The 72,089-nt window shown below is 37.8% G+C and overlaps 4 protein-coding genes across 6 annotated transcripts; 2 read left to right on the top strand and 2 right to left on the bottom strand.

Annotated features, from left to right (window-relative positions):
• The first annotated feature begins 19,574 nt into the window (after positions 1-19,574).
• LOC132034183 (UDP-galactose transporter 1-like) lies at positions 19,575-24,134 on the top strand. 2 transcript variants are annotated; one of them, XM_059424461.1, is made up of 6 exons: positions 19,575-19,687; positions 19,834-19,964; positions 21,062-21,311; positions 21,397-21,604; positions 22,776-23,007; positions 23,627-24,134. In XM_059424461.1, exons 2-6 carry the CDS (start codon positions 19,854-19,856, stop codon positions 23,861-23,863), a joined length of 1,038 nt encoding a protein of 345 aa, XP_059280444.1. In that variant the 5' UTR covers positions 19,575-19,687; positions 19,834-19,853; the 3' UTR covers positions 23,864-24,134. The 2 variants fall into 2 exon arrangements, with proteins under 2 accessions (XP_059280444.1, XP_059280443.1); XM_059424460.1 differs by having other exon boundaries at positions 19,603-19,964.
• A 1,365-nt stretch (positions 24,135-25,499) lies between these two features.
• Positions 25,500-29,777, bottom strand: LOC132034182 (uncharacterized). Its single transcript, XM_059424459.1, has 2 exons — positions 29,388-29,777; positions 25,500-25,830 (listed from the first exon to the last, which is right to left on the bottom strand). The coding sequence occupies exons 1-2, from the start codon at positions 29,689-29,691 to the stop codon at positions 25,775-25,777; spliced, it is 360 nt and encodes a 119-aa protein (XP_059280442.1). The 5' UTR covers positions 29,692-29,777; the 3' UTR covers positions 25,500-25,774.
• A 2,512-nt stretch (positions 29,778-32,289) lies between these two features.
• Positions 32,290-46,050, bottom strand: LOC132034181 (uncharacterized). 2 transcript variants are annotated; one of them, XM_059424457.1, is made up of 10 exons: positions 45,908-46,050; positions 43,906-44,162; positions 43,062-43,095; positions 39,384-39,520; positions 38,222-38,288; positions 36,517-36,616; positions 35,942-36,105; positions 33,541-33,587; positions 33,388-33,438; positions 32,290-32,912 (listed from the first exon to the last, which is right to left on the bottom strand). In XM_059424457.1, the coding sequence occupies exons 1-10, from the start codon at positions 45,978-45,980 to the stop codon at positions 32,535-32,537; spliced, it is 1,308 nt and encodes a 435-aa protein (XP_059280440.1). In that variant the 5' UTR covers positions 45,981-46,050; the 3' UTR covers positions 32,290-32,534. The 2 variants fall into 2 exon arrangements, with proteins under 2 accessions (XP_059280440.1, XP_059280441.1); XM_059424458.1 differs by having other exon boundaries at positions 43,945-44,162.
• Positions 46,051-54,001: 7,951 nt separating this feature from the next.
• LOC132034180 (gamma-glutamylcyclotransferase 2-3) lies at positions 54,002-71,396 on the top strand. The gene is made up of 8 exons (XM_059424456.1): positions 54,002-54,291; positions 54,608-54,684; positions 56,688-56,741; positions 58,307-58,363; positions 58,468-58,508; positions 58,597-58,668; positions 70,926-71,005; positions 71,140-71,396. The coding sequence occupies exons 1-8, from the start codon at positions 54,183-54,185 to the stop codon at positions 71,202-71,204; spliced, it is 555 nt and encodes a 184-aa protein (XP_059280439.1). The 5' UTR covers positions 54,002-54,182; the 3' UTR covers positions 71,205-71,396.
• The last annotated feature ends 693 nt before the right edge of the window (positions 71,397-72,089 follow it).

Raw genomic sequence — 72,089 nt, 5'->3', positions numbered from 1 at the left:
CAAAATCGGCCAAGATTTGGGATTTGATGGCCGTCCGAGGTTTCTATACTCGATATCGTAACCGCCGATTTCAACGGCCCATTTTGTTAACCTTCCTGATAACTCGTTTATGCATGATGTTTTTCAAAGGGTAAGTGGTTATTACACATACGGGGTGGCATTGAAAATAAGGTTTGAGCTTTTCCGGAAGCGCTTACCAATGCCAACGCCGCCTTTTTCCAATTGGGGATAACGGGTCTCCGCATCCCCCGCAGTCCTACTTACATAATAGATAGGGAATTGCGTACCGATTCTTCTCGACCAAAACGCCGCCACCGCCACCTCGAGATCTGAGGTAGAGAAAAAGGGCTCACCCGCCTTTGGTGTGTGTAATAACGGGGGTTGGATGATACCTCTTCAACTCCCTTAGGCTTGTTGGCATTCGGTGTCCAATCGAAGTCGTTCTTCTTTCTGAGCAGAGAGAAGAAACGGTGACTCTTGTCCGAGGACCTCGAAATGAAGCGACTCAGCGCCGCTATCCGTCCGGTGAGCTTCTGCACCCCTTTTATGTTGTTCACGACCTCGATGTCCTCGATGGCCTTGATCTTGTCCGGGTTGATTTCGATCCCCCAGTTTGATACCATGAACCCCAGAAATTTACCGGACCTTACTCCGAAGGCACACTTCTCCGGGTTGAGTTTCATGTTGTATCTGCGCAGTACGTCGAAGGTTTCCTGCAAATGCTTTAAATGGTCCTCGGTTTCCAGGGACTTAACAACCATATCGTCAACATAAACCTCTATTGTTTTCCTATTTGTTCTTCGAACATCCCATTAACTAGGCGTTGGTAAGTTGCACCAAAGATTTTTAATCCGAAAGGCATGACGTTATAACGCAAGTCCCATAACGGGTGATGAAGGATGTTTTCTCGATCCTCCGGTGCATCCGCATTTGGTTGTACCAGAGTAGGCATCGAGGAAACTCAACATTTCATGCCTCCGGCCGTTGCATCGATCATTCTCGTCGACGTGAGGCAACGGAAAAGAATCCTTCGGCATGCCTTGTTTAAATCCTTATAATCGACACACATTCGAAGTTTATTACCTTTTTTGGGCACCACCACACACGTTAGCGAGCCAATCCGGGTATTTCACCTCCGGATGGAGCCTATATTCAAAAGCTTTGTTACCTCGTTCTTTACGAAGGCGTGTTTTTCCTCGACACGGGCCTTCTTTTTTGCTTCACCGCTTAAATTTTCCATCCAAGTCGAGTTTGTGTGACGCTATTTCCGGTGATATACCTGTCATGTCTATATGGGACCATGCAAAGCAATCGGCGTTAGCTTGAAGAAATTCAATTAATTTACGCCTGAGCTCCGGGGTAAGTCCCGTGCCCAGGTATACCTTTCTGTCCGGCAAGAACTCGAACAAAACGATCCGTCTCCGGGCCTCCTCCACGGCCGATTTGGTCGCGTCCGAGTCATCCGGCACGACGAAGGACCCGGGCATCCCGAAGTCATCCTCTCCATACACCGGATCCGGTCCAAAGGTTCTTAGTTGCTATTGGGGACCTCGCTCCTCCGGTTGTACCCTTCTCTTCGAGCCGGCTTCTCGGCCGGGGAGGCGCCGTCTACCGCGAACATCTCCTTTGTCGGCGGCCGCTCGCCCGGATGGTTTTCACCCCTCCGGGAGCGGGGGGAATTTCAATAACCGATGCAGTTGTCGGGGGCGCTTTCATGCTATGTATCCAAGGTCTGCCTAACAACGCATTATATTTCATGTCCCCTTCGATCACATAGAACATTGTTTGTTGAATGGTGCCGTCCGCGTTCACGGGCAACGAGACCTCTCCCTTCGTAGTCTCGCTAGCCATATTGAACCCGCTGAGTACCCGGCCACCGCACAATCCTATCGAACAACCCTAGTCGTTCGACCACTCCCCGACGAATGATGTTGGCCGAGCTACCGGGTCAACCAAAATACGCTTAATCTTAGTTTTAAAGACAAGTACGAAATTACGGCGCATCGTTGCGCGGTCGAACGATGCCCTCCGCGTCTTCATCATCAAGAGAATAGAGCCCCCGGTCGAATGGTCTCGGATGCGTTTTTCAGAACAATCGAGACCTGGTCCGTTTCACACACGGCTCCCGAGGACGTCAATACCCCCAACTATCATGTTGATCGTATGCTGGTGTTCGACCGGTTTGGCCCTTCGAGGAGCTTCCCGCTCACTGTAGTGATTTTTGGCGCGCGTCACCGCATCTCGAAGGTGGCCGTTTTTTAATAACCGGGCTACCTCCTCTCTCAATTGGCGGCAATCCTCAGTTTTATGGCCGTGGGTTCCGTGATACTCACACACCATGTAGGATCCCGCTGTGCCGGTCCGACCTCGGTGGTCGGGGCCACCGCACATCCGTACCGCCGATGGCCGATACAAGGCCCGAGGTGTTGACGTTGAAGTTGTACGCCGAAATCTTCGTGGACCCTTATGGTTGACGGGACTTCCGCGTCGCTCCCGAACGAGAGTCCCTGGCCGTTTCGACCGCGCTCGACTCGCTTGCTACCCCCGACCGAGAGGTGGTTCGGCTCTCCCTCGACCCTTCCGACCCGGAGATTGGTCTCTCCGGTGGGAGTACGTCGAAACCTCTCTTTTGTTGACTCAGAATTCATTTCATACCCCTTCCTCGGCTTCTCGAAACCTCTGTCCGCCTTCAACTTTACCGGGGAGAGCTCGAACTGATCATCCTCCACCCGAATCTTCGATTCATACCGATTGTGGACGTCGGCCCATGTTACGGCCTCGTATTCCAGCAAATTCTCCTTCAACTTGGCAGAGGCAACCGAGCTTAGCATGTTGAGCCCTTTTGTGAAAGCTTGTGCGGCCCATTCCTCTAGCACCGGGGGTAATTCCATCCGTTCCCTCTGGAACCGGGTAACGAACTCCCTTAGTAACTCATCGTCCCTTTGAGTTATCCGGAAGATGTCGGCCTTACGGCCCGCACCTTGATGGCACCGGCATGTGCCTTACAAAGGCGCGCCCAAAGATTTCGAACGAAGTGATCGAGTGCTCGGTAGATGGTCATACCACGCGCCGCTCCCTTCGACAGTAGTTTCCCCAAATTTTTTCGAAAGACAATACCGACTCAATTTCATCTTCTTCCATATCATTGCCTTTTATGGCGCAAGTATACGAGGTCACGTGCTCGCGCGGGTCCGTGGTGCGGTCGTACTCGGATGTCGGGCATTTTGAACCTCTTCGGGATCAGTTTCGGGGCCGCACTTGGTGGAAAAGGCCTTTGGATGTACCTTTTCGAATTCGGTCCCTTCAGTAAAGGTGGAGCCCCCGGTATCTGGTCCACCCGAGAATTATATGTCTCAACTCTCTTCTCGGTCGAATCCACCCGTTTTGCCAAAGTCTCAAGCATCTTCAGGACCTCGGTAGAGGAACCGGCCCTAGAATCATTACTCTCGATCACCCGTGGCTCGTTCCTTCCAATTTCCACTGCACCCTTGGCCTTTCCCGGCCTAGCTTCCCCTTGTCCACTTTGCAACCGGGCAATCGCCATTCCTTGCTCGGCAATTGCTGCTCTTTGTTCCTGCAACATCTCGAAAATCAGACGCAAATTAATGCCGTCATTTGGTTCCTCCGGTTCCCTCTGGCTTTGGGCCCGAGACAATGTAACGGAGTTATGAGTTCTTAGGAGGATCGCGGGCCGGTGGTAGGGCGACATTCTCTCGATCCACGGTGTTTTGTCGATTGAGCCCCTCCCTCGAGTTAATGGGGCTCGGGTCAGCAGGGTTTGGTAGTCCCCGTGGTCCGCTCCCCTCATTTTCTGCCACAATTTCGGTGTTATTAACGTGACCAGATTGTCCGACATCAGCCATAGATCCGTTTTTGACGAGACGAACGGGGGGTGGCGTTACGATTTAGCTGAGTTTGATAAAAATCAAGACTAAGAACTATTATCCTAGCCCCACGGTGGGCGCCAAACTGTTTACCCCGAAATCGGATAAGTCAATTGAATTTGTAAACGGGTATAGGATATGTGGTTGGATCTTGATATGCACGGAATAAAGAAAATGTATGTGCGAGGTTCTTCGATGAAGTGGCTAGTGATGGCGATTCGTTTGCGAATATGAGTGTTTATGAGCAATATAGAACAATTGGCGTATTGAATGCAATATGAACTTGAGTAGGACGCCTTCGAATCGTAATTTAAGAGAAAGATTGTATATATAGGCTATTCTATTACAAGTGTTCTTAAAAAGCATGAAGGAGCCAGCCCTTACAAAGGAGGGGGATGCCCCATATTTATAGTGTTGCCTCCATGGGCTTCGTACAACGTGAACTAATAAAATAATAGTAGCAAAGACAGATCGTACCTGGATTTAGCGGGATTGACCGACCGCGCCGTCCGACACACGCTTGGTAGGTAGTTGGTCGCGACAGACGCCATTGGCGCGTGGTCCCCATGCAACGGCTATTCGGACCAACGGTCGCTCGGACAACAACTATACATGATAACGGCCACGGCGCCGTAGAAATGACTCTGGCCGTTTTGATAATGGAGAAAAAGAGGCTCGTTTCGCTCCGATCGGTATCCTTTCGAAAGGACCGGGTAACATCCGGTATATTTCTACTCCTTCTCTATCTCCGGTTTGGACCATATCCGGTTTTCACCGTATACAATATTTTGATAGTTTGTACCCACGACATTCCCTATGAAACGATCCCTAGTGTTAAATTTAATTCTCTAACTCTTGAACATTACGTCGTTCCTAACAAATTCAAAGGATATCAATAAGGCTTCTATGCTTTTTCTTTCCATTTCGTTATTATCTACCATTTACTTATTGTTCGTACTTACTTCCGCTATAGGCCTCGTTCCTTAACCTTAGGTTTTTTTTAAATATAATTTCGTTAATTTTTTTTTCCTGCTTTTGGTTTCTCAGCGCTAAAATGACATACGCTTTTCCAACATCTTTGTCCCCTGAGCACATCAAAATCGACATAGAAGTGGTGGAGGAAAAACTAAAAGACCTCCAAACTTTCTTCAAGCTCCAAAATGACGAGACGGAGAAGCAAAGGCTAGCTAAGGCAGAATTGATGTTGAAAATACTCGATAATAGTCTAACATCCTAAAGTAGCAAAACTCGAAACTCCAACAAAAGATCCAGACGCTGACAAGACCAACTGTGCAGTAGCGACTAGCGGAGGTCCATGACTTTACTATATATCCTGACGGCCAACGGGGTGCGAGGCACACGAGAGGCAAGATCCAACCACAGCAATGGCCTAACCAAATGTGTGGCTCGTAAGCCACGCCCCATGAATATCGACAATATCCTCCAAACGAGAATCCTCGGCAAATTTGAGGAATTGGAGGCATGACTAGAATGCTTTCTTATCGCGCCACCTCCTAAAAAGAAGATGTCAGTCCATAGCTATGCGGAAGGACCATTCAGGATCCAATAGCTACCACCGCATTTGTTTACCCCGAATTCGGATAATCAATTAAATTTGTGAGTAGGTATAGGATACGTGGTTAAGCCTCAATCTATTCGATGGAAAATATATATATAGGTATGATACAAAGAAAGTAATAATAATCTGAGATCCGCTGAAGATTCGTGTATCTAATAACATATGAGTATTGCTTGATTAGATAGATTTAGGATATGAACACAATGAACCCGGACCAAAATCCGGTATTGAGAGAGAGATTTGTATATATTTGCTAATACAAAGTGTTCTTTTTTCCTTGGAGCCGTTTCTTACAGGAGGGATGCCCCATATTTATAGTGTTGCCTCCACGGGCTTCGTACAACGTGAACGATAAAATAATAATAACAAGGACGGCCGAACGGATTTGGTGGGATTAGACCGACGGCGTCGTCCGACACACGCATGGTTGGTGGTTGACCATGGCAGACGCCACCGACGCGTGGCTCACGACGCAACCCGCTATACGGACCAACGGCCGTACGGACCAACGACTATCACTCGACCCGCCGTACGGACCAACGGCCGCCACACGGACCAACGGCCGTACGGACTAACCGCTACACCGACCAACGGCCCCGACCGTCTCGCCGATAAAGGTGGTGGGCCAAATGGTGTCCTTGCTCGCCCTCGGGTCCAAGCGCTCCTCCCGTTTAGCTCGAATGTCATCAGCACGTTCCTCTCTTCCTTCCCCTGGTCCTCGTTTCATCGGTTTACGTTATATCCGGTTTTTACCGTATACAGATAGCCCCCACACTTTCCGGATCAACGATCTATCGGAGTAACGGGAAGTGGATGAATCAAGCCTTCACCTTATTCTTCCTCCCTTTTACTTTCTTCATTTGACTTTATTCTCTCTTCATTTCGTCATCTCTAATCATTTTCCATCTCTAGTTTGCTGTTGTTTTTGCTAGAATCTTTGGTCCGTTTTAAGGACAAGCTGACTCATGGTCATTTAGTTCATAGTGCCCGTAGGACTTACCTGATGCTTTGTGAATTCAGACGTCTCCAAATCACGATGGGCATTTTTAGGGCCGGTATTTTTCGGACACCTGACTCTCAGCCTTGACTAAATTTAGATGCAACAGTCCCCGTTTGGGGAAGTTAAGAAATTTCGTCTCTGATCATTGTGACCTCGTTGCCTAAGTCGAATTTCGACCATAGTTCCAAAGATAGGGTATGTGAATGAGATAGTGCCGAAATACGGCTGTTATCACCGGGGGAAAGCCCATTTAATCAGAAAGACACTCGAGATTTTTGTATTGCGAAATGTCTGTATACATGAGAATTTTCATTTCTTCTGCCTTTGCCGTAGCAAATACTAAGTGGGACACGATTCGTTATGATCGTTTGGTCCTTACATCGGAGGCTATGGCCGGTCCTTAATTTTGCCGTGGCAAATGTTGAACGGGACACGATTCATTATGATCGTTTTGTCCTTACATCGGAGGCTATGGCCGGGCCTTAATTTTGCCGTGGCAAATGTTGAACGGGACACGATTCATTATGATCGTTTTGTCCTTACATCGGAGGCTATGGCGGGTAGGGCCTTAATTTTGCCGTGGCAATGTTGAATGGGACACGATTCATTATGATCGTTTTGTCCTTACATCGGAGGCTATGGCCGGTGGCCGGGCCTTAATTTTGCCGTGGCAAATGTTGAATGGGACACGATTCATTATGATCGTTTTGTCCTTACATCGGAACCTAATGCAGAAGGTCCGGTCTTGATTTGTTGAGCTCCTCCGTTTTCCATTAACCAGGGTAAACCTCGATGTGGGTATAAGTCCCCTAGTGCTTATCCGAGCCGCAAGATCTGCGAGCGCTATCAAGCCCCACTCGTAGGCCGTGACCCCGAGTTCCCATAGCTTGTCCTTATTTTGTTAAGTAACACGTTGTACTTGTTGCCTCATTAAAAACCTTGTTGGAAAACCCATTTTGGGACAAACCGTACTAAGGAAAAGAGTGCAACACGTGTTTTCGTACCTAGATTCTAACTTTATCCGTACTTGACTTCCGCAAAAAAAGAAAGAGGTCAATAGAAAAACACGAGGAGTCCATACCTTAGTCCGACCTAAAGCTTGATTCCTCCGAACGAGAATATGGCCGTACCTCTCCCTCGATGACCCGACCTCCAGTTCGTAATTCTTCCTAGGCCTCTCCGGACCTTTGTTCATATTTACGGTCCCCGGGGGAAGCTCGAGTTGGTCATCCTCCACCCGAATCTTCGACGCGTAATGGTTATGGACATCTGCCCATGTTACGCCCCTCGTATTCAAAGAAGCTTTCCTTTAATTTGAACGAAGCCGTCGAGCACCGAACATTGAGCCCCTTTGTGAAAGCTTGTGCAGCCCATTCCTCCGGAACCGGAGGAAGCTCCATTCGTTCCCTTTGGAACCGATTAACGAATTCATGCAGTAACTCATCGTCTTTTTGGGCAATACGAAAAATATCCGCCTTCCGAGCCTGCACCTTTTTGGCTCCGGCGTGTGCTTTTATGAAGGCATCGGCGAGCATTTCGAAAGAAGTGATTGAATGCTCGGGCAGATGATCGTACCAAGTCAATGCTCCCTTTGCCGCAGTTTCCCGAACTTTTTCGAAGAACACGATTCGATTTCATCCTCTTCTATATCATTGCCTTTTATAGCACATGTGTGGCCGAGGTCACGTGCTCGCAAGTGGTCCGTTGTGCCGTCATATTTTTGGACGTCCGCATTTTAAACCTCTTCGGGATCAATTTTGGGGCCGCACTGGAGGAAAAGGCCTTTGGATGTACTTCTTAGAATCCTAGCCCTTTCAAAATAAAGTGAGCTCCCGGATTTGATCCACCCGAGAGTTGCATGTTTCCACTCTTTTTTCGCCGAGTCTACCCGCTTTGCTAACGTTTCGAGCATTCTCGTAACCTCGGTGGATGAGCTAGCCCCGACCCATTACTTTCGGCCATCCGTGCCTCATCTCTTCCGGGTTCAACAACACTCTTTGTCTTCCCGGGTCGCTTTATCTCCTCCGTTTTGCAACCGGCTATTGTGATTCCCCGTTTGGCAATTGTCGCTCTCTCGTCTCGCAACATTTCAAAAATTAAACGCAAGTCAATATTATCATTCGGGTATCCGGTTCTTTCCGACTTGTGTCCCGGACAAAGTAATTGAATTGTTAGTATTTAAAGGGTCGGCCGGGTTTGGCAATCCTCGTGGCCCGTCGCCTTCATTTTCCGCCACAATTTCGGTATTGTTGACATGACCGATTGCTTGGCGTCGGCCATTTAGCCCGTTCTCGTAGAGACGGCGCAGGCGCTTCCGATTTTGACGAGTGTGATACGAGTCAAGATCGAAGGCCACTATTATCCTAGCCCCACGCGGGCGCCAAACTGTTTACCCCGAATTCGGATAATCAATTAAATTTGTGAGTAGGTATAGGATACGTGGTTAAGCCTCAATCTATTCGATGGAAAATATATATATAGGTATGATACAAAGAAAGTAATAATAATCTGAGATCCGCCGAAGATTCGTGTATCTAATAACATATGAGTATTGCTTGATTAGATAGATTTAGGATATGAACACAATGAACCCGACCAAAATCCGTATCGAGAGAGAGAGAGAGATTTGTATATATTTGCTAATACAAAGTGTTCTTTTTTCCTCGGGAGCCGCCCTTTACAAGCGAGGGATGCCCTATATTTATAGTGTTGCCTCCATGGGCTTCGTACAACGTGAATCGATAAAATAATAATAACAAGGACGGCTCCGAACGGATTGGTGGGATTAGACCGACGCGCGCGTCGACACACGCATGGTTGGTGGTTGACCATGGCGGCAGACGCTACTGATGCATGGCTCACGGGCAACGGCTATACCGGACCAACGGCCAGACGGGTTACACCGGACCGCCCGCCAGAGTACGGACCAACGGCCGTACGGACCGGACCACACCGACCACGCGCCCGACCGTCTCGCGATAAAGGTGGTGGGCCAAATGGTGTCCTTGCTCGCCTCCGGTCCAAGCGCTCCTCCGGTTTAGCTCGAATGTCATCAGCACGTTCTCTCTTCCTTCCTCGGTCCTCGTTTCATGGGTTTACGTTATATTCGGTTTTTACCGTATACAGCATTGTCACCAAAGTTCGTTCTGCCAAAGATGAAACAATAAGAAGGAATAACGGACCCGAGCGATCATGTGGCTTAATATCAACAACGAATGATAACCTTAGACATCCCAATGCAAGCAAATGAGTTGTCTATGTGCAAAGGGTTCAGATCCAATCTGCGAGGACCACCTTGGATTAGTACATAATTTTGCCTCTGAGACCCATAGGTTCCTTTGCAACATTGATGGATACTTTCCTCACCCAATTCACCAACAGCAAGAAAAGGGAGAAACGACCTTTGGAGTTGGACCACATCGTCCAATGCCCCAATGAGTTGATCAGGGAATAATGAAATGGTTCACTCAAGAAAAGATTTATATTCCCACCTGTTGTGATGAACAAACCATTTACAATCCTTCAGACGTATTGTAAAGACGAAACTCTGTATAAAGAATTGACAATTGGGCACTGGCGGTGCTTCAAATATATGATAAGCAAAGCGAAAGAAGTAAGCAGGTTGTAGAAGGGCTCGTTATTCAAAGAACGACAGAGTAGAACCCAAGAAAGGCCACCCATGCCCAACTTCGTGAGAAGACCATCATACAGGAGGAAAAGCGAGCCATATCCAACCAAAAATTGGCTCCAGGTCGTTGTTGCGCTGCCTCTAATTAAGTTTGCAAAATTGAACCTTACAATTATTTAATTTTAGGGGTCAAAATGTTGGTACAGTTTAAACAAAATGTTAGGAATATGAAGTTCAACTCCACATCTTTTTAGTTAATGTGTTCAATTGAACATTTCTTAAATGGTGGTTGGTTAGTTTGTTTTTGGGAGGAGAGAATGGAGTGTAACATTTGTCTTTTTGGAGTTTGCAAGACATATTTTTTTCTTGAAATCACACGTGTCGTTATGTTAAGTCATTGACAAATTATTAGTGTGTAAAAGCCACATGCTTGATTTTGTTTGATAATGTTGGTTGATGAATTCACGAGATATATTTTTATCAATTAATGGTGTTTAATTGATCACATTTAAAATTAAGATGTCTAAATAACATTTGGTGTCAAGTTGGGGGCTACCTATACATTTGGCCTTCAAAAAGGTGGAAGGACCTTTATATAAATTCGCATAGAAAATACAAAATTAATAGGGTTTAACCCTCGCACTCGAAACCCTTTATATAAAGCAGGAGAGATAGTAGAATACCTTCTTAAATTGAGAGCAAAGATTAATTAGGATCTTTGAAACCGATTTGTTGTTCTGCCCTGTCCTTTCCTTTTTATGTACTCATACTTTTTATCATGTCATCGCCACTTATGAACCATTTGGAGATTTATTCAATTAGATCTCCTTGCAAAATGGATTCAAGTAAGTTCTACATCTATTCTTTCTCTCATTTTTCTATGTGAGATGTGTGTTGTGTGTGGGCTCATCTGTATCTTTGTCATTTTAAATTTTTTCTTTATTTATAGGAATAAGGCACTATTACCCCCCCTGAATTATATCCGAAGTTGCTACGACACACCTTAGCTTTCCCTGGGTCCTATTACCCCCCTAAACTTATTTAAAACAGAATATTTATTCCCCTAAATGCTGATGCCCACTCTCATATGGGAGAGTGTCAATTTAAAAAAAAAAAAAAAACTGAATTTTCTTTTAAAAAAAAAGATTTTTAAAACCCTTTTTTTTTTTTTTAAAAAAAAAAAAGGCTGAAAACATGGATTAAAAAAATGATTTTTAAAACCCATTTTAAAAAAAAAAATTGAAAATTTAATTTTTTTTAAAACCCGTTTAAAAAAATGAAAACATGAATTAAAATATGGAAAAACGGATTTGTTAAAAATATGGAAAACTTGATTATATTTTTAAGATGTCTTTAAAAAACTTGATTTTCATGATTTCATTTTCATAGGACACTTTTATTTTTCAAATAAAATCCGGAAAAAGTATTTTTCTTGTCAAAATGTGAAAAAATTGAATTTTTATAAAATTTTGGAAAAATTAATTAGTTTTTTAAAATGTGGAAAGCCCGTTTTTTAAACTAAATTTGAAAAACTAGATTTATTTTCATATATAGAAAAAAATAATCAGTTTTCCAGATTTTAAAAATGTCCAAATTTTTTAATAAGAAGACTAAGTTTTCCAGATTTATTTTCTAAAAAGAAACGGATTTTCCATAATTTTTAACAAACAATTCAATTTTTCATATTTTAAGAAAATACAGATTTTTTAGAAAAAAAATTAAGTTTTCCCCTTTTTTATGTTTCTCACTCTCAAAGAGAGTGAAACACACTCTCCTTGCCACATCAGCGTTTAAGGGGGTAAATATTCTGTTTTAAATAAGTTTAGGGGGGTAATGGGACCCAGTAAAAGGTGAAGTGTGTCAGAAGAATTTGTAAGATAGTTTAGTGATAGTAGTGCCTTATCCCTTTTATAAATTATAAATAAATGACGCCCCATTGGGTGACAACTGTTTAGGATAAGTTTGAATAAATCAAAATGAATCAAGTAAAACATGAGTCATGATTTAACTAGATCGAAATTTGTTGTGTTGAAATTTGTTGGATCAAGTATTGGTCATAGTAAAATCTGCAATAATATATTTTTTATAGGTCGGACAACGAACAGTTTATGGGTCAAAATTGACACATTTAGAGTGCAAAAATAACCGAATCTAACTAAGTTTTGGTGAGTAATTAAAATAAATTGAGCCAATAAATAAGTTATGATATTAACTTTATTTAAAGTTTACTTGAATCAAGATGAATTAAACAATAGATCATAATTCAGTCACCAACTATGTTTTGCGATTGAGTGACTACACTTTGGCTAAAGTTTACAGCTGGATTATTGATATATTGAATCAATTGATGTAAAAAATTGCATAATCACTTTAATTGTTTTTAAAAGGTACAAGCTTATGAATTCTTATTCTTGGTTATAATTGATCAGTTTTTTTTACCTTCATCAACATATTTTTATCTTATTTTTCTTTCCTTATGCCATTATTTTTTAATAATTGTGGCATGTGAGTCAACTTGTATGTTTTTTAAGAAAGGACACTTTAAACCATAAATGGGTCAAGAAAATAAGTTATCAGGATTGATATTAAGCTTTAAAATCTCAACTTTCACTAAGTCTTCAAAATTATATATGGCAACTCCAAGGTTGATAATTTTGGAGCTTAGTCCTTTTCTGAAATCTTAGGACCTTGATTCAACCTTAAAGCTTATTTTTTTTTCCTTTATGTCATTATCTTTGAATAGTCGTGCCATGTGAGTCAACTTGTATGCTTATCAAGAAAGGACACTTTAAGGCATAAATGGGTCAAGATAACAAGATTTCTGGATTGGTATTAGGCTCTGAAGTTTCAACTTTCATCAAGTCTGCAAAATTATATGTGGCATTTCCAAGGTTGATAATTTTAGAGCCTAATCCTCTCCTGAAATCTTAGTACCTTGATTCAACTTTAAAGTTGTTTTTTCTTTTTTTATGTCATATCTTTGAATAGTTGTGTGGCATGTGAGTCAACTTGTATGTTTATCAAGAAAGGGCACTTTAAGGCATAAATGGGTCAAGATAACAAGGTTTCAGGATTGGTATTAGGCTCTGAAGCTTCAACTTTCACCAAGTCTCCAAAATTATATATGGCATCTCCAAGTGGATGATTTTGGAGCCTAATCCTCTCCTGAAATCTTAGTACCTGATTCAAACTTAAAGTTGTTTTTCTTCATTTATGCCATCATCTTTGAATGGTTGTAACATGTGAGTCAACTTGTATATTTATTAAGAAAAGACGCTTTAAGGCATAAATGAGTAAAGATAACAATGTTTCAGGATTGGTATTAGACTCTGAAGTTTCAACTTTCACCAACTCTCCAAAATAATGCATAGCATCTTCAAGGTTGGAAATTTTGGAGCCTAATTCTCTCTTGAAATCATAGTACCTTGATTCGACTTTAAACTTGTTTTTTCTTTCTTTATGTCATATCTTTGAATAGTTGTGTGGCATGTGAGTCTAACTTGTATGTTTTTCATGAAAGGGTACTTTAAGGTATGAATGGATCAAGATAACAAGGTTTCAGGATTGGTATTAGGCTCTGAAGCTTCAACTTTCACTGAGTCTCCAAAATTATATAAGGCATCTCTAATGTTGATAATTTTGGAGCCTAATTCTCTCCTGAAATCTTAGTACCTTGATTCAACCTTAAAGTTGTTTTTTCACGCTTTATGTCATTATCTTTGAATAGTTGTGTGGCATGTGAGTGAACTTGTATGTTTATCAAGAAATGGAACTTTAAGGCATAAATAGGTCTGGATAACAAGGTTTCAGATTGGCATTAGACTCTGAAGTTTCAACTTTCATCAAGTCTCCAAAATTATGTATAACATCTCCAAGGTTGATAATTTTGGAGCTTAATTCTCTCATGAAATCTTAGTACCTTGATTCAACTTTAAACTTATTTTTTCTTTCTTTATGTCATTTTTATGAATAGTTGTGTGGCATGTTTGTGAGTCAACTTGTATGTTTATCAAGCAAGGACACTTTATGGCATACATGGGTCAAGATAACAAGGTTTCAGGATTGGGAAAATTTTTATGGCGGGTGCGGCGCAAGTATTAGGTGGCAGACAAAACTTGTGTGAGATTCCTCTCAATATTTTACCAAGTGAAATGTTGGGTCCCACTTTCAGAAAAGTGGGTCAGATTCGCTATTTCTCTCTCTGTTTCTTTCCTTTCCATTCGGTCCAGTTGCTTTTTTTTTTTTTTTTTTTTTTTTTTTTTTTTTTGGTGTCCCCTTAAACAAATGCTTTACTTATTTACTAACACACTGTGTCTTCCCTTATTTAATATTTCTATTTACTGAAAGTCCTTATTATTTCTCGCCTAACTCTTCTATTTCCAACATTCTTACACCACTAGTTATGTGATACCAAAGCTAAGCTCGCCCAAATTCAAGATATAAAAGTAGATATTTTAACTAAAGAAATATAATTTGTGTAAGACAAGCGTACAACAACAACAACCATATACCCATCAGAAACTCTCCCACAAGCTGGTAGTTATATGAAAGCAAAATTTTCATTCCACTCCTTTAATATTTTAACTTCCATTTTGATGAAATTATTTAATTCAAATCAAATTTGGAACCGTAATTTGACATTATAACTTATGTATCCTAATTTTTCAAGTTATTTAGTTTTAAATAAATAATCTATACATAATTAATGAACTTTTAAGACAAATACATAATTTAACTTGTGCAGCAGATGGAGCTGCTCCTCTCTTAATCATGGATTAGGAGTTCGAACATGGATATGGAAAAAAATCTTTGGAGGAAGCGCTCCCCCCGAATAGGCGCGATGCAGTGCGAATTATCTGGATTAATTGGGCTCAAATGCGGATATCGAGCACCAATCGAAAATCAAAGAACGTGAAAAATTAGGGTAGGAGGTTCGATAGCTTTTTGAAAAGTAGACTTTAAAAACAAAAACAAAAAAATTGACTTAAATAAATAAGATTAGGACCTAAAAGTAATTAATTAAAAAATTTTAAAAAAAATTGAAAATTATTGTGAGGACTACAAAAGTCCCCAGGTTCGATAGCTTTTGAAAAGTAAACTTTAAAAACAAAAAACAAAAAAATTGACTTAAATAAATAAGATTAGGACATAAAAGTAATTAATTAAAAAAATTTTAAAAAATTGGGAAATTATTGTGAGGACTACAAAAGTCCTCACATTTGCTCTTATATAATATAGTAATAAAATTAATGCGTTCTCTTTGTAATTCCATCATTTTTCAAAAGACATTTAAATCCATCAAATACTCTCCAAAAAAAAAATATAAAGAAAAGAGCACGTTGGTTATCCTGACAAATAATTACGTAAAGTTTTGACACTATTTTTATGAAATTCTGAAACAAAAAGAAGTCATAAACGCCTGCATAGAAAACATACACCTTCCGCCTCAATTTATGCAATATTTTTGTTTTTCAAGATTTAAATTAAGTGAACTTTGAAATATTTTAGAATGTTATTTTTTTCATCATATTAAGATGAAAAAAATTTGCAACTAATGGAGTAGTATTTTTCGTAAAGCTTTTGAATATTTAAATTTTATGTGTTCACTTTTTAAGGTTCTTAACATTGAACTCATTGGATATCTAAATTATGGGTTTTATCTACTATTTGTTGTAATCTTTTAGTTGATTCTTACATATAAATTTATACTTTACGTAGAAAATACTGAGTTCAAAGGAATTCAACACATTGCATACAATGGCACTTCGGTGCACTGCGTTAGCATAAGGATTGGAAGGTTACTTTAGTTGATGTTTATTCTTGCTCAGATATAACTTATACTTAAGAGTAATTCGAACATTTTTTTTCTTGCCATTATCCTTCTCCTTTTTAAATGACTTTCATTAATTAATTACGAAAATACAAATCTCAAAAAATTAGTAATGCTTTCCATGTCTTAGTGTCTTATTTAAATTTGTACAATTAAATGACTTGTGTTAACAAACTAAAAAGAATAAAAAGTTATGTTTTGTCAAGCTTTAGACAAATGGAGATGAGTAATTAAGGATTGTTAGGGTAAGTTATGGGTGGGGTATTGGTAGGGTGACTGGAAGAAGGGGGTGGGTAAAAAGAGAAGGAAAAGTGATAATGGAGTGGGACCTATAATGTACACTTGTCAATTAATGAAACCCTCACACAACTATGACATGGCATGCCTCACCCACTATAAATTTTTTCCAGGATTGGTATTGGACTCTGAAGTTTCAACTTTCGCCAAGTCTCCAAAATTATGCATTGCATCTCCAAGGTTGGAAATTTTGGAGCCTAATTCTCTCCTGAAATTTTAGTACCTTGATTCAACTTTAAACTTGTTTTTTCTTTCTTTATGTCATATCTTTGAATAGTTGTGTGGCATGTGAGTCTAACTTGTATGTTTTTCATGAAAGGGCACTTTAAGGCATGAGTGGATCAAGATAACAAGATTTCAGGATTGGTATTAGGCTCCGGAGCTTCAATTTTCACTAAGTCTCCAAAATTATGTATGGCATCTCTAATGTTGATAATTTTGGAGCCTAATTCTCTCCTGAAATCTTAGTACCTTGATTCAACCTTAAAGTTATTTTTTCACTCTTTATGTCATTATCTTTGAATACTTGTGTGGCATGTGAGTGAACTTGTATGTTTATCAAGAAAGGGCACTTTAAGGCATAAATAGGTCTAGATAATAAGGTTTCAGGATTGGTATTAGACTCTGAAGTTTCAACTTTCACCAAGTCTCCAAAATTATATATGATATCTCTCAAATGGGCTAAGCACCTCTTAATGTGATCACATTAAGAAAGAACGAAGTAGCCAACCTCCCCTGATGAGTTTCACAGTGGACAGGATTAGCTACCCTATGCTTACAAGTGCTAACACGCTTAGTTAGGTTGAGCTTGATTTAGCTACTTGGTAGCCTCATATACGAGTTGAGCTTGAGTGAGTATAATCAGAGGTCTCACTAACGCACTCAAGATAGGTTGAGCTTGATTGAGCTACTCGATGATCCCATATATGGGTTGCGCTTGAGCGAGCAAAATCAGAGGTCCCGCAACAACTATAGTAAACCCCGTGTGTGTTCCAAAATGCTCATGTACGTAGGGCCACTATGTGTAAATCTTTTACAAAAATTAGCTTTAAAAAAATTAAATTAGTTTTCAGCTTTAGATTCAGTTTTTCAGTTTCAGCTTCAGTTTCAAACTTAGTTTTCAGCTTTTGTTTCAATCATCAATTTTAGACTAACTTTTCATATTCAGCTTACATCAATGAGCTATCAATTAGGAATATTGTGCGATAAAATTATCATAATGATAATTATGGTTACTTAAATTTTACCTTATTAGTGGGGTTTAATTTTCTACCTTATAATCTCCTCCCCTTTTGTAATTGATTTTTTTTTTTTTAAGAACAAAAGTATGCAAAAAGACTCTCCTATGTTATGAATTTGCTAGAAAATGTTAAATTGTATGGAATCTAATCCATCAATTAGCCAGTTAGGAATATTGTACGATATAATCACCATTTAACATACTTTATGGTTTCTGACGTATGATCATTCAACTTTTATTTTATTATACTAAAATTATTAAATTATTTTTATAACAAAAAAGTCACTCAACTTGCCTATGTATTATAAAAGCCACTAAACAATCTTTTATAACCAAAAAATAATTCAATTTTCCATAAATATCTAAAAGAATATTTCTTTTATTTTCTCATAGTAATACTTGGTTGTAATAATACTAGGGAAAAGAGTCAAATTTACCCCTATACTTTGGACTAAGGGGCAAATTTACCCCTAATATTTTAAACTTTTCACCCTTGTCCCTACCGTTATCAAACTTTGCAAAAAATACCCAGCCTAACGGCATGCTTGACCGGCCGCCCTGTGACTTGCCATGTCGCCCACCGAGCTTTCGGTCAAGATGCCACATGGAAAATATTTTTTTTTTAAATAAGAAAATATTTTGAAAAAAAATAAAAAAACATATTTTTTTAAAGAAATAAAAAAACAAAAAAAGTATTTATATAATTCTTTTTTAAAAAGTATGTTTTGTATAGGGACCTATCATCATTTTGTGAGGTACTCATAATCTTTCGCCAAGGGACCTATCACCATTTTGTCTTCTCTATACCATGATTTTTCTATACAAATTTACTATGTTTTCTTCATTTTTATAGTAGAATGAATTAAAATGTAGGGAAAAAAATTAATGCCTATTAATTAAATATTTGATAAATAATTGAATTTCCTATGAGGAGATATTGAATTTTCGGAAGGATAAAGTACGTATATATACATATTAAGGAGAAATATTTACGAAACGTGATGATAGTTTTCTATTTACAAACATAACATTACAAATCTTATAAAAAAATATACTTTTTAAAAAAGAATTATACAAATACTTTTTTTTTAAATTATTTTTTTATTTCTTTAAAAAAATCAGTTTTTTTTTTAAAATTATTTTTTTAAATAAAAAATATTTTCCACGTGGCATGCTGACTGGCTGCCCAGGTGGCTGACATGGCAAGCCACCTGGGCAGCCAGTCAACATGCCGTTAGGGCTCGGGATATTTTTGCAAAGTTTGATAACGGTAGGGATAGGAGTGAAAAGTTTAAAGTATTAGGGGTAAATTTGCCCCTTAGTTCAAAGTACATGGGTAAATTTGACCCTTTCCCCATAATAGTATATTAACTTTGTGTTACTTAAATAAATTAAATAAATATTTTTAATTCAAAAAATAATTTAATAAATTAAACATTATATTATAAATTAGTGGTGATTCATAAAATTAAGGTGCTGTTTGGCCATAAAAATTATTCACTTTTTGTTCGAATTTTTTTTTTTTCACTTTTTTCACTTTTGGACGTTTGGCAATAAATATTCCGAATACAACTTGAAGTTGTATTCTGGAATACCAAAAACTCAAAAAATTTGTTTTTAAAAAAAATTCACTTTTTTCACTTTTTTATAACTATATTTTATCAAAAACTACAATTTTAAAAACTAGGGCCAAACACAACTTTAAAAATTCCAAAAAAAATGAATTTATTTTTGATATTTATGGCCAAACGCCTACTAAGTGGCCGTTCGACATGAATAATCTTTTACCTTTTTCCAGAGTTGAATTCCTGAATCTTCCAGAAGTTGAAAAACACAAAAAGTTGTTTTCACGTCAAATCAATCACAAAGATTCAATAACTCTAATTTATATTAGTGACCGATCACAATTTCAATGTCCAAATACTCACTCCGTTCAAAAAGAGTGTCCACTTAGCCATTCGCACATTCGATAAGAAAATATTAACTCCTGAGCAAAAATAAGTTATTTAACTAAATAACTTTTAATTAAATAGGTATTGAGATTTGATCACTTAACATGAAAATATAAAATTAATTTTTTCTTGATTTGATACTGAATACTCTTGTTTTACTTAAAAGCACCCTAAAATAAGTAAAGCCGATCCAAAACAAATCTGGTAGGTTTGATGAAACATAGGAAGACGTGTCAAGTCGGATCTTTCATTTCCTAAGACAGCAAAGAGACCGGACATTCTTTCTTCTTTTCTCTTTCACTGTTGCATTACTCCTTTCCTATTTTTCTCCAATTTTCCTTTGTGGGGTCTCTCTATAGATGACTCATTTGCTTCTTACCCATCTCCAAATTAGCTAAATTTGGCCTCTATTTATGTACAGACGTGCCTATATTTAGAGAGAAATGGAGGAAGGTGTGTTGTGTGAGTGGACTGTGATTCGATCTCTTTTTGCTATTCTACAATGGTGGGGTTTCAATGTTGCTGTTATTATCATGAACAAATGGATCTTTCAGGTTTCTTTCTTATACCATTCTTGATAATTTATAATCTTGGAATTGGTTTCTTCTGTGATCTCATCAGGCTTAAATAGTGCTACATTACTTGTTTGAGTTATATCGTTTTTTTTCTTTAAATAACGTCAGAATATATTAAAATGCTATCCCGCCAGGCAGAAATTTGTTCTAGATTTGATCCAAAACCTGTAATTCTTCTATATAACTACTACGCCAAGGCTGCACTGGCGGCTCTTGCTAATTCCACAGTTTTATTCAGGGGTTGTTGCGTTCCAGCTATTAAATGGAGCTGCAACGCTGAGAAGATAGTTGAGATGTGTTTTATGTGTGTGTGTGTGTGTGTATTATATCTATATGATTTTTGGCTGATCTCTTGTATGTTGATGAATTGTGGGGTTTGAATGTTTTGTTATTAAGGCTCTAATTGAGCCTAACAAACATCAAAAAATACATTTATTTCTTGTTGCTACTTTCAGCCAGTTCCGACAAACCATCCAAATGCCTAATGCCAGGCGCTAGCGCTGGCTTCTCGTTCATTACCATCCTAGTCTGAAGTCTTAAGCCAATACTCTCTCTCTTCCCTCCCACTATAGCTAGCAAATACTGGAACCTTCACTCTCCTCAGGCTTCCTCTCTGATCTAAATCACAATGCCTTGAAAATGATAACAGTCTTATTTTGCACACCACTGTCACTACTCTCCCACTATTACCTCCCTCCAAATCCCAGTCCCAGTTCTAAGTTTGACAGCATTAGTAGGCACCCATCAATCAGAATTCTGGTCGCTGTGCTTGTATTACTCATTGACACAGTAATTGAGTAATTACTTTAGTTTATTGTCGGCAAATAAATTCATGTCTACTTGGTGGAACTTTTCAGCATTTTAGGTTGACATATTTTAGCATGTGCACTTTCTACTTTTTGTTCTTCTTCGAAAGATTGAGCAACATTTTATATGATGGAAAGTAACTTCATGTTCCTTCTGAATTATAACTGCAGAGCTGATATTCTGGTAAGAGGGTATGATCATGTTGTACACATGTAATGCTTTCTTGCAATATCTCTTCTTATGGTTGTATACTCTACTCATCTTTGCAGAAACTGGATTTTACATTTCCTTTGACAGTATCTTGTGTACACTTCATATGCTCAGCTATTGGTGCATACGTGGTAATTAAATTGCTCAAACTTAAACCACTCATCGTGGTTGATCCCACAGATCAGTGGAGAAGAATTTTTCCCATGTCATTTGTGTTCTGTATCAACATAGTTTTGGGGAATGTAAGCCTGCGATATATTCCTGTCTCTTTTATGCAGACCATAAAGTCATTTACTCCTGCAACAACAGGTAAAGCTTGATCCACAAAGCCCTTCCGAGGCCTCTACTTACCATTTTCAGCCTATATTTGCTTCTAGTAACTGTGTTTGAACAGTGATTTTGCAGTGGCTAGTTTGGAGAAAGAGCTTTGACTGGAGGATCTGGGCTTCTCTGATTCCCATTGTTGGAGGAATTCTGCTTACTTCTGTTACTGAGCTCAGTTTCAACACTTTTGGGTTCTGTGCTGCGTTATTTGGCTGTCTTGCTACTTCTACAAAAACTATTCTAGCAGAATCCTTGCTGCATGGGTACAAATTTGACAGGTTAGTACCTACCTTTTCCTCCCCCTCCTTGTAGGTAACATGTATTCCTCTATCATGTCAATCAAAAGGAATTGCTTGAGATGTAACAGAACTTTTACCGCTATTCTTTTACCACAAACAAATCAGGTGACAATGGGGATAGTAATTTGCAATCATGCTTGTCCGGAAGTGATTTATCCCCTGCTAATGCGTAGAAACTTGGAGGTTATTTGGTTGGCCACATAAGGGAAAATAATACCCCACACAAAATTCTGAATAACTAACATGACGTTTAGTTTGCAACATAGCACTCTGTGTTACCAGTGTAATCTCTGCATAACTAATACAATGTTTGGTTTCCTGTATAACTGGGATAACTGCTGTAGTGTTTTGCTTCCAGTATTAGATCTGCTTTACTAATGCCTAAAAAACCTATGTATTATATTGCCCCATAAAAAAAACCAAGTATTATATCAAGCGGGATAGAATGTGTGATGAGATACTGTGTATTACCAATATGTGCATAAGAGTATTTGAAGATAAAATTCCCTTAAATTAGCAACTCCAACATAATAGTTCGTGTATTTTTATTATTGGTATTATTAGTTTTCACAGATAACAATCCTTGCAGTATTATTCACCGCATAACAATTTACACGTTATTATTCACCGCATAAACAGTCCTCATATACTATGATCTTGCATAACTAGACTGTCAACCAAACGGCTCCTTCGTGCTTTTGTTTTTCCTAAATACCAAATTTTGGATGCTATTCTTTCTACTTCCTTATTCTTGTTTATTTCTAGTTAAACTATGGTTCATGAACTATTTAAAAAGAAAAAGAACCATCTTGATTCTTGGATATTAATGCATCCACCTTGCTCTATGTTTCTTATGTATGTTTCGACTAGGTGATATTGAACAATTAAACTAACATTTGCAAAACTATAGCTTCAATCTGATTGTCAGGAATCTTCTGTAATATGCATTGAATCTATTTTCAGTTGTTGATCTGTCTAAACTTTACTCGTGCTATATGTTTTATTTTTATATATAACATATTACTTATTAGCCTACTGTTTGTCGCGAAGAAATAGAAAAAGGCATGGAGTTACAGATTTTCATTTCTACTTTTATCTCTTCTGCTAGTAGATGTGTTGTGACTAATGTTGGTTTATTATTGTTCTCCAGTATAAACACAGTTTACTACATGGCTCCCTATGCAACTATGATATTGGCTCTGCCAGCTTTACTCTTTGAAGGACCTGGAGTTGTAGAATGGTTATACACTTTCCCCTCAGTGGTCCCAGCCATGCTTCTTATTTTTGGGTCTGGAGTGCTGGCGTTCTGCCTTAACTTCTCTATCTTCTATGTCATCCACTCCACAACTGCTGTAACTTTCAATGTTGCTGGAAACCTTAAGGTGAGGTCCTCTCTTTTCTCCTCCCGAAATGCACTTTCACTCTTCAGGTGTCAGACAAGCAATCAAGTTTCATGCAGTGTTATCAAAGGCAAAAAACGCAACAGAACTCTAAGGTCCGTTGGGGCTTTAGGTGCAAAGCCAAATAAATCGTGAGCTTTAATGATGAAAGGTGCAAATGGAGAAGAAAACACAAATATGTATGTGTAGTCCAAGACTAATAATTACAAGCAAGAATAACAAATATATGGACAAAGAAATTGAAAAAAAATTACGATAAAGTGAAATATCAATTGTTAGTGTCATTTCTTTACGATTACGCTCATTGGCAAGGAAAAAGTATGCATTAGAGCCTTGATGACGACACTGAAACGTCCGCTAAGCGAGGCGAAGGGCCCAACACAATTTGTGCCTTGCTTCACGGCTTAAGTGTGCCTTTGATAACACTGGTTTCATGTTGAAATCAGACCAAATACTAGATCCTTGCTTATTAATTAGTCTTTGGCATTTCGTTGGCTGCATTCTCTACCAAGTCATTTGATTATACTGGAAAGCTGGCATTTGCCTTTGGTCCAGACCATCTTTAACATGAATTTCTTCTTGTGATAATCCTCTTTAACAGGTCGCCGTTGCTGTTACATTTTCATGGCTAATATTCCGAAACCCAATCTCAGCTATGAATGCTTTGGGCTGTGGAGTGACGCTCGTTGGATGTACGTTCTATGGTTATGTGAGGCACCTTCTATCACAACAGCCTCAAGAGGCTCCTCGTACACCACGGACTCCTCGTACTCCAAAGAACAAGATGGAGTTTGTTCCTCTGCTACATGAGAAAGCGGAAGACAAAGATAACGTTTAGAATAGTAAATGAGGTTTCCTCAGTTTTGCAAAAGATAGATTATTCAACTAGACTCTCGAGTATTTCATACCCCTCATTTCTCCCCTTATCAGTGCTCAATTTATTTGTATCTTTTAGCACATAAATTTTTGTCCCAGTTCCTGCATATAAAAACGTCATTTGATAGGTATTTACAACAGGTGAACACAACTTTATTTCATTGAGAAAAAATCTTTTTTCTCTTTTCTGGTTGATTGTATCGGAAGTGTTTTACTAGTATCACTTACGCTGAGGATTTGTTTGAAATTTAAAGTGCTTTAGCACCTAAAAAGGGAAAGAGATATAAGTACCAATAATTGAAAGAAAATTTATCAAACGTGAACTTATAAGTTTAATTGTGCACCATAAAGAGTTTAAAAAAGGGAGATTTACCAAGGTAATGGTACATGTACAAAGATGTATGCATATATCATAGAAAGGCGTATTCTTATGATCTAATGCATTTTGGTTTAGGTTTACCAAAAAGGAGGATTTGAAATTTTCTTCTAGAAGAATTGACAATATAATCTGGATGCACTATGTGGACTTTTTGGTGATGTGGCCCTTTTTACAACTTGTCGACACCTTTAGCCACCATTTCAACACTTCAAAAACCTAAATTATCACTTGAACATATAGTTCAAATTCTGACCTATTGATTCTATATTGTAATTACGCAAACAAAATAACTTACTAGGTGACTTGCTGATGTGATTGTAAAACCTGTCACTACAAAAAGAAAGAGACAATTCGATGGCCTTTGGTGAAAGGCAATACAACAAGTAGGTTGTGTAAGGGTCCTGAACTAAGAAATGATACCACAAGTTCCATTTACCATGGTTAAGTTATAAATTGAAGTGAGAATGTGTGTTAATTAATAATGATTTAATGATAAGTGTATTCAAAGACGGATTTATGTATTTATTGTGTTACGTGTAAATACCGAATGCGAGTAGATTTTTTTCATTTTAAACCCATGGATTTAACAGGCCTGTCATAATTTGAACTGGTCTGCTAGGCCTCTCTTATTCAGGGGTTGTCCTGTGAAAATTTATGTTAAGAGGCACGTAGGGGTTAATTCTAATTGTTTTATAGTCATCTAAGAGGGACAAAATTTGTCAAATCAATAACCACTTCTTAGTCCCAAATAAGTTGGAATCGACATACCTTCACTAAGAATAAAATCTAAACAAGCCAATTTTTCAGCAGCAACTAAGAAACTCCTGTCATTTTACTAACTTACCGATAACCATGCCTAATCTGCATTGGAATCAATCAAAAATCCAATACAAGAACTCATAATTTGATTGCAGTTTGCATCTCTATCTAAATAAAAGAAGATATTTATCAAAAGGAAGCTTATGTGCTTGGCGTTGACAGCAATTGCTGCTCTAATATGTTAGTAAAGTTGTTCCTGGAAACCTAACCAACCTTTTCCAGAGCACAGCAACTTCGACTTCTCTCCTATGGCCGCATCCATCAATGATTCTTGTCCAGAAAAAATAATATGAACAGGAACTTTGCACCGCTTTTACGTTCATGAGATTTTCAACTTGACAGTTAACATATTTTGCTGATTAATATTGGAACTCAGCTCATGGTGTCCAGGATAAAAAAGTAGAAAAGTGAGCAGCATCTGTAATACCAGGACTTAAAATTGGAACTCCATCTCCTTACAGAGTGTGCGTGAGAAGAGAGGGAAAAACAGTTGTAAATTACTAAGTTCCCTAGAAACAAGATGAAATGAAAACTCAACATTACACCACTTTCCCCCCTTGAGATCAGCTTCCCATTCTACTAACTCAAGCACGATACTTGACAGATCTGAGAGGCCAATTGTTATTTTGCCAGCAAATAGCTTGCTTCTTCACAAACAAGTTATAACAATGGCTTTTAGACAACAAATGCTGGTGCAGGTGATTTTCCATCTCCTTTTTGAGCATCTCCACCTGCATGTTTGTGACGAAAAGCAATGAGAAGCAATGCAACTAATACCTTTCCTTCCATAGCACTTGTACTTGTGTGTGTGTGTGCAGATGAGTGTGTGAGTGGATCATATTGCCTTCAATGTTATAAAATACAAGATGCTCGTTGAATGATGAGTTATTTCCGCTAAACAATTTCAGATATTCAAGGATCATATGTGTAAGTTTTTCGTATTTACAATAAAATTTATGAAAATTGACCCACCGCTTTTTTTTTTTTTTTTTTTTAATTTTTTTTATTGTTTTTTTTTTTTTAATAACTGAGAAATCCCAAGGGCCCTAGACCTAACCCACACATCACAAGGTGCGATCTTACCAGTAGACCAAAGCCCTTGGGGCAATTGACGCACCACTTCTTTTTATAAGTAAACAAATACTGTCTAATTCTCTAAACCGTGGAAAGATACTGAATTTGCTCTGCCCTATGCTAGGTCTGAAAATAAAGGTGGCCATTCAATTAAACTCGATTTTGGTTAATTACTGAGTTCATTGATTAAAGTTAAGCACGTGTCTAGACATATCAGTAACAAAAGGAATTTTATTGATGAAGCGACAACAGAGAGTTAATTCCAAACAGATACGAAAGATTGTGCCAGAGGAAGTCCTATTAAAAATTGTGAGGTTTTCGAAGTCGATCACAATTAGTTGACATCAACTGGTGCAAAGGGAGCTCAGAGGAAAAAGATATGGCTTAGAGGTAGACCTGAGGCAAAACAAGGAAGGGCCTGTTCACCACCTTCTTAAAAGGGCCACTAGCAAGTAGCATCTCATGCCCTTAAGGTCAAACCTTTATTCTGCGGTTGCGAAAAACAGAATTAAACCTTTCAAGTGCCTAGCATCACTAGCATTGATGTCTCAATCCCACCAATTCTACCTCAGGATTCATCTTTGAGTTGACTTAATGGTGTGTTTCTCCCATTTTTCCCTTTACTTTTCTTCCCAGAATGTCCTATGGGTAGAATAACTGATGAAACTTCTGCCATTAACAGAATATTACATGTCTTACCTCCCGTAAATACAAATCTAGGAATTCAGTCCAAGTTTATAATTGGTCCCCGACATGATAAGTTTGATAGTCGGAAGCTATAACCTTACAGGAATCAATATTAGAGAGATGTTCACAACTTCTTCTTCTCTCGGAGAAGTTCTTTGCAGATTATAGTCATATTAGCGAGACCATTTGTTCTTCCTAGCCTTGAAGGAATACTTCAAGAAAAACATATTATCCAGAATTTCCAAATGAACCAGTCATTGTTGGAGGAAGAGAAATAGAGAACTTCAAATCCTCTTAATCATTTTGACTTAGGCCACTAATGGGGGTTTTTCTGCTAGGAGCGCCTTGTCAGAGAATCTTGTGTCAATTAAAAATTTACTCATAGATTTTTATCTTGGCTTGCTCAAAGTCACTGATTTATGGCTGAAAATCCAACTATTTTTTCACTGCAAAATTCAACGTACAATGCCATGGTCCTTAATTTTTCATATAAAAGATTAGCACATGATCTCCTAAAAAACATAGAACTGAAGAAATAGAACTAAATATAGTTTCACAATCTTAAACTCTATAAGAGAGGACATTTTACAAGTGGCTACAAGAATTTTGCTATCACCAACGTCACAACATTTAAATCTAATAAGAACTACACCGAGAGAGACAAAAGGACAGAACTTTTTTTTTTTTTTTTTGGTAACCAAGAGATCCCCGAAGGTCAATGGTGCACGATTTGAAACTCGGTGGACAATGGGCTCGCCCTCTACCTTCCCCATAGTTCGAAACTCGCAGGATCACATAAAGTGATAGGCTGGTTTTAATATTGATAAATCTTACACCTTTAGCTAAAGATTTAATAAATATTTGAGTATAGCAAAGCTTAAGGAGGAACGCTTTTAAGATACACAATCAACCAGGCAATGGTATACTGACCAGGTTGAGGAAAGATAAGTGGTTAAACAACAAAAGCCTCAAGGATGAATTCCTCAACATTTTTCAAATCTCTAGTGAGCCAGACTCCACTATCTCTCAGAATAGAGAAGGCAATACCTGGAACCTTCTTTCTTTTTTTTTTTTTTTTTTTTTTTTTTGTGATCAAGAAAATATATTTTGATTCATAAACATGGCGAACTGCTTGTATTCAAGGGGTATACCAAAAGGTAAAGCATCTACAAAACGTGATTCTCTACAAACTCCACCCAGTATATACAACAAGGAAATTTTTGTTCGCACCAAAATTAAATAAAAGAGCGGAGACTACTCCTCAACTGAGAGAAACTCGACCCTACACCTTCAGAAGCTTCTCTCTCCAAACTACCCACATTAAAGCAAGTGGAACGTTCCAAGCCCTCCGTCTTCTCCCGCTCTTCCAATTGAGCATCAAATCTTTCATAGTTATTGGCATAACTCAAGGAGTGCCAAACCATCTAACCATGTCCCACCATAACCTCATGGTTAGCCCGCAATGTAAGAGAAGATGGTCCACATCCTCGCCCCTGTCTCACCATATGACACAAACAACCTTCCGCTTTCTAAGATTTTCCGCTGTCAAAATCACCTCTCTAGTAGCTAGCCAAGTGAAAAAGCACACCTTACTCGGCATCCTTGGTATCCAAATTGCATTACATGGAAAAACCAACTCCTCCCTAACCAAATGTTTCTCTTAAAAGGTCTTCACAGAGAACACTCTATTATTTCCCAGAAGCCACCACCAACATCGAAATTATCAACCAGATTGACTTGCCTATGACATTTAGATCAATATAGTACCAGCCACAAGACCAAAAGAGTACTTGTATCAAACTTGATCAAATAAAAGCAATTCGATAATTTACTTATCAAAAAAAAAAAATTGATAATCTGCTGAACACTTTGAAGCAGCGCAACTGGGGTCTCAGGCATGTACAATGAAACCATCAAGTGCTTACTTCCAGTAACCAACCTAATCTCAATCCCTCTAATTAGTGACCATCATTTATTAGCAAGTTGAAGCAGCAAAAATAGGAAGGTAAAACCAAAACCCTAACAAGGGATTAAACCCAACCACCTTAGATTTCTTTCAGTCGCTATTCCTCTAATTTTAGTATTATTCTTGTATTTTCTTATTCTTAGATTTCAATTACTACCTGTTGTTTCTTTAGCCTCGATTACCTTATTAACTTGCTGTTATTTTTGCTTGTTGCTACTGCCTCTTTTTCTTCTTTCTTTGAGTCCGGGGTATCTCGGAAACAACCTCTCTACCTTGAGGTAAGGTCTGCGTACACACTACCCTCCCCAGGCCCCACTTGTGGGATTACACTGCGTTTGTCGTTGTTGCTATTCCTCTAATTAGTGACCATTTCTCATCCAGAAAAGTACAGAAGAATCATAAAATCATTGATACAAGCCAAACCCACAAAATAACTTGCTACACACCTAATTTATCAAATTCCCAGAAAGCCTAAATGCTATAATTCCAACAAAAACATTCCATACAAACACCTATATACAAAGAACCACAGATAGAAAAAAGCAAAAAAAATAGGCATACCAGAAGAAGATGTGTTGGTTTGGACTTCACCATAGATTGCTTTAATCTTGGAAAGTGGAACAATAGCATTAGGTAAAGCAGCTTCAGCAAAAAGCTGTTGCTTCCAATCCCACATAGTTTTCTTCATGGATTTATTAGAATTAAGCAAAGACTCCTTTTCTGCTTCAAGAACTTGGATGTTCTTTTGTTGTTGTACTGATCTCACACATAGCAATCCAAATGCACCCAATAGAACTACGTTCAACACTTTGTTGCTGTTTAGAGCTTTGTTCACTGCGTCTCCCACTTTGTTTGCCAACTCCATACCCTATTTGTTGCTCAAGGAACTCGCTAACTGATATGCTATTGCCCGATGACTTTGTTTCTTTTAGCCTGGTTTTGATTACTATGATGATTTTTCTAATTAATTTATTTTGCATTTTTTCTGATTTCTTGATAACTTTAACTTTATTGTTTTAAATTTTATGAAAAGAAATACTTTAGATATATAAATATTACTCCGTCCGTCATCTCATAAAGTTAAATTATTTTTAAATATAAAAGTGTGTCAATTTTTTTAAGACAAACTAATAAATAAAGTAAGATAATTTTTTCGGGACGGAGGGAGTATAAAGAATTGCTATGAAGGAGCCGATATTAGTGTGACAAACTAATAAAGAAAGTAAGATAATCTTTCGGACGAGGGAGTATAAAGAATTGGAAAGAAGGAGCCGATACCAGTGTGAGAATAATAATAGGATTCTCAGAATTGTGTGTTTGCACAGATCCATGTTAAATCAAAATTATGTTAGTTGATAAAACCAGTGATGGTGAGGTTTAGGATAAGTATATATAAGACAAAATGTATGCAAGTTTAGGTGAGGTTCTAGGGGATTGTGTTGCCTAATGCAAACAATTTAGATATTTAGGTTCGTTGTTTTAGGAGAATGAGAGGATTGCAAAAATGTTATAAATGGTTGAAATGAAAAAATGTTATCGAAATGTTACGTAGTAGGAGAATCCCTATCTATATATCCATAATATGACTGTCTCGGAGACACGTAATGCTGTTAAAAGAAAACAAGATAGTTATTTTGAAAGATTACGATCTATTAGAGTGTAGCTTTGTTGAAAAATAAAGCATAATAAGAACAAAATGTTTGTATAGCAGTACCAATTAGTTGAAAATATACTTTAGTCCTATTAGATATTCTTATGCCGATAGAAAATATAGAGAACTTGTAGTATTTCATGTTTTTACTTTTAATTTTATATATAATGTTGGCCTACTATAAATTAAATCTATAACATTATTAGTGAAAATCCATATAGTCAACCTCAATTTATCTAGGATTAGTTCTACAAAGAGAGTAATTAATTTTAGTTCTCCATTTTGTTTGGGCACAATCTCTTGTTACGTTCGGCAATTTTTTTTTTATTTTTAAAATCATTCCACCCATGGTGGTATGGGTTTAGGCATGATTCCTACCTGTATATTTAGCAACCAAAAGGAGAAAACATGGAGCCGGGGGATTACAAATCTATCCACCACAGCTTCTAAAGTTAGAGAGTAGCTGTTCCACCCTATACAAAAATTACATGTTATACTCCAGATTTCGGTGGAGCAATTTCCAGCAGAGAAATAAACAAAAAATAGGAGACTATATATTAAAACAGTTCTGGCAAGTTCTAACTCTGAAGTTGATCATTTAGTCCTTATCCATCTTCAAGATTGCTCTCACCTTGGAGGGAAGATCGATAACATTAGTGAAGAAGGTAGTATCCTGTCCAATTAAGCTCCAGTTAGCCATATTGTCTGCAACAGTGTCAACCTCTCTGTAGCAATGAACAAAATAAAATTGTCCCTTCTCTTTCAAAACTTCAATCTTATCTATAATGCTTCTTATTTGCCAGTGAGATGTCATCTTCTTGTTGATGGAGTTGATTATTATCATTGAATCAGATTCAATAATCACATTCAAGACCCCATGGTTGATGCACCAGCTCATACCAGTAAGAATAGCAGAAGCCTCTGCAAAGTTGTTTGTATTAGTTTCCCAAAAAATATCTAAAAGCCATGACCAAGTTACCATTATGATCTCTTAGACATCCTCCTCCACTCGGTCTTGGATTACCTTTAGAGAACCCATCAGTGTTTAGCTTATAGTCAAGTGCCTTAGCCCATTTGATTGGAATGATTTTTAGAGTAGGCTTGATCCTTGTCAGCTTTTCCATGAATGGGATCTAATCAAAGATATAAGTTAAAGTGAGCTCTAACCAGAAGCAGAATTGAATCTTTGACTAGGCTAATAAGCTTGTAAGAGGTTGTCTTTTCATCAGCATATTTGAATGCACATTTCCTAATTTCCCAGCAAATGATGTTTGGAAGACATTAAAGAATGAACTTGTGAATGTCATTATTAGGTCTTTCCATCCACCAAGTCATCAATATCTGTCTCAAACCAGCAGCTCTCCTTAGACCAACAGCCTTGTTGAAGTAATATTCTGGTAGGTTGCTCTCCCACAAAGAACATATGTTCAGTAGATTCAGTAATTTTCTTGGATCCACTGATTTTCCTCTCCTTAAATTTGAGCAGAGATATCAATTTGTTGTTCCCATTTCGGTTTAAAACATGATAAAATGAAAATCAATACAGAATCCTTTTTTGGGGGGTCATCATAGAAATTTTCTTTAGACTCTTTTCAGATAAAATGAAAATCAACATGAAGAGCCAATTATGGCCTTATGAGACACATAGGAGATTAGAGAACGGTAACGAGTAAACACTACTTCCGCCATTTTACCTACCAGTATGAAGTCCAGGATCCTCATCCCCCTTCTACTGAAAAGAAATATTTTAGTACAGCAAAACATAGACCACACTTCCATTTCCCATAAAACCAGTATATTTGATCCTCAAGATGCTAACTGCAAAAAGGGCACTCTAAAGCTTTTTGACAACTATGTTTTTTGTCAATAGATAATCTTCTACACGAGATTGCAAAAACAAAAGCCTCAGTAGTCAAGCACTTAAGATTACACTGCAAACCGAGTTTTAGATATTTAATTTACAAATCAAGTTGAGGGGAAAACAATCAATTCAAATTCAAGAATGCAGTTCATCGAAAAGGAACATCAAGAATGAGGCGCTCTTTAACATTAATGACTCAATCTTGCATTGACCTTCCATTCATGCTATCCTGAGGATTCCTAGGAGGTTGTGCTCCTGAAAACATCTCCATAACAGACCTCAAGGCCCCAGTCAATTCCTCAGGCATCTGTTCACCAAAATCGACATTGATGTTCCTGCTTATTCTTATTCCGGGCTCGTTGGTTGAATCAGTGTTGCTGCTTCCTTCAGGTGCATTTGGACCATGCTGCCCTTGAAATGCATCTCTTGTCATGTGCGTAAACATGTTACTCAAATCAGGAATGCCATTAACATCAAATGACATTGATGCAAATGGTGGAGGCATGCCATGATTTCTAGGTGCCCCACCAGGCTGGTGATTTGAGTCTTGTCCATGACTCGAAGAGGTTGAGCTCTGCAAAAGACCCAAGGAAAGAAAAATGGATCTTTTTGTTAAATGCCTCCTATTGTTATTGGATGATACTCACAATTGAGGATGGATAAATGGGCAAAGGAATTGAATCTTAGATAGGTGCAGCCAATTTTATTACCAGTTTGATAGATGACTGAAGTACAGTTACATGACCACAATGAAAAAGTAAAAAACAAAATAAGTACAGATACATGCACCATTCTTTTACTTTTTTTTAAAAAAAATTATTGGAATCCATTCTTTCATTTAAACGGAAAGATTATGAGCATCAATACATGTTCACTGTAGTTTTCTCACACGAAAATGCGGCACTAGATGGTGGTACCACAGACAGACAGATTATTACACGTATTGACTATTGAGCTCAGCACTTGATTAGGGTGTCAATTATATAACTTGTAACTATCAACTTAATAAATCTAGTAAGCTCTTCTGTAATGCCACAATTGTCAGTTACCTGATCATTCTCCCTCTTCTGTTGCTCTTCTTTTAACTTTTGTTCTGCTACCTACAAGTTCAAAACACACAAGTCATACTTGGGATATTACCACAAACAAACACCGTTTTTGCGCTAATAACCTTAAAAATACAACCAATAATAGGAACTAACCCGTATATTTTCTTTGATGGAATCATTATTAGGATCCAACTGCAACGCTTCAGTAACAAGACTTTATGTCAGAAATAGATTTCTTTTTGCGGATTAACTAGAAAAGAAAATGCAAATATTTGTATCCTGACTGATCATCTAAATTTCCAACATGGCTGACAGAGACAAAGTGCAAACCTCTATACACTTCACAAGACCGATGTGGAGCCAGCCAAATTACTAAGCACCATAATATAACACACAAAAAAAAAAGAAAAAAAAAAAAGGGCAGCCCGGTGCACAAAGCATCGCGCGTTTAGCCACAGATGTCAGTCCATGCCCCAGTTTGCATGTGCAACGGGTTCCATCGCTTCTACCCCGAATGCTGACTGAAATTCTACTTTATTCCATCTATTGGTTGGGCATGGAAGACTTCATTCAACATCTCTTGATGAGGGAAAAGGTAAGGAGGAGGAAGAAAGGAGGGTGAAGGGCATCAAAGGCAGATAGCAGTTTCTTCCACTTGCCTTTTCCTTTCAATTCTTTAAATTGCTTCTATTTGATTTTTGAGGTTATGCTTTAGTGGGTACCACAAGCATAATCATGACAGTAAAATGATCTTAAATTTCTCATTAATGAATTAGGAGGATCTGTTGCTTTGTCATAGACATCCAGCTGTCTTTTTGACATTTTGGCCAATGTTCCCTTCTTCTTTTCAAGTACAGGACTTATATAAACCTATGAAAAAAGTGAAATCTGGCACTGTACAAATACCAAAGAAGCATGATTATAGACATTTGCAGTAATGTTAGCCGAGGTTTGTGAAATCATCCTTCAAATCTATGTTTCATCTTTCATAATATGTCAGCACATTTACTAAATTGCCCTTGTTTACACTGTTACAAGATAATAACTAACATGCTTAAGATAATTGATTTTCTTACATCCTAATCATTACTTTATCTTTGGTTAATTCCTGCAAAGATAATTCAGGCGAGGTACTGCATTTAATACGCTTACTAAAAAGTTAGCAATAAATCCTAAAATATCGTAGGACATCAAAATCAATACAACAACAACAACAACAGCCCAGTGAAATCCCACAACGTGAGGTCTGGGGAGGGTAGAGTGTACGCAGACCTGACTCCTACCAAGGTAGGACGGCTGTTTCCGAAAGACCCTCGGCTCAATAGAAAGCATAAAAGCATAAAAGCATAACAAGAGGTCGATAAGGCCAAGAGATTCAAAGCGATATGGAAATGCAAATAACTAAAGCGACTAAGCCATGATGAAACTTTGTAAAGGAGCGTAGCTATCACAGATAAAATAAGATAATCAAAGTACAGGATAACAAATAGTAGCAGAAATCAAAGCACAAATGTGACTACTAATATGAAAGGATAAACGTTACTATCTACTAGCCTTCTACCCTAATCCGAGTCCTCCATACCCTCCTATCTAAGGTCATGTCCTCGGTAAGTCAGAATCGCGCTATATCCCCGTCTAATCACCTCTCCCCAATACTTTTTCGCCTACCCCTACCTCTTCCGAAACCATCCATGGCCAACCTCTCACACCTCCGCACCGGAGCATCCGTGTCTCTCCTCTTCACATGTCCAAACCATCTCGCCTCGTTTCCGCATCTTGTCTTCCACCGAGGCCACTCCCACCTTGTCCGGATAGCCTCATTCCTAATCCGTCACTCCCGGTGTGCCCACACATCCATCTCAACATTCTCATCTCGGCAACTTTCATCTTTTCGAACGTGAGAGATCTTAACCGGCCAACACTCCGCCCCATACAACATGGTCGGTCCTAACCACCATTTTGTAGAACTTGCCCTTAAGTTGTGGTGGCACTTTCTTATCACATAGCACTCCGGAAGCGAGCCTCCATTTCATCCACCCTGCCCTAATAAAAAGAAAAAATAAAGACACGAATACAATTTTCCTGAAAGAATTCTATGCCTGATGCTTTCATCGCCAAAACACAACTCCCAAGGTTGGATACAACCACACCTCCGTCCCAAACAAGTTGGGTTGCTATATGAATCCTTCGTGATCATGTTACTCCATCTAAACTAATCTTAAGCCAATAATATATAAAAATAGAAATTCAAATAATGCTATGCATTTTCTGCAACTGCTCTGTATCATGGGAAAAATTTTAGATAAAATCTCATAGTAAACGGATGAAATTAACTAAAACAAAATATAGAACATGAGGAAACAGATAAATTCATCAGTTAAAATAAACAGAAACCACAATAGTAGGCACGTGTCAAGGATGTTGAAGCATAAAGATGGCCATTCTTAACAAATTCAAAACTATAATGTACTCCAAAATGCCAAGAAGCTTTCAAAATTTCTAAAACTAAACCAACTGAATTACTAATAAAGAGGAAAGATATTCTTAATCCAACCTTTTGTGAATCCCTTGTCTATGGCATCACGGTACTTCCCTTGAGCATAATAGACAAAACCCAATCTACTATAAGCCTTGCTATAATTCGGGTTGATTGCAATAGATTTTAGGCAGTCTTGAACTGCTTGTTCATATTCGTGGATCTGGGTTAAAGCAGCTGCCCTAATACATCACAAAAAACTTCCATCTCAAAATAGGCCTTTTTAAATATTCAGAGATAAAAAGATTCAACTCATTGCTCTTAGAATTTTCAAGAAAATAGACAAAACAGATCCTCCGTCCCGATTTCTGTGATGGTTTTTGACTGGGCACGGAGTTTAAGAATGAAAGGAAGACTTTTGATACTTGTGGTCTAAAATAAGCCATATACATTTTGTGTGACTATAAATCATTTCATTAAGAGTAAAATCGAAAGTTTAATGTTAAATTGTTACGAAATATAGAAAGGTGACATTCTTTTTGGGAATATGACTAAAGAGGAAAGAGCATCACATAAACTGGGACGAAGGGAATAATATTTTTGCATGCAAAAAGTGATAATCACATTCTTACATCAATGTGATAATGACGCACCTGTTGCAATAGTAAACTGCATTATCTTCACAAAGTGCAATTGCAAAAGAATACAGCTCAATAGCATCAGTGTAAAGTTTTGACTGCATTGCTTTATTACCTATAATAAAATCACAAAAAAAGAGAACTTTGAGTAAAATCTTTTTGAAAAATAAAGGAAACTAGATCTCCGCGCAAGAAGAAGTCAATCTCAAGCACCCATTTGTGAGAATATTCAAGTAAGGCCCCTCAATTGCTTAGAGTTAGAAGATAATTCTCTTGAAAACATTACTCTTCCCTGTGATTGAGGTAGCTCAAAGATCAATCTTCTGGCCCACTAAAATTAGGATTCAGCTGTGTATGAGTCAGAATGAAGCATGTGCAGAATTAAGGCCTGAGAGAAATTCAGGTTGCTGTGAACCAAAACTAGCTTAGCCTGAATTCAACTCAACATGTTTTGCAGGTTTCATCCTGTATAAATATGAATTAATGATAGTTTCATGAGCTAATCGTGATTCAACTAGTTTGAACTTCGTTTTTCCTAAATATACTGGAAACTAGGCGAGTCTTGGAATGAAAGGGTCCAAATAGGCGAAATGGATATCGAAGATTTATCAATATTCATCTTTTAATAATAGTGGTACTTAAACCAGTTTGTGCGCACCTCAATTATTCTACTGCATACCTGCATCCTCCCACCAGCACTGATACGGGGTAGCAATATCCACCCATGCTTAAGCAGATAAGAAGAAATCACCAAATTTCTCTTTTTTCCCCCTCATGTGTGGTCTTTATTCCAGCTTCATAGACCGCTTAGATAAAAAGGGCAGCCCGGTGCACAACGCATCTCGCGTTAGCAGGGTCTGGGGAAGGGTCATACCCCAAGTTTAGGAAGATTGCGGGCTACAGCAAAATATGCTGAGACAAACCTTTCATGAGCTATACAGTTTGGCACTAGACAAGGAGGCCTAGATTGAAGATTGTATAATTGGAGATGAATGGGACATCAGGTTAGAGAGACGTTCCAAGACTGGCAAATGGAAATCATATCCCAGTTCTTTGGTTAGCTAGAAGAAGCTAACAAGTTATCGAGTGAACCTGAATTTCCGACTTGGAGAGCAAGGAAGGACAGTTAATTTAAGGTGAAATCTTGCTATACGGTACTGATGTTTCTGCTAATGAAAGAAGAATATGTCCCTGGAATGCAATCAGCAAAAAAAACCTGCTTAACAAGGAGAACTTGCAGCTATTGCTAGTGTGAAGAAATGGTGGAAACGGCAAAATACCACTATTGGATTTCCCTGTTTGCTGGCAAAGCTGGCGTTTATTTCTAAATCTATTAGGTGTGCCATGGATGATGCCAAACATTGTGAAACAAGCTATAAAATGTTTTAAAAGGACGGAAAATAAGGATGACAATGCAAACAATCTGGAATAAAGTGCCTTCTTGCATGTATGGAGAGAAATAAATAGAAGATGTTCTGATGGGAGAATGAATTAGGGTCATATTCTATGGTTACGATTCTAGAAGTCATACATCTTTACAACATTTACCTATTTTACTGAAAATGCAAAATGTAAATTATTTGATACTCTCTTACACTTCATTAACTCGTTACATAGTTAATCGAGATATAGTAAACAATACTGGTAATCTCACCACTTTGCTGTTTCACCTATAAATATCTTTACTTTTCGAGAAAACAAATGGGTAATTACAACATACCTTGCGATTTTAAGATCTCAGCAAGATTGTTTCGATCAAACATAGCACATCCAGATTTTTGCATCTCCTAAAACCGTAAAAATTGACGTGGTAGGAAGATATTAGAGAACAATAACTGCAACAATTATGACGAATCATGACAGAAACAACACTAGCCAGTAGATGTAAACAAGCAACTGTGACAGGCTTGATGCCTGTGCCTATTTATAAAAATATATTTTAAAAAAATTAAATTAATCAATTCAAATATGGTAGTGAAAGAGATAACAATTGGGACAATAAGCTAAAAAGTGGGAGAATTTTGTGGAGAGACCTAGGTAATTAGTATATCTTCTCCCTTCGCTATTCTACCAGATTATAAAAGTAGAAAATGTAAAAGAGAAAAGGTTTGGTTTACACTGTGGAGAGGGGTGATAGTACATATAGGAAGGGGGCAGAGAACTAAAGATGTCAATGCCCTTTTTTAATAAGTAAAAGATGTCAATATGCCTTATGGGAGCGGATTGTGGAGGAATATTATGAAGGGTTGGGTAGAATTTAGTGGCACTATATCATTCAGGATAGGAGATGGGAGGAGAGTTAGCTTTTGGGGACATAAGTGGTGTGGGCATAAGTTGTCGAAAGATAGATCCCTGAGAATTTATAGGGTATCATGCCAAAATGAGTAGACAATTGGGGGATACAATTTTTGGGGATTTGGGACTCAGGAGGGATTTCCATGATTGGGAGATGACTGAGTTTCAAAGATTGCTAGGTTTTATTCATAAGCAATGTATGCCAATAAATAGCCTCGATTTTTTGAGGTAGGGTTTGGGGAATAACATAGTGTTCTCCATTGGCATTAAGTGCTTTTATGAAAAGCTCTGGATACATAAGGTATTGAGGAAGGTGTGTTTCTTCACTTGGTTAGCAACTAGAGGGGTGATCTTGACAGCTGAAATCTTAGGAAGCAGACGGGTGTTTACATCAATTGGTGTTAAATGTGTAAGGAGGCGGCCGAAAATGTGGATCATCTACTTCTACATTGTAGTCTAGCCGCGAAGTTATATTTAGTTGGTTTGGTATCTCAGGGTGATGCCAAGAACTGCAAAAATTAATGTTTCGAATACTCATGCATCACAATTGTAGAACCATAAACGAAGTAACTTATGTATCAGTATACCTCCAAAGCAGTGTGAAATATCCTTGATGCTCTATCCAGCTGAGCCTGATCGTCTCTTCCATCTGGCAAGCTTCTGAAATAGTAAGCTTTTTCAAGAGCATCAAAAAACTGCCCAAAGAGCTCATCTTTGGATATACCTGCAAAGCATGATAAACAGCAGTTGATTATCATAAAGCAAGAGTTTAAGACAAACAGGAAAGAGGCAGTTCTACCTGCCACTGCCACAAACATATGTTATGAGAGGAAATATAGAAGGCAAAACAAGGTTTAAAACAATTGGCTGACGTATTTGGTACAACAAAGAAAAGGCCACAAGAACATGCATCTAGAAAAGAAGTACTAACAGAACAAAAGACTACAAGATAAGCACATGACCCATACTTGCTATTCTTTGCAACCATGTCAGCAACTTACATGTATGGCATTTGAACTAGAGGCCCCACTTCCACATTCCAAAGATAGGCTGGAAAATAGCAAGACGCGTGTAGCCTAGAAGAATGATTTTGTTACGTTTAACAATCAATAAACTAAACCTCAATCCCAACAAGCAGAGAATAGTCTATACGAATTTTCTATAAATATTCCCTTTATTCGACCTATTTCATTTCAATACTAAAAAAATTGTCTATATGGCAAAGTAAAGATTTTAGGAACTAATGTTACTAAAAGTCATAGCCAAGTCATAGCTATGTTGCTTAAGGCGACGAATCGATGCAAAGGAAGGGATTACCGCTTCATGGGTGAAGCCATGCGCTTCAAAGAAGTTCGCACTTTGAACAATGCTAAACAAAGTGATTCCAAAAGGAAAACGTCATTTATTTGAATCTCAACCTTGAAGAGTTGCAGTGATATCAGTTTTTTGGCATAAGCGTTATTTTTTTTAATAATGATAGCGCTGAAATTAGTTATGTTTAATTGCAACCTAATTTTTATTGTACTACATATAAAGATGTTTGAAGGGGAGCCTTGGCGTAACTGGTAAAGTTGCTGCCATGTGACCAGGAGGTCACGGGTTCGAGCCGTGGAAACAGCCTCTTGCAGAAATGCAAGGTAAGGCTGCGTACAATAGACCCTTATGGTCCGGCCCTTCCGCGGACCCCGCGCATAGCGGGAGCTTAATGCACCGGGCTGCCCGATATTTTTTAATTGTGCAAGTGTGTGGTTCACTTCTCGCTTTTCACTCCAAGCCCCATGATCCTTGTCTTTTTTCTTTTGGCGCTTTTCGCCTTTAAAAACACTGCCCCAATTTTATGCGTTCTTTATAAGATCACTCCTATCCTATACTAATGTACGTCTCTAGCAAGTCACTATCCAAACAAAAAGGACTCCTGACAAATGCTAGACTTAATATAAGTGTAATAAGAAATTAAAACTTTAATATAACTAGCTAGTATGGTCTCTGCTGATCCTTTGCTTCCATTGTTTTCTGTTCTAAGGTATGTTCGCACTTATTATGAGAGCTTATAGATCTCTACTGATCCTTTGATTCCATTGTTTTCTGTTCTTAGGTAAGTTCATACTGATTATGAGAGGTAAGTTCGTGCTGATAATGAGAGGTTGTAGGTCTCATAACACATTTTTTCTCTGTGATTTTTTAGATTTACCTCATATACCTTTAATTATCATATGGCTGTCTATTTACGAGATAGACAAATTATCTCAGACGAGCTTCTGTCATTTTATCCTCCACGTAAGCTACTAAGAAAAGATTACTATAAACAGATCAAATCATTATTTAGTATAAACAAATTGAATTAGAACTAGGCAAAATATATGAAGTAAAGATCTTGTCAATTAAGTACACGAACCAATTTAACTTAGGATTTAGAAGCAAAAAGTACATTTTTAACATTTTTGGTTACTAGTTCTTTATATTAGTTCTCCAATTTCTTGTTCCCAATCACTAACAAGTTCAATAATAACTAGGGATGGCAGTGGTGCGGTGCGGTGCGGGTGCGGTGCGGGTTCCGTCTAAACCCACAAAATTATAACCCGCCCCGCCCCGCCCCGCATTGCCTCTAAACCCACGAAAACCCGCCCGCACCCACACCCACATAAAACCGCCCCGCCCCCGCCCCGCGTTCTTGTTTAAATTTTTTTTTTTTTTTTTTTTTTGAAAATTACAACCAGATTTCTTTTTCATGTAAAATTTGAAAGATACCAGGAGACAAATTTACAATTCCACATATACTCTTCTGCAGCTAAATATTCTTTGATAGCATAAGCCAGAATGGTGATTTAAAAGCAAGTGAAACTTTTAGATCCCTTATATAGCTCATTAAACCATAGAACTATGGAATGATAGCTTTTTATCCATATCAATCATATCCAGTTTCTTCAATTTGAAACTCAAAAGCAGAGGACAAAATTAATTTTTAAAAATTAAAAAGAGTTGTTTAATAGTTACAACGAAAAAGAGTCCAAAAGATTCTTAATTAGAAATTTCAATCAAATGGATCGATCGAGTTGTCAATTCGTTCACCTATAAAGCTCTAGGAAGTAACTTTAATTTTATTTGATAGAACTAAATATCGAGTAGCTCAACTTTTGGTATATGTGGTTTATTAATAATTAATTATGTCGACAAGCTAGAACTTATTCTGATCAATGGACTAATATATTTAATTTCAATTATTACATATCACGTTTCTTCCGAATCTACGGTTTCTCAAAAGCAGTGAGGACAAAATTATATTTGTTTAAAGTTTCTCTACTTTAAAAATTTTAGTCCCTAACCCACACCCGCACCCGCCCCGCACAAAATTAATTTTTAAAAATTTAGACCCGCACCGCCCCGCACCGCACCCGCCTATACCCGCACCCGCGCGCATACCCGCGGATTGCCTAAACCCGCCCCGCCCCGCACCCGCACCGCCCCATTGCCATCCCTAATAATAACACTTTCCTAAAAACAACTCTATTGCTTTGCCAACTGTATTAATTGGCAAGTGTTTCCCTCTTAAAGACAGAACCCATGGTGACAAGGCCGAGGCGTAGGTCTAAGTGTCTTGGTGCTTGCACTAAAGCGCCACCTAAGCAAGGTGAAGCGTCTAACTTGGGCTTCACGTACCTTCAGTGTGTTTCAAGCAAGCATTTAATGACACTGACAATAACATGAAGATCACAGCACAAACATATGGACAAGAAACACTAGAAGTAAGATGGTTAAGTGTGGTATACTAGTCAGTGTTATCAAAAGCGAAAAGCGCAAAAAAGCTCTAAGGTTAGCTGGAGTTTTAAGCGCAAATAAAGCGTGGGCTTTAATAAAAAAAGGCGCAATTGTGCAAATATACAAATATATATATATATATATATGTGTGTGTGTGTGTGTGTGTGTGTGTGTGTGTGTGTTTATGTTTAGTCCAAGACTAATAATAATAAGCATGAATAACAAATATTTGGACAAAGAAATTGTAAAAACATTACGATAAAGTGAAATATCAGTTGTTTAGTGTCATCTCTTCAAGAGAGGCTCATCGGCAAAGAAAAGTATGTCTTAGAGCCTTGATGATGACACTGAAGCGCACATAAAGCAAGGCAAAGCACTTTACATGTTTTGAGCCTCGCTTCAGGGCTTAAGCGCGCCTTTGACAACACTGATACTAGTCAGAATAAGAATCCGAGGACAATTTACAGACTCTTCAATGAGAAAACCTATAATTTGGAGTTTAGCCTTACCAAAAGTTTGAGCTTCTTTTGTCCCATCTTCAGCCTGATAAAAGAAAGAGAATGTGGTAAAGTTAAAGACTGCACAAAAGTGTTGAAAGTAAAAAAGCTACCACATACCAATAGTTCACTTAAAGATTGATAGGAAAAAATGAAGGTTAACGGTAGCTAATGTTTAGCTAATATTTCAAGCAAAGATTGTCTAGTGAAAAAATTTGGTGTAGCCTTTCCTATCCAGAAGTTGAATTGGTCCAAAAAATTCTGTAGCATCAAGCACAAAGTTTCCAATCAATAGAACTTCCTTACATCATAATTGTTACAACGTAATGATTAATTTGTAAAGTACCTATTTTTGAGGCTGCATTTTGATGCTTAAGTACCATGGGCAAGCACAAGTTTAAGAGTTGAGACACCCCAGACACGATATCCCCATAGGACAATCTCGTGGACCTCTTTATTTCCACAGAGAGGTTTAATGATATGAGTAATATTAAACGTAAAGGTGCAAGACCAATTTTACTACTTATTAGATGCCCCGGAACGCAACTACATGATCATGGTCATTCCCCAAATATCTCCATTTTGCCCAACCATGAAGGAAAAACTATATCCTGTGCACAATAATTAAATATAAGAGAAAATGTAGATGTAGACAACACAGTGGATTTAAACCTCACAGGTTTATAACTGATAGTCCACCAAATAGAAAAGAAAAAGCAACTACGCTGAAATAAGGAATAGAAAATGGACCTATAATACATGAATGGAAAACTATCAAATAGAATCAAGCTGAGAAGATTAACGGATGAAATTAAGACAAACATCAAGAAGAAGGGGGTAGAATGGGAGGAGGAACCAGCAAATGTGATCCATCTGCATCTTTAGCATCTACAACCTTCTGCCCTGAAGATGTACAAGGAGCATCTGACGAAGATACATCATGCCTAAGATCTACATTTATTTGGCTTTGGTCAACTGCTTCTCGTGCACTGAATATGTCCACTAATGAATCTGAACTTGAGGTATAAGATGAAGGATCAATCTTAAAAGCCTCTGACAGACATTGCTTAGCAACCTCAAGTCCTTCATCATCAACTTCTTCAGCAGGTTCCACTATGAAACAAGAGAGAGACTGTCAGTAGATGCAAAATTCATATACTCCTCACTGACACTGAGACTTGAGGAGACTTCCAAACTGAGAACAAACACCAGAAGAACAGACATGATTAAGAGACACAAGAAATCAGCATGCACCAACTAATGAAATATTGAAATGCTTTATTCAAAGGATTGAGGTTCTCAAATAGATTTGGTATTTCCCAATTCTGCTGCCCAGCCAAGCAGTGTTGGGACTTGTGAGGGTTATTATCATTTCCAGTCTAACCTGCCAACTGAGTTTTGCTTCGATAAATGTATTGGAACCCCTAAAGGCACAAATTAGTGTTCGGAAATCCCTAAGGGTACATATTAGTGCTCATCCAGTACTTAAGCTGGCCCGGACACCACGGTTATTTTAAAAAAAAAACCACCTACAACACCAACTCCACACAATAGCGATACAGTCGAATTTGTAATTTAGCTCAAACACTAAGAATTAAAATGTATTTTACTTGCCTAACCAGAACTTGTACAGGGTTCTAAATGCCAAAGATAGGCGGCTGGAAGTTCCCATTTACAGTTCTGTTCAATCCTTAGTAGGTTACTAATTCTCAAAAGAAACTGTAACTCTTGAATATCAACAGAACAATGCATTCTAACCACTCGTGCTAGAACCACATCAACTGCCATATGCAAGACCCTAATGTTGCGCCCATGCGGGTCCGTAGTAAATACTCCTACTCCTAACATACTTTTTGAAGAATAGTTTCCCTTCTTTCATTTTATATTCTCATGCTCAACACCCTTTAAACCTACTGGGCATAAAAGATGGTAAGCCGGCCCAAAAACCAGTCAATTACCATATACAAGAAACTAATGCTTCACTGATGAGTTTCAGGTCTAAACAGAATATGCTGAGAAGATCAACTTGTACCTGAATTAATACAAAAATCTGATCCTAACCCCCACGCCCTCCCCACTTAAAGTCACTCTTACCATATGAAACTTATAGCCTGTTTAGCCAAGCTTCTGGTTCTGGGAAGCCAAAAGTGCTATTTTTTTTTCTTTCAAAAATGTGCTTATTTTAGAAAATTGAGGTGTTTGGCCAAGCTTTTAATTGAGGAAATAAGTGTTTTTGAGTAGTAGCCGAATTTGTTTTTTTAGAAGCTAAAAAAAGTAGCTTATCCCCAGAAGCACTTTTGGAAAGGTTTTTCAAATTGATTAGCCAAACACAAACTGCTACTCTCCGAAAGTACTTTTTCCGAGAAGCACTTTTGGAAAGGTTTTTCAAATTGATTAGCCAAACACAAACTGCTACTCTCCGAAAGTACTTTTTTCGAGAAGCACTTTTCAAAATAAGTAGATTTGAAATCTTGGCCAAACAGGCAATTAGTTTCTCTTCATACCATACAAACTTCTAATCTTAATCCTCCTAAAACAAAATATTAATCAGCACGGTGGCTATATTAATGCAGTGCAGTTAGTATAATCCATCATATCATATCTGTCCAGAATTAACCAGTAGTGGACCGACAACTTGATTTCCTTTTATAAAATAAAAAAATATTAACCGCTGATTTAGCTTAGCACCATGCGTCTTTAATCTCAATGCTGAATAGAAGCTTATTTTCTGTTTTAATCAGTACAGAATTACTAGACTGATCTTTGCTAGCTATGTTCAGAGAAGCGAAAAAGATCCATCTCAAGCAATTATTATATATATATATATATATATAGGTGGGGGGATGGGAAGAGCTTACCGGAATCAAGAAAGCGCAAGAAGGAATGGACTATGCGACGCGACACAGGAGAGTCTGTCTTCAGCGTCGCCATTCAATCGGGTCTGCTCTATTACTATTAGCAGCGCTTTATATACGCAGGCCAAGTGCAAAAATGACCCTTAATTAAAGGGAAAAGTATTCAAAACACTGTTCATGGCCAAATTTCTGTGTAACACGCCTCAACTTTGCGGGGTCACCTATGATTTTGGACTTATTTTTTGTGTATTATTTTCGCTTTTCAACCGGACAAAGTCACTCAAACGAGTTTGAGTGTATGCCTGTACGCTCATAAAATTAAAATCGGACGGGTCATTTTCATTATTTTGGTTTCCAAAATTTGAAATCCAAAATTCTCTCTCACCTTCCACTCGATTTCGCCATATTAATCACTCAAATACCATTTTAAACTGCAAATCGGTGTGAATCATAGTTAAACTAACTTTAGGTGGTAACGTCGCGGTGGATTTTGACCGAAATCGTCGATTGATCTTCAAGCTTTTAGTGAATTGAAAAAATACCGGGTTAGTCTTGTTCTTTGTCGGTATTTGTACGCATAAAGTTTATTTTTTTCCATATTATATAGGATTTATGAAATTGTCGTATGAATTTCTAGGGTTTGTTAAAAAATTATGGGTTTTTCTAGTTTAAATTGGGGTTATTTGGGGTTAAGAGATGTGTAATCTTATGTCGTGTAGTATTCTTGTTGTAATTGCGTCCAATTTATTTTCACCCCAAAATGTGATTTTATACCTGTTTGGCCTTGTATTGTCAAGTACGAATTTAATTGTTGTTATTTGATGTGTGTGTGGGGTTGTGATTGTTGTTGACCATCTATTGTTATTGTATATGTGTGGTGCTGATTGTTTGTACTATTCTTGAATTGTAATTTCGGTATGAGTGGGTTTGTATTAGTAACATTGAGATGGTATCATGGTGGGGTTTTGGATGTTAGTAGTGGACGACCAAAGTATGAGGGTGGACAAATAACGAGAGTTTTTGGATATTGATGTGGATAGGTTGTCCTTTTTTGAACTAAGGGATTATATTAAAGAACTAGGGTATACTACAAGTTGTTCATTTTGTGTTAGGATACCTAATAGTGATAGTGTTGTAGAAATCAAGCGATAGGGACATTTTCGAAATTTCACACGATTTTGAAAATGGGGATACTATTGAAATCTATGTCTGTCACATGGTTGATAATTTAGATAATGTAGATGGTCCCATTGCTTTGTTGGAATACACTAGCCCCGATGAGGAATCTTTGTTTGCTTTTAATAAAGAAAGGGATGGGGGTATCCGAAGGGGATGGGTTTGCTTTTAATAAAGAACCGGCTCTTTACGAAGCTGGCTATAATTTCTTGAACCGATAGTTGGTGGCTAACGTCGAAGACCCATTAAGTAGTGAATTTCCTATTCTTGAATACGACCGATCCCTTTGATGATAGTTACGAGTCGACAGTGAACTCTTTAATGAACATGATCTTGAACATGAAAGTGATGATGTTCATGAAGAGTGCATAAATTTAAATTTTGAAAGGAGGTCGTATCGAGAGGAGGAAAAGAAGAGAAAGGATGCAAATGACCCTGGAGAAATTCTGTTGGTGAAGTTGGTCCGGATCGGGCTTTGATGAAGCGCTACTGGCGATACAAGCTTGAAAGGTAAGGTTCTTTGGGGATGAGCCGGTGTATGTCGGTTACGATGCATATAGTGTTGAATCGGATACGGATGATGAGTCGGGGTCTAGGAGGGCTAGGAGAAGGATAATTTTTTACAAAGCTGTTGAAAAGTGATGTGGGAGTTGGGGATGGTTTTTGAGGATGTGAATGAGTTTAGGGATCTTTGTTACAAAATATGCACTTCAAAGGGGTGTGCGGTTAGAGAAATTTGTCAATGAGCCCGAAAAGGTTAGGGTGAGGTGTAGGGATGGTACACCCATGGTGCTTATATGCAAGTCTTGACAAGAAGACTAATGATTTCATGATCAAAACCTACAATCCTAAACATAGGTGTGTCAAGACTACTAGAAATTACATGTGCAATGCTAAGTTCTTGTCTAAACATTACAAGAATAGAATTACAGAACAACCAAACATTAGGATTTTCAAGTTTCAGCAGTTGATTAGGGAAGAACTTAATATACATGTTGGAAAAACCACTGCCAGGAGAGCTAGAGCTAAAGTACTCCAAGAAATCATGGGTGATCATGTGTTAGAGTTTGGAAGAATATTTGACTATAGGGATGAAATGTTGAGGACTAATCTGGGAGTACTTGTGTTGTTAAGGTTGATGACTCGGTGAAAGTGGTAGGTTGGTGTTTGAAAGTTTTTATATTTGCTTTGATGCTTTGAAAAAATGCTTTTTAGGTGTTTGTAGGAAATGTATTGGTTTGGATGGTTGTTTCTTAAAGGGAATAACCAAAGGACGACTATTAGTGGTTCATTTGCTAAAGATGCTAATAATCAAATGTTGCCTATTGCTTGGGCTATAGTGGAATATGAGAATAAGAACACTTGGACATGGTTTTTGAAATTGTTGATAGGCTGATTTGGGAATGGGAGATGGCGGCAACTACTGTTTGTGATATCGGACATGCAAAAGGTATGACAATCACTTTTTTTTTCTTCATTTAGTTTTGTCCATTCATATATAATTGTTTCTCAAAATTGTAGGGCTTCAATCTTTATGAAAGAATTGTTACCAGCAGTGGAGCACGGGATGTGTCAGAGACATATCTAGCCAAGGCGGTCAAAAGAATGGAGAGGTCTTCAAGAAGGAACCATTGCGGAAGTGTCAAAAGCTTTGAAGGAGAGATGAAGATAAATGCGGACAAAATGAAACGACTTAGTGCGCCCGAGGATGGTAAGGATATTGTTGCGATTTCTTTGTACTACCCACTTTGAAACTTGGTGTAAAGCGTACTTTAGACTCGACATTAAGTGTGATAGTGTGGACAATAATATGTCAAGGCAGCTTGATACTGGATTTTAGGACCAAGGCATAAAACCATTATCACTATGCTTGAAGAGATTAGAGTTAAGGTAATGACTAGAATAGGTCGGTTGAGTCAATTTCCAAAAAACATGGTTAACTAATATATCTCCATAGCCGAGGGTACTAGAAATCAACATAAAGAAGTCAATGGAATGTAATATTGATTTCAATGGTGAGAGAGGGTTTGAAATTAGTGATGGGCCATATCAACATCTTGTTGATTTGAGAAATAGAACTTGCGGTTGTAGGGCACTGGATGCTCGAGGGAATACCGTGTCAACATGCCCTCTTTCGCCATATTATATAAGAAGTATGAACCCGTTGAGTTTGTTGATAGGCTCTACTGATAAGGAGACTACTTGAGGACTTATTGTCATTTTCTTCAACGGTCACCAATATGAAAATGTGGCACGAGTCAATAACCCCTATGTTGCACCACGGTTGTAAAGCCTATGCCGAGCGGACAAAGAAGGTCGGAGAAGAGAAGCCCCGAGTCAAAAAAGATATGGTAAGTTGTCAAGAAAAGGAGTTGACATGACTTGCGGCATTTGTCATGGTAAAAACCATAACAAAAGGGTACATCCTTTGAAGGTATGAGCTTTTAAAGTAAACTCTTTTTTATACTCTTTGGAGTAAAGTAAATTTTGTATGCCCCCTCGTGAGACTTTTAGTTATGTTTAACTAAAATGCAAAAGACGCTTTTTTTGTCTTGAGGCTTTATGGGGACATTTAGTTATCGGATCCGGCATAACTTTGCAAATTCCTTCACGAAGTTTATGCGGATCAGGCATAAAAGTTTGCCACTTTAAAAGTATGCCCCCATCGGCATAAACTTGTTAAGGATTTACCAAACTTATGCCGATGGGAACACATGTAACACCTTTGATTTCTAAATTAAAGGGATTTCATTCATCAATTTCAAACTTACATTAAACACAAAACAAAAGAAAACTAGAAATAGATTAATGGTTTTGATTTGACACTCATCGTTTTTGGTAGGATTACGGTAGAACAAGCTATGGTCATGGACCGGATGTTCTTGCGACATCTCGGTAAACTTTCTTTGAATCGAGTGCTACACAGAGTAGGGAAGGCCAAGAAAGACAACTCTCGACTTCGAAGCACCGGCAAAAGCTAGGGGAAGACGAGGAAAAATCCATTAACCACGATGCACCGGCGAGAGCAAGTGCAAGGCCGAGAGTACTTCTCAAGCACCACCACCGGCGGTGCAAGGCCAAAGAGTACTTCTCAAGCACCAACAAGAGGTATGGGAACAAGGAGGACAACCATTAGTGCTAAATGGTTTGAAAATGCAACAAGTTATGCACACGATCAACTTTCTTTGCTTCTCGGTCTAACGTGAGGAGGGAAGACCAAGAAAAACCTGCGGAAGCTTCTAGTCGCACTTTTTGCGACCAATGCACCCGATCGACTTTCTTCGCTTCTCGAGTCTAATGTGAGGAGGGGAAGACCAAGAAAAACCTCTCAAGCTTCTAGTGTAACAAATTTTGTTGATAATGAAAGAGGAAGAACTACCCCTTACAAAAGGCCTACCATTGGAATGGGTATATTTATCATAGAAAAATGGATTTACAACATACAATGTAAGAGAAATTTGAAATATTTGTTGGATTGGGTATATTTGTTGCAAGTGAGTTTACTAACTATAAACAATTGTTTTGCTTTGTCTGACATGGCTTGCCAAGTAGTAGGATAATTGATCTTTGCTCAAGAAAGCATATAAGGTCGGTGATATTCTTGCGGGGACCTTGGTCACAAAGCAAGGCCGGGTGAGGTGGAAAGCAAAGCGACAATGACATCAAGCCGACTTGAAGAGATGAGGGTAAATAAAAGGAAAAAGTGACGGCAACCCGGAACTCGCGGACAAAGGATCCGTGAAAGTAGTGTTAATATGTTGGTAGTTGGTAGAACAAGTTAATGTAGTTGTTAGTTTTGCGGTTCATAAACAAACTAAAGTAGCTGTGGCTTAGATGCTTGTTTTGTGACATTATGCTACTGCACTTGAATGTTGCATCATCATGAATGTGATGCACTACTTTTGTACAAACTTATATTGGTGCAAGTGTTTATATATAGCGAGTGCATTTCTATTATTAAGTCTGTCTCTTTCGGCGGTAACATCGGTGCACATGTTTAATGTTGCAAACCAAATGTGGTCAAGCTTTTGGCCGGATTTAAAGGTGGTCAAAAACGGACTAAGGTGGTTGGGGGTTAAGTAGTGGGGAATTTATTGCAAAAGACATTATAAATATAGGCTTTCACTTACACAAGTTTATGCGGATCGGCATAACTTTGCAAATTCCTTCACAAGTTTATGCCGGATCCCGGCATAAAAGTTTGCCCTTTAAAAGTATGCCCCCATCGGCATAAACTTGTTAAGGATTTACCAAACTTATGCTTTTAGATGGGGGCATACTTATGCCTTATGGGCAAACTTTGCCTTGAAGCATATATATGTATTTTTTCAAGCATATAAACAAAGTTACATGGAAAAGTATTATCTTTGTAAAAGTTTTTTGGATGGAATAAAATAGACTTTCAACCAAAAAAAAAAAGTTTGCCTTATAAGGCAAAGTTTAAATTTTGTATGCCCCTAGTGCGGACTTTTAGTTATGTTTAACTAAAAGTCTGCCGGAGGAGGCAGACTTTGTCTTGAGGGCGGACATTTAGTTATCCGGATCCCAAGCATAACTTTGCAAATTCCTTCACAAGTTTATGCCGGATCCGGCATAAAAGTTTGCCCTTTAAAAGTATGCCCCCATCGGCATAAACTTGTTAAGGATTTACCAAACTTATGCCGATGGGGGCATACTTATGCCTTATGGGCAAACTTTTGCCTTGAAGCATATATATGTATTTTTCAAGCATATAAACCAAAGTTACATGGGATATATTGTGTTTCAAGGCACCGTGTAGCTGCTAGAGACCGGATACACTTTCTTGTTGAAAAAAAACGAGGAGATCATAGAAATAGATTAGGCGGTCTCCGTGTTTTCAATTTAAGCAAGGTTTATGTTGGAGCACATGTAACACCTTTGATTTCTAAATTAAAGGGATTTCATTCATCAATTTCAAACTTACATTAAACACAAAACAAAAGAAAACTAGAAAGGATTCCTAACATACATTAACCACAAGACAAAATAAAATGGAAAAGTAGTTCTTACCTAACATTAACCACAACACAAAAGACATTTTTCCAAGCACTGCCTACCTAACGTCAAGCACAAAACTAAACCATTCAACTTCAAAAATACAAGAAACACTAAGGCAATTGGTCATGACAAGTTGAAGAATTTCCTCGCATTAACCAACTGATCCAAATACCAAAACAAAACAAGATACAAAATGTGAAAATCAAATTAGAGCTAAAGTTGTTGATCCCCTTCTTTTTCGATTTTATCTCTTTTGCATTTTCAATTTCGCCGGATTAATCACACTTGATTGTTCTTCCATCTCCTTCATTTTCATATCACTTGAGACGATTGTTCTTCCATTTCAATCTCTTTCAACATCTCGGCAATTTCGGAACTTCCACATCCTTCTTCCATCTCCTTAATTTTCTTTCTTTTGAAGCTAATTCTCCGCATCTCCTTCATTTTGTTCACCAACTTTGGAATAATGTATTTCGATCTTTCATCAACTTTGGAAAGATCCCTCCATCGAAAAAAATTTACACTTCTTCGAACCATAGTAGGGGCAAGACCAATATCTTCTTCCGGGATTGTTGTCGGACAGGAAGTCTTCAATGGGAGCAACACACCATGATCGCATCGCGCCTCCTCATTCAACATTGGATCTTCATTGTCCATACAAAGCTTATTCAAATCCAATCTTGTTTCTTCCATAGCTAACCCGAATTTTAATCGAGAAATTTGGGAAAGAAAGTGTAAGAATCCGATCTTGGGTAAGAATTGAAACATGAAGAGAAGAAATTTACCAAAAAATTTGGGGAAGAACTCAATGTGGAAGAAGAGAAGAAGATGTAGCCGTTTGTGGGGATTTAAGATTGGATTTGGGGAATTAAAAACGTTATTTGGACGCCGTGTGGCAAATATACTTTCGGTCCATATAGTTTTTATCATCTCTTCTGTAAGGAGAGTAGCTACACTTGCTAGTCAGTCCTAGGTTGAAAGCGAAAATAATACACAAAAAATAAGTCGGGGGGTCATAGGACCCATGAAAGTTGAGGTGTGTTATGGCAAATTTAGAATGGTTTGAGTGTGTTTTGAATACTTTTCCCTTAATTAAATTTATATTTTATTTGGTCTAAGGTACTCGTATTATTTTATCTCACTTTGTAGATTGGATAAATTAATTCAAAAATTATGTTCTCTGGAGTCAAAGACTATAATCTCCGATAATTTAGTCCGCAAATCAGATAACTTGAAATCTAATTGTCACAAAATCAACTTTAGATATGTAATAAAGTTAAAATTTGTGAGAGAACCCAACTTTAAAACCAAAGGTTTTAAATTTGACTACGATTTTTAAAATTTCAATTACTCTATTATTATTTTATATTATAATTATAATTAAATTAGATTAATATTAGTTATACGGGATTCAAGATACAAGCTAAATATTGAATAAAGCAATACTATAATGTAATTAAAATATTAGTAATACAGGATTTAAAATACAAACTAAATATTGAATAAAGCAATACTATATTGTAATTACACTATAATAATGTTATGACAAAAAAAAAAAAAAAAAAGGCTTTCGTAATTACCTCAATTTCAATTAGCGTAAGGATAGTAATTTCAGTTGGTTAATTTCCCGAACTTTCACCTTATTGGTGAGGTTCGAATCCACATATAATCCCTCCCATTTCCCCTTCCCCTACCCCCTATGTAATAAAAACAAATTTTAAAAAAAAAAAAAAAAAAAAAAATTTCAATTAGCAGGTGGCTTTCCAAATATAGCCTATATTAGCTTTATAGCATAAAATTATTTCATCTAATTCATCAAAGCTGAGTGCTAATTGAAACAAATAGGGCCTAAGACCGGTCTAATTATAAATTTAAGAAAAAAAATATAAGAAAACTCTCCGTGAACACCATCCTGTCTTGGCATCTGGCCATTGGTTGCTAAGCTGCTAATAGCTTTTTTGTATTAGAAGTAGTTCAACCACCACATTCTTGGAGAAAAAAATAAAAATACATTCTTTGGCTCAATTTTCATCCACTCTCCCTCTCAAAATACAGTGACACTTTGAGGAAGAGAGAGGGAGAAATGGTGATGTGGGTATTTGGATATGGATCTCTTATTTGGAAACCTGGCTTTAACTATGATGATCGCCTTTTCGGTTTCATCAAAGGTTATCGTCGTGTCTTTTATCAAGGTACTAACCTTGTACTGTTTCTATTTTGATTGTTTTGTATGTACATTGGATGGTTACAACACATACTTCGTTTTCAAAAATTGCAACTATATATGACAACAACATACCCAGTGAAATCCCACAAGTGGGGTCTAAGAGACCTTACCCTACCTTGGTAGGCAGAGAGACTGTTTTCCGATAGACCCACGGCTCAGAATAAAGCAGGTCAAAACTATGTTTTCAAAAAAAGGATTAATTTATTTTGGATTTAACTATGGTAGTTGGTGAAGTTAACCATGGTAAGCAGAAAGTTAAAATGAATATGTGTGTTGTGTAGGGAGTACTGATCACAGAGGGACACCAGAATTCCCAGGTAGAACTGCTACATTGGAGCCTGCTGAAGGAGAAGTTTGTGTGAGTGCTTTTTTCGTCTTTACTTGTCAATGTGTAGACTACTTATTGATGTGCCTGAATTCTTGAAATTTATCTGGTTCTTATGCCTATATTAAAGATTTGAAGATGGAAGAGTTCAAAGAGAATGAAAAGATCAATATAGTATGAAAAAATGTCACAAAAATGTCTATATTTATCAATTTATTGTTTTTAGTGACACTAAAGATTACCATGAAATTTCCTTCTAGTTGTCTGTGTATGGCATTTTCTTTTTCTCCTTTTTGTCTGTGCTGATTTTCGTTTCCTTGATCTGAAATTCTTCAAGAAGGTGATTATTTTTTTTCCTTTTGGCATTTCCATCTTTCTGATTTTCTGTTCTTCAGGAAGCTGCAGAATATAAATAAAGTAATATCATCTAATTTTTCCTTCTAAAGAAAAGAAAAAGGTGTTTGATAGGGCAAGTGAACTGCAGAATATAAATAAAGTAATATCATCTAATTTTTCCTTCTAAAGAAAAGAAAAAGGTGTTTGATAAGGCAAGTGAACTTGACGGATTTGATCCATTCCATAACTATTAATCTAGAAATAATATTACTGGGTACATTAAGAAGGGAGCAAACTAGACAGTTAAATCAAATGAATCCTTGATTACCGCCTCTCATGTCCCCCGATTGATCCCACCATACAGTTGGAAGATCTTGATGCTTTCCAAATATTGAAGTTCCTCTTCAATTAAAAAAATTAGAGTATTTTGGATTAAAATTAATCAAATATAGCAATGGCCAGTTCACTTCTTTTCCAAATGTCTGTACTGAAAGGGAAATTGAAAATGGTGGATATACAGCATATATATGGATCCTTAATTTTTCTTGACGGTACTGCCTTTTTTAATGTTCCCATTGTTGTTTGTTCCAATCTAAACAAGAAAAATATCCTAATCCTTCATCTCTTTCTGCAAGTATGCTGTCTTCTTTTATCTTAATAAGATTAGAATCTTATTCAAGCAAGTCTAATACCTCCAACATTGTTTATACATTTGCTAAAGGGATTAGTAGAAGTTATACAACAGAACTGTACATAAAGTCCTTGTAGCCATGCTTTCTTAAAGTATTCTGCACAGTAGAGATATGTGGAAAATAAATGAGGGTTGTTTCGAGCTGGTGCATTTCCTAATTCGTTCAAGTGTAAAACAAGGCAGATCATGTCTTTTAAAGAGGGCAAGAAGAATTTCTGTTATTTTGTCTTAAAGGGAGCTAGAACATCTTAAGATGTTGATTTTGGTTATTGGTGCACTCAGACTATGCATGTTTCTTCTCGCTACTGGATGCCTACTGGATTCGTAGAGTACTGCTAGAGGTTTGTAGTATAGCCTAGCTTTGTCTCATTGGGTGCTTTCTTAGAAGCTATTGGCTGGCTGCTTGGTCTAGGTTAGGATGTTAATATGAGGATCCTTCTCTTATATGCACTTTCAGTTGCCCCGGAAAATGAAAAACACTTTCAGTCTTTTAGGTTATTTTATGGATTCTCAGGTGATGGTGTACATCGTTTCCTGCTATATTCACTTCTTCTGATTCCATACATTCCGTTGTTACATTTAGTCCTGATGCACTAGGTATTACTGTGATTCAATGGCTGATATCATCATGTTAAATCAACATTACATAAGTTCAAAGCAATGTCTGATTGATGGAAAGGAAAATAATGTCTGATTCAGTGATCGTCTGTTCTTTTATTTTGTGTTTTTGTTACTCAAATGTCTGATTGATGCAAAGGGGAAAAAAAGGGAAAGAGTATGACGTCTGTATACTCTGAAAGAAGATAATAAAGCTATCCTTCTTCGTATCTCTTTCCTTCCCTTTCCTCTTGTGTATCCAATCACAACAGTGTGTATCCCTTTCTCCTTTCTTCCTCAATGAGAAGAAGGAACAAAGGGGCTTGTGAAGGCTATTTTATGTGATGAAATTTATCTGCTTACGTGTGACCAATTCCCAATAGTTGAAACTGATGAGTCTTTACACTTGCAGTGGGGTATGGCCTACAAGATAACGAAGAAGGAAGATCAAGAAGTTGCACTGACAGTAGGTCTTTCTTTTATACTTGTTTTTTTATCCTTTCTCCACATGAAAGATTATAAAGTAGATGTTATTTTTTTATGCTTATGTTTGCCATATGTGAAATTCAAAATTTATGCTATTGTGAGATATGCATTTGAGGCACATTCCAGTCATACGGTTCGAAAGTAATGAAGTGTTATCTAGCTGTCTTTAAATCTACCAACTGTATGCACTGAAGAGTCGAGGAGACATCTGAGTATTTTGTTAACTTGATAGAGTAAGTTATGGCTTAAGAGGTAAAATGTGGTCTAATTTTGAATATTCTGGGAACAGTCTGATTGAAAGAAATATTACAGTCAGTTATACCATATAAAATTTTTCGAGCTGTTATATGCATGCAAAGTTTCTAATATTCTATTACTTATAGCGTCAAAAAGGGGAAGCCTCCCTGTCCACAAACAATGGGCAATTAGTCATCTATGCTCACTGGAATTTAACATGCGTTCCAAAAATAAACAACAGCAGTGTTCCATGCTTTATCTCTACTATGTAAGTGCTAATATACCTCAAAGCTGGAAATGAAACATTAAGCTCGGAGGTGTCTTACTAGGCATGTATGTCTAATTGAACGAGGAAGGTGTTCAGTTGCCAGGCAGTGGAGCATGCATCAATCACATAAGGAATAATCACTGGTTCTTTTTTACTACACTAAATGCCAGGAAGCAGAATCTCTTATGTTGCTTTAGAAAATCATATTAAAGTAGTTTGTCGTAATTTGTCAGCCATTATTTTATTTTTTGGGTACAATTTGTCAGCCCTTATGATATGAAATAGAAGTTGAGCTAGACTTGACTTGCCAGTGGCCTCTTAAAAATAATATTTTCTTGAGAGAAATCCTAAAAGGGATTCCAGAACTTCTGGAATTCGTTTTGTGGGTATTTGAATTCTGAAAGGGAATCTAGAACCTTTAATATTTAAATTCTTTGGGTAATTGTACAAGTATCAAATAAATGCTCATGTTCACTTAGATGAATTGGAAAACTGCATCCCGACTTGAATCCAAAAGATTTGGCTCCCCAATTAGGTATTATTCTAAACTTTTTCTTGATTTTTTTCTTTATTCTTTTCCTTCTTTCTGTTTGGTAATGTTAGTTGAAACGTTTGATTCCTTAAGCATATAATTTGATTTTGAAATATGTAGAAAATGCTACGCTTTCTATCTTTTGACCAAAACCATTATAGTTTCCTCTTGCTTCACCTGCAAAGATTTCCTCTGCAGTATTCTCCAAGGATGCCATATCTTCACTTTGATAGCAGTGGTCTACCATCAATATCCGTGCTTTTACATTCTCTTTCTCTGCTTGACTGCTGTACTTTTATGTTTCCCTCAATTTGTGTACGATTTTGACAATTTACTGGTTCCAGTCTTCCAAACATTAATTGAGCTTCAAAACTTTCACCTGTATGACGGTGTTCATTTTGTTTGTCTGGTGATAATTCTATTATAATGGTATTCTTGTGGCATAAATCACATCATTGATTGACTCTAATTTGTTAATGAATATTCTTTTCTTGTTTCCTTCATCTAGTACCTTGAAGTCAGGGAAAAACAATATGACCAGAAGGCTTATGTAGATCTTTTCACTGTAAGTCATACTGAGTTAACATTTAACCAAAAGAAAGTGCTTGTTGATATATCATTCTTTGCTTTGCGATTATTGATTCATTAGCTTATCAACTTACATTCCAGGAGCCTGCAGCATCAGCGCCAGCTGTTTCTGGTGTACTAGTGTAAGTTACATAACTGACACATTACATAATGTCTACTCAGTTTTTTCTTGAAGGTTCATCATGCAAAGCTGACTGTTTGACTATTCAGATACATAGGGTCTCCGGACAAGAAGGTTAACGAGAACTACCTGGGACCTGCATCAGTTGAAGAAATTGCTAGGTGTGTATCATATTCCAGTGCTTTTTACTATTATCTTTTTATTTGGCTCTACATCTTATATTGACAAGTCCAAGTCAGAATTTCTGTTAAAAAAGGACATACATTATAGTTATCAATGATCTTGACATTAATATCCTATGTGAACAAAGCTGAGATTCATTTATATTTATTAGAATTCCACATTGATTATGTGTATGTGTTGTAGTCTTCTCATATGATTTTGGAAAACCCTTAAGGCATGAGCTAGCCTTTTGGGTTAGGCCCAAGATCCATTTTCTTAACATGGCATCAGAGCCACTCCATCACAACCTTAGGCAATGGTTGGACAACCCGTATCCCTGGAAAAACAAGTATCAATTGGACTTGGAGTCCGGAGCCTAAAGGGCATTAATTTTCCCCCAAAAAAAAAAAAAACCAAAGGGGGTTTCCCTTTCGAATCCGGAGCCTAAAGGGCATTAATTTGCCCCCAAAAAAAAAAAACAAAGGGGGTTGCCCTTTCCACGATAATTTTTTTTTCTTTGTCAGATATCAATTTAAAAAAATATATATATAAGTAAAACGTTGGCTAGTCCACGTTTTACAAAATTTATATTTTGTAAAACATGGACCAGCCAAAGTTTTACAAAATATAAATTATATCTGGCTAGTTTTTTAAAAAAAAAAAAATTCGGTGAAGATTTTTTTTTTTTAACTCAAACATATGCCACAAGTCATATAATAATTAACTCAAACAAATATTCTAACTCAAACAAAGTCATACAATAATTAAAAATGTGTGATATATGTGAACATAAAAAAAATACTAAAATATAAGTTAAATAAACGTCACACATTATATGAATAGTAAATGTTAAATTAAATACGTAATTAAACACCACAAGACATATTATATATTTATTATAATAAAGACAACAACATATTCTTGGAAGATTACATAAGGAAACAACGATCGTACAACTTAGGAAAAAACAAAAAACCAACAAGCAACAACAACTGCGATTTTATGTCGGGGCGACGATTCTTGTTATGACCGTTTGCTTGCACGTACGTACTACACTTCCTAGCCATGCGAGCGGGAGCTATATCCATTTCATTCCTCCTTCTAATTGTACTCGCGCTCCCCGAAGTTCGCTCGTATTCGGTGTTTACAATTAAACTGAAGGGAGAAGGTGGCCAATATGCCTCATCACCCAATGGTGAAAATTTTTCACTGTACGTTTGTAATACCTGCAACTGTAGTACTTGCTAACATAGGTCTTTGGCTGAATTCCGCGGATATCTCAAAATTTAATGACATGTGAACATGACATATGGTAGTTTCTCCACTTCCCATACGAACACTTTTTCCCTTCGGCAGAGACTTTATGGATATTTCCGCCCTTACCTTCGTGTGGAAATGTCAGAATCTCAAAGACCTTCGGTACCGCATTGTATCTGCGTATCGGTGTCTTTGTGACCTCTCCCCCGCATTCATCAAACTTCTTTTCAACAGCGAGAGACCAAGGCTTTTTATCCGCAATCAACAAAAAGCAGTAAGGGAGCTTCTCTCAAAAAACCAATCAACAAGATTTTTAAACGCTAGACAGACCATGGCAATAACAGGCAATCCACGAGCTTTCTTCAATAAACCGTTGTAAGACTCGAATACATTCGTTGTCATAGCCCCCTACCTATGATCGTTGTCCTTAATCAATGTCTATTTCTCCTCCGGAAGATTATTTAACCATAGATGTGCTGGAGGTGACAATCTTTTGATTTGTTCCATCCTCATTTTATACTTCTTCTTCTTGTGCTCTGTAGCCGCCAGCTACATTAGCTGCTCAAGGTCACTGTTGAGGAACTTTTTATTAAAGGTGCTTTTCAAATGCCGAACACAAAACCTATGGTGTGTGAATGGTAGTTGTAACCAATCATGTGTTTGGACACATTGCAAGATGCTCTGATGACGGTCAGAAATAAGTCCAATTCCTTGTCTCCCACAAACAACATGTCTCCACAACAACACAAGGAACCACGTCCAAGACTCAAAGCTCTCGCGTGCAACAACAGCATATGCAAGTGGAAAAATGTTATTGTTCGCATCAATTCCAACAACAATTAACAGTTTCATCTCATACTTACCGTACAGATGAGTGCCGTCTATTGAGATGACCGGCCTGCAATTTTTGAATCCATCGATGCTTGGTTTATAAGCCCAGAAAAGAAACTTGAAGATGTGTTCGCCTTGCATTGTAGTTGACTGGTGCTCCCACTCAACAACGGTCCCCGGATTGAAATATTGTAGAGCGACCGTATCGGGGCAATGTCTTGAAGATCTTTCAAAATCTCCATATACCATTTCAATGAATTTTTCTTACGCCCCTTTTGTGCTTTTCTATAACTAGGAGTAAACGTATACAACCCTTTTATTTTTTCCTGAACCGACTTAATACTGATGTGTGGGTCGACCATAATATATGGTATCAACGTAGTAGCAACCAGGTGACTGTTCAAATTGGAATGATCCTTCTTGTAATCATCCGTGAGACAAGTGTGTGGGAGAACCATTTTGCCTGCCTTCCACATACCACTTGAAATTTCTCTAAAACGGATCATCCACTCACATCCCAACATATGATGCTTGCAAATAACCTTCCAAAATTTACCTTTGGACTGATAAAAAATGAACTCTTTCTTTTCTTTGAGACAATATAGTCTCACGCGTCTTTTTCATTCCGCTTGTTCGAAATAACATACCTAATTGCATAATACAAGGAAAATTATCAACCCCTAAAAATGGGCCAACAAACAAAATGAAACATTTTGAATATTCATTGCCACCATACTAACCTGAATTGATAAATTCGATTTTTTTTACGATCCCAAGTTAGTGCCGTATATTACGGGCGGACCGTAAATTTATCTCTTAAAAAGGCAAAATCATCCGAGCCGCTAACACGAATTGCTAGGTGTTATCCAAATATGGAATCGCATTAGAATGATAGCTAACGTTACCATCACCTCGGGCAGTAACATCTTTATAAGAATGGCCATCATCATCAGATGAGTGATCATCGTCTATTTCTTCGTGATCTAATGGGATATCACTATCTGACTCATTTGATTGATCATTAGCTACATCGTTGTTGCTCACAATTTATGTGAGCTGAGTCAATACGGGGTTATCTTCAAAATCGTTACACCTACAAACGTAGCAAAATTCAAGGCGTTCAAATCTCAAAAACAGTTAGTTCGAAGTCTCCTAGTTTAAGTGAACAAAACATCGTTATATTTACCTTTCCGTAAATGACTCCACTTGAGCAGGGCGATATCGAACTATAATGTCGCCACCTAATTCACTTGTACCTGGAGCACTACTCGTTCCAGAATATCCATGACTACTTCTGCAGTCCAACCAAAGTTATGTGACTGGCTACCAACTCCTACCATTGTTTCTTGTTGAAGTGTACCTCTTTCAAACCCAATATTCATAGTGGGAAGATACGTAGTACCTCGAATATCAAACTCATCGTCATTGGGTTCTTCAGCATGGGTAGAGCGTTCAACAGTTGCATACATGTCAAGTGTCGCTATCTTTGATGGGAGTGCAAAATGTAGAAGGACTTCGAAGAAATAACGATAAGGAATCATCGTCCGAAATAAGAGTTTCCTCGTAAATGGGAAATTCCCTGGTCGTAATTGACGTTGAATATCGTCCAGTGATAACCACTGAAAGGTTAGGATCAGTTATGGCCATTTTGCTTTTAAAAACGCGTTCTAGACGATCATTGGGAACCTTTGTACCGCTCCCGGCTGACGGTTATATCTCACCGAATCTTCTTCGTACACAACTTCACCACCCCAATATAAATTAACTCTTACATAATTTTCCGCCATCTTATTTTCAAGGGAATACAAAAGTGGAGAATACAAGAGAGAAGTGGAGAATACAAGATAGAAAAGTGGAATCCTCAATTGATATTAAAAAAAAATGAATCACGGACTTCTAAATGTAATAATGCAGATCATGAAAAAATTAATCTACTGTTTGATTTTACGACTGCATGGCTAATTTGACGACTGCATGCATCCTCAACTTTAATTAAAAAAAAAATAGTAAGACGTGCACCGTGCGACGATTTAGAATAAAAAGCCAACGTTTTACAAAAATTATATTTTGCAAAACGCTGGCTGGTCTACAAAATACAAATATAATTTTTGTAAAACGTAGACCATTTCACGTTTTACAAAATATAATTTTTGTAAAACGTGGACTGGTCTACGTTTTACTTATAATTTTTTTTTTTTTTTTTAAATCGATGCCTTGTCTGAGTTTATCAAGGACTATTTGAAGTAGCAATCAATTCTCATATTTCATGCTGGTGTCCTTATTACCTGGGAGATATTTTAGTAAGCCTTGAATTCAAAGTAATGACTATTTGTCGGCCCTTGAATTCAAAGTGCAAGGACTATTTGACCTACTAACAAAGTGCAATTCAAAGTCTAAACTTATCCTCCTTGTTTACATATAAAGTGCAATGACCAAATACATAATTTGTGACTATTTGAAACACAAGTCTAGACATTTTTACATTGTCCCTTCTTTCCCCCCGTGCCACACTTAGTTTGCCCGCGCTCTCATTTAGATCTACGTTGGTGAACCTCCTCTTGTATCACTACCGCATCCTGTAAATGCCATACAAAATAGAAATTATTTTTGTACTACAATAAAAAAAGACATAGGAGAATTATACAAGTAACTTTTCTACGTAAAATCGGACAGCATCTCCCCTGTAACAAGGACTTCCTCCAATATCATATACCAACAACAACCACCAAAGCAATCCAACAAGAATAAGCATCGCTAACAAGACACCACATCACTCGTAAGCTCGGATTGGAACCTATATACCCCATAAAAACTTCTTAATTTAACTTCATAGATAAATACTTTGAATAAAAAACGAACTTGTGGCTCTAAGGTCTGTACATCCGGCATAGGAAGGTGTGAGGATACAACATCAAATGCCATGGAAGACTGCAAAATAAATAATATAGCGGTAGCCATTAAATAAATGAAATTAAACAAGATACAATTATTTGTGGTTAGAATACTCGTCGGTAAAACTCTTTCTCCCAACTTAGAGCTACACAAATGCGGGACCTTGAATAGTCTCGTAAGAGGTGCTGTCTAACACCTATACGTTGGGCCATACAAAGCCTAAAAAAAAATTAAATAAGGCCTAAAGGTGTGATTACGCCGGTGTTTGGACACGTGGAACCTCGGGAAAATATCAAAATCTATTATTGGGTATAAAAATATCAAACATCGATAATGGACATATCTTGATCAAAACGAACCTCGTCTTCGTCAACCAGCCGAGTGATCCGTATCCTCGACCCCCGTTATCACGGGATTTCGTCTCTGCCATGCGCGCGCGGACTAGGTACGTTAGGACGTTGACGACGTGGAACGTACACGGTAGGCGGCTCGACGTTCGGTTTGCCCGGTGGTGTATAATTTGGAGCGAAACAACATCGTCCCGAGCGATCAACCATACTACATATTAATGTGGCTAAACTGCTGCTAATTCCTTCGTTTCATTAGACACGGTGGGATATTGGATAGTTTCGTAATGAAAAGGATCATTCTTGATGTCTAAAGCCTAAAAAAAATTAAATAAAAAGATTTGACGGTGGTCTAAGACACGTATAAAAATATCAAACATCAAATGCAATGTAATGTACGTAATAGTGCCTCGTACTGCGCATTGTGTTGGTATCCTCAGTCCACGTTAATGCGTGGGATTTCTGTGAAAGTGCGCGAGTGACGTCGATACCCCAACGAAAGTACTGCGAAAGAACTAAAAATTATTTAGTTTGATAAAAGATTAACCTTCGTCGATGATCGAACATAAAGCGTAACTATTACGTTTGTAATAAAAAGGATCAATCTCGACACGTGGTCTCGGAATATGTTAAATACTACCAAATTGTACGAGGGGTTTTACCGTGTGCCAATCGCGATAGATTCCACAAATGAGGGGTACTGCGCCCCATCCAAATATCTCGGCCACGCGAAGAGCCACGGAGTCCGTGTGGGCCTCGAATAAGGTTGTCACCTGAAACTTGATAGGAAGAACATAAAATTACACGATAATAAAAGAAACAAATAGAAAGCTTAACTATTATCTAAGACAACCAATAACAACCATATAATTTTATGATAAAATATCACACGACCATTGGCCTTTGTTATCAAGCGCATCACGTATGGCTACGTCAAATATTTTCGCGGACTACGATGATTCCACTTTGTGTACTCATTGCGCCACGTGTGGTGGGCGCGCGTATAATTCAGCAACCTATATTAATTTTTTTTTTTTTTAAAATAGAAAGCTTATAACTATCAGATAAGACAACCAAATAAAATCATATAATTTTAAAGGTCACGTACACAAGGGGAAATTGAATCCCGATGCCTTGACATCTGAGCGCGCGTATAGGTATACAAATATGACAATTTATTTACTTCAAACCTACGTTAAGGTCGCGCGTGTCAAGCAAATGGTCTAAAATTAAGCAAGTCAGGACTTATCAGGAAATATCGTCTTGCGATGGATGCCGTCACCCGCGTGCAAATTTAATATTTCTAGCATTATTTTGATTCGACGGTTAACCATCTAAACCGTTCGCTCGATATGACTAATTTATTTAATGTGATAGTCGCCTAGTTAAAACAATCGCGCGGATGAAGGCGTGCGTGGATCGGGGCTTAACCATCTGTTTATATTTGCGACATTAGCTTGATTCGACTCACACGTAATCATGCCAAACATGAACTCGATATCTTGTAATGTGATAGTAGCCTCGCCGTGCGCAAGTAGTCGAAAAGGTGTGCGAGGATGACGCCTCTCTTCCAATAATTGCGGTGATGCGCGGCTTGGAATCTATGGTACAATCCATTTGTTTTATTATTTGTTTTATTTATGCCAAAGTAGTGGATGCGAGGATGACGCCCGCGTACATCGGGGCCAAAAGTGTACGATGTGTTCGGTCTCAAGATCCGGAGAAGCATCGAAAGGGGGTGTGTGGAATGGGATCTTGAAACAAATAATAAAGCGTGCCTAATTCCACATCGCGCGGATCGTGAATTTTAGGCACGTGAGGGCGTCGTCTCGCATCCCGACTACTTTGGCAAGTGTGGATTCAGGGTAGTAGAGGTAGGATTTGTACCATATGATGAGGGAGTAATCACTGCACTTATACAGAGATTGCGTCCTCAGACGCACGCCTTTCATCTATCTGCGTACGGGTGAGGCAACTATCACATTACAAGATATTGAGCTCATGTTTGTAGATGGTTAACCCTTGAATCAAGCTAATGCTAGAAATATAAACATTGTGGGGTGGCAACAGTTGATCCACGAGCTTAGAGGTTGGGCACCCGGTGAGGATTGTTTTAACGGTGTTAATAGGTTGGGAGTAAATAAATTAGTTGAATATATGAACGGCTTAGATGCCATTACAGATCAGACCACAGAAATTGATGTGCAAAAGCAGGTAAGGTTGCACTTGTTATGGCTCTGTGGCGGCACGATATTTCGGATAAGTCGGTGGCTTGCTTTAATTTAGACTATTTGCTTGACATACGCGTGACCTTAACGCGGTGAGTACACGAGCAGGAGCGAGTGCATTGTCATATTTGTATACTACTCTGTGCCCCGCTTCGATGACCAAGGCTAAGGATGTGTGTGGATTCATTTCCTTGTTGCACGTATGTGACCTTTAAAATTATATGATTTTATTTGGTTGTCTTATCTGATAGTTAAAAACTTTATATTTAAAAAAAAAAAAAAAAAATATTGGTTTGTGCTTGGGAATTATACCGACGACCACACCACACAGGCTCTTCGATCACACACGGTTCGCTTTGCGGGAACATCGTAGTCCGGCGAAAATGAGGCACGTGATGTGCTAGCCATATGTAGGGATGTATTGGACGACCTAACAGATGGTCAAGTATTTTATCATAATTATGGTTGTTATTGGCGTTTTGATATAATAGTTACGCTTATGTGTAATTTGTTTCTTTTATTATCATGTACTATTATGTTATTTCTATCATACTTTGTGTGGCAGCCTTATTTAGAGGCCATCATTAATGAACTCCCGATCAGGTGTCGGGCGTGGCCGAGATATTTGGATGGGCGTGCGTACCCTCATTTGTGGAATCTATAAGTCGGTGCACATGGCAGACCGCGTTCTCGGCAATTTAGGAAGCAACATATTCCGGGACTATATGTTGAGATTGATCCTTTTTATTACAAGCGGTTTGCAATTTTATGCGTACGGACTCTTTATGGGTTGATCGTCGACGAAGGTTAATTCTCGCCGAGTATCAAACTGAAGAGCCAGAGGCACTATCAGAGTACTTTCGTTGGTATCGACGTCACTCGCGCACTTTCATAGGAAATCCCGCGCATAATGTGGATAGAGGATACCAACACATGGCATGAGGCACGGGTACGTACATTGCATTAGATGTTTGATATTTTTATATGTGTCTTAGACCACTGTCAAAGCTTTTTATTTTAATTTTTTTTAGGCTTTAGGACATCAAGAATCGTACAGGTTGGCTCACGAAACTATCCAAGATTCCACCGTGTCTAATGAAATGAAGGAATTAGCAGAGAAGTTTAGCCACATTAATATAGTCTATGGCCGCCGCTCTTGGGGACGATGTTGAGTTTCGCTCCGTGCGAGCACCGCGAGTACGTTGAGCCGCCTACTGTGCATGTTCCACGTCGTCAACGTCCTAATGTACCTAGACCTGCAGCGCATGGTAGAGGACGCCAGCAGGTAACAGACGGGGTCGAGGCCATGTGGATCATCAGTTGGTTGATGAAGATGAGGTTCGTTTTGATCAAGATATGTCCAGCTCATCGATGCCTGCAGTTGATGATGCATATTACCTAATAATAGATTTTGATATGTCCAGCTCCCGAGGTTCCACGTGTTCAAACACCAGGCGTAATCACACCTGAGGGCCTTTTCTGTCATTCGCATCGTCTCAGCCCATTAGCCTCACAGGTATGGCCCAACGCTATGGTGTTCAGACAGGCACCTCTTATGCGATGAGAGCTAGTTGTCCTGCATTCGCTGGACATAGCTCTCCAAGTGGGAGGAGACTGAGTTTTACCGACGTGAGTATTCTAACCACTCAAATAGCTTGTATCTTGTTTAATTTCATTTATTTAATGGCTACCTTCTGTGTCTATATTATTTATTTTGCATAGTCTTCCATGGCATTTGATGTTGGATCCTCACACCGTCCTATGCCGGATGTACAGCCTTAGAGCCACAAGTTCGTTTTTTATTCAAAGTATTTATCTATTAAGTTAAATTAAGAAGTCATTATGGGGTATATGGGTTCCAATCTGAGCTTACGAGTGATGTGGTGTCTTGTTAGCGATGTTTATTCTTGTTGGATTGCTTTGGTTGGTATATGGTATTGGAGGAAGTCCTTGTTACGGGGAGATCTTTGTCCGATTTTACGCAGAAAAGTTACTTGTATAATTCTCCTATATCTTTTTTTATTGTAGTACAAAAATAATTTCTATTTTGTATGGCAGTTACAAGAGGAGGTTCACCAACGTAGATCTAAACGAGAGCGCGGGCAAAGTGTGGCACGGGGGGGAAAGAAGGGGCAATGTAAACTAGTGTTTCAAATTGTGTATTTGGTCATTGCACTTTATATGTAAACAGGGAGGATAAGTTTAATTTCAAGGCACGTTGGTCATTGCACTTTGTTAGTAGGCTGACAAATAGTCCTTGCACTTTGAATTCAAGGCTGACAAATAGTCATTGCACTTTGAATTCAAGGCTTACTAAAATATCTCCCAGGTAATAAGGACACTAGCATGAAATATGAGAATTGATTGTCACTTCAAATAGTCCTTGATAAACTCAGACAAGGCATCGATTTTTAAAAAAGTAAAAATAATTATAAGTAAAACGTAGACCAGTCTACGTTTTACCAAAATTATATTTTGTAAAACGTGGAATGGTCTACGTTTTATAAAAATTATATTTGTATTTTGTAGACCAGCCAACGTTTTGCAAAATATATTTTTTGTAAAACGTTGGCTTTTTATTCTAAATCATCGCACGGTGCACGTCTTACTATTTTTTTTTAACTAAAGCTGAGGATGCATGCAGTCGTCAAATCAGCCATGCAGTCGTAAAATCAAACAGTAGATTAATTTTTTCATGATCTGCATTATTACATTTAGAAGTCCGTGATTCTTTTTTTTTTTTTATATCAGTTGAGAATTTCACTTTTTTATCTTGTATTCTCAACTTTTGTATTCCCTTGAAAATAATATGACGGAAAATTATGTAAGAGTTAATTTATATTGGGGTGATGAAGTTGTGTACGAAGAAGGTTCGGTGAGATATAACCGTCGTTCGGGAGCGGTACAAAGGTTCCCAATCTCCCTCAAATACGATCGTCTGGAACGCTTTTTTAAAAGCAAAATGGCCATAACTGATCCTAACCTTTCAGTGGTTATCACTGAACGATATCCAATGTCAATTACGGCCAGGGAATTTTCCATTTACGAAGAAACTCTTATTTCGGATGATGATTCCTTATCGTTATTTTTTCGAAGTCCTTATATATTTTGCACTCACATCAACATAGCGACACTTGACATGTATGCAACTGTTGAACGCTCTACCCTTGTTGAAGAACCCACTGACAATGAGTTTGATATTAGTACTTTGCTGTGCACATAACTTGTGACTCACACGTTAATGTGCTTTTGCTATAAAGATCTCTAAAAAAATATTTACTATCTCGTTGTTCTCTCTATCTTATGATAGGAGTAAACATTTCATCCTTCCCTGGGACCCAAAAAGAATCTCTTTTCTGGTGTCAGCTGCTTGTTAAACCCAACTTATTGACTGACAGAGATTATGATTTTCAGTTAATCCAGTCCATATTTAATTGGATCAAATTGAACCATCTCTGGCTGTCTTTTGTAGGTTTATGAATTAATTAAATAAAAGATTGAAGTTTCCCTACAGAACCTTGAGTAACCAAATACTAGCTCCTTTCCCAAGCCATGATGCAGTTTGAAGAGGGACATTGATGGAGTAAGGTCCCTCTCCAGGCTTCCATTGCTTCCAAGACCCTCTATGCTACAGGCTTGAGTTGTCATGGTGAAGATGTTCCACGTAAGGACAGATGTTGTGACTGAACTGAGGATGAATTGACAAGAACTTTGGTCTAGGTCATGTATAGTCAACAATCCTCTCATGAAATTTGGTGGGCAAGTTTTTTGTTGGAGTGTTAAACTCCGTGTATGAGTGGGTGTTAAGCTACTTTTAAGCATCAGAACTAGGGGTGTCAAATTTGGCCCAAAAGGTGATTGCCCGCCCAAAATTTTATGGGTTGGGCTCAAGATAATTTCACATTGGGTTGATTTTAGCCCAACCCAACATAGCTCATTTTAAAGTGATCTCCAACTTAGACCAATTCTAGCCCATTTTTAAGATTTACTTAAATTTGGGTTTATTGCTTGAGCTTACTTTAGTTTTTTTTTTTTTTATGTATACACTTTTCTTGTATCATGTATCTTATAAGTTTGTAGTATGTTTGATATGAAGGGAAATATTTTTCACGAAAAATATTTTGCTCGAACATATTTACCACGGAAAAAGTTTTCCTCAAAAATATTTTCGAAAAATCAGCGAAAATATTTTTCGCGAAAAATGTATTTCTAGAAAAAGAAAATATTTTCCACGAAAATGTTTTTCTAGATAATAGACCCTTCAAAAAAATTAGGTCAAGTTGGGCGGGACCCAACCCATTTCAGCCCAAATAACTTTTGGATCAATGTTAGCCCAACCCATTTATCACCTTAGCGCATTTTGATTGGGCCAATTTCAGCCCAACCCGCCCATTTGACACCCCTAATCAGAACTGTTAAATTAAGAGTTTAACTTCCGATAGTGAATAGTAGCTTTTTCAAAATCATCTTGTCCTGCAACAACGGGTAACTGTTTATAGATAATTTGGTGACAGCAAACCATAACCAGTCAAAATGCACTGATAATGTAAAATTCTTTATACTATCAATAAGTTAATGCCAAAATTAAACCTGCCTTATGCTCTTTGTAATTCTATTTTCATCTAAAGGGAGCTAAAGAGTTTGAATTTGGAATATGCATTATAATTTGGCATCTTCTTAATGTCTATTTGAATTGTGCAGTCAAATTGCTCGTGCAGAGGGCCCCTCAGGACCCAACAGAGATTACCTTTTCCAACTTGAAAAAGCCCTTGGCCTCTTAGGTAACTTCTTAATCCTAAAAAAAAGCCGTCTTTCCTACTTCATTTCTTGCTTTAGATTTGCTTATGCTTATTTAATTTATCCAATTAACCCTCTTACATTTCTTTGTCAATATTGCTGTTTTCACTTGAACTAGGATGTGAAGATAAACATGTCAGTGACATAGCAAAGGAAGTTAGGCGCATTCTTTCAGAAGAGTAGGTAACCATCTCATGATCTTGAAGGTACCTGGAGCATTATCTAAATTTCAGTTCTTCAAGATGTTGAGGAATCTTTTTTACTATGTCTAGACACTTCAAAGTGCATGATATAGGGGAAAAGTAATTGCTTTTCCATATCCAAGTTCCTTTAGATTTCTTGCATTCGAGGATAATAATACACTATTGGCTTACATGTTTTGTCCCGTCACCCTTTCAATTAGATACTTGAAGTGTCAGACCATTGCCAAACGATGGAAAGACGATCGAGTTAATAGTGTGTGCGATGTGATAGGAGTGTTCTTGAGGCACCACTTTCAGACAAGAATATTACGTCTAATTGCACCATTAGTATTTTTAAAAATACATGTAGTCTGGAAACATGCTAACGTTCCGTATGTTTTGACAAGCTTCCGACTGAGGTTCACTGCTGGCCATCTAATTAAAATTCCTGTTAAAAAAACAATTCAAATTTGTCAAAAGAAAAAGAAAAAAAGCAGACGTTGGTCAATCACTGGATTTACTTTTCCACTTGACATATGAATATGATGATATGAATTAAAACAAAAGGGAAAGGAAAGCGGATCCTCAATGAGGCATATTAGCTATCCCTGGGATATTGGAAAAGCGGCAATGTGCCAATGCAAAAACGTGGATTCTTATGCTAACTGCATCCTATACGTAAACAGAAAGTTATAGGTTGCAAAAAATTGATTGTTTCTCTACACTGTTTAGTGCAACCAAAACCTGTAACTTGTGTAATCCACTAGAAAAAAGATTTATAGATGCATACCAAACAAGTAAATTTAAACAGATGCTCATCTTATGTATGAGTAGGAACAAATAATTAAACCAGTCCTCCATTATGACATAGTTCACTGTGCTAAAG

The sequence above is a fragment of the Lycium ferocissimum genome, chromosome 10 (assembly GCF_029784015.1).
Source record: "Lycium ferocissimum isolate CSIRO_LF1 chromosome 10, AGI_CSIRO_Lferr_CH_V1, whole genome shotgun sequence".
Classification (NCBI taxonomy): domain Eukaryota; kingdom Viridiplantae; phylum Streptophyta; class Magnoliopsida; order Solanales; family Solanaceae; genus Lycium; species Lycium ferocissimum.
The sequence above is the reverse complement of the archived record's forward strand: the minus strand, read 5'-3'. Positions and strand labels throughout refer to the sequence as shown.

Bases quoted from the DNA above. Each gene is read 5' to 3' on its own strand.
- LOC132034181 (XM_059424457.1), bottom strand. From the start codon at position 45,980: ATGGCGACGCTGAAGACAGACTCTCCTGTGTCGCGTCGCATAGTCCAT. The intron at 44,163-45,907 runs GTAAGCTCTTCC...CTTGTTTCATAG, and splicing joins CTTGCGCTTTCTTGATTCCG to TGGAACCTGCTGAAGAAGTT. The intron at 38,289-39,383 runs GTATACTGATAC...TTACGGTTTTAG, and splicing joins TATTTCACACTGCTTTGGAG to GAGATGCAAAAATCTGGATG.
- LOC132034180 (XM_059424456.1), top strand. From the start codon at position 54,183: ATGGTGATGTGGGTATTTGGATATGGATCTCTTATTTGGAAACCTGGC. The intron at 54,292-54,607 runs GTACTAACCTTG...TGTGTTGTGTAG, and splicing joins TCGTCGTGTCTTTTATCAAG to GGAGTACTGATCACAGAGGG. The intron at 54,685-56,687 runs GTGAGTGCTTTT...TTACACTTGCAG, and splicing joins CTGCTGAAGGAGAAGTTTGT to TGGGGTATGGCCTACAAGAT.
- LOC132034182 (XM_059424459.1), bottom strand. From the start codon at position 29,691: ATGGAGTTGGCAAACAAAGTGGGAGACGCAGTGAACAAAGCTCTAAAC. The intron at 25,831-29,387 runs GTATGCCTATTT...ACAAACATGCAG, and splicing joins AACCAACACATCTTCTTCTG to GTGGAGATGCTCAAAAAGGA.
- LOC132034183 (XM_059424461.1), top strand. From the start codon at position 19,854: ATGGAGGAAGGTGTGTTGTGTGAGTGGACTGTGATTCGATCTCTTTTT. The intron at 21,605-22,775 runs GTTAGTACCTAC...ATTGTTCTCCAG, and splicing joins CATGGGTACAAATTTGACAG to TATAAACACAGTTTACTACA. The intron at 23,008-23,626 runs GTGAGGTCCTCT...CCTCTTTAACAG, and splicing joins ATGTTGCTGGAAACCTTAAG to GTCGCCGTTGCTGTTACATT.